Below are 72,089 nucleotides of genomic sequence, written 5' to 3'. Positions count from 1 at the left end.
GAGGAAAAGAAATAGGAAAAATGATAAGAAGGAAGAAGAAGAAGAAGAAGGGAAGAAGAAGAGAAGGAGGAGAAGGAGGAGGAGAAGAAGGAGGAGGAGAGGAGGAGGAGAAGAAGGAGGAGGAGAGGAGGAGGAGAAGACCTTTTCCTTCTCCTTTTCTTCCTCCTTCTCCTTCTTCTTCTCCTTCTTCTTGATTTCTTCTTCTTCTCCTCCTCCTCCTCTATCTTCTCTTCTTTCATATTCTCCTTACCTTATTTTCCCCAACAATGACATAATTAGACCATTTAGCTCCAAAATGACATAATAATCCCATTTAGCTCCAAAAAGACATAATTAGAAAACTTAGCTCCAAGAATAGGAGAAGAGGAGAAGAAATAGGAATAATGAAAAGAAGGAAGAAGAAGAAGAACATAAGAAGAAGAGGAGGAGAAGTAGGAGGAGAAGAAGAAGGAGGAGAGGAGGAGGAGAAGAACGAGAAGGAGGAGAAAACCTTCTCCTTCTTCTCCTCCTCCTTATCCTCCTCCTCCTTCTCCTTCTTCTTCTCCTTCTTCTTGATTTCTTCTTCTCTTCCTCCTCTTCTTTCCTCTCCTCTTTCATATTATCCTTACCTTATTTTCCCCCACAATGCCATAATTAGCCCATTTAGTTCCAAAATGACATAATTAGACCATACAGCTCCCAAAAGACATAATAAGCTCAAAATGGCATAAGAACCTTGGTTAGATCAATAATATTATATACTTAGCTTGTTTTCCTCTAAAACGACATAATTAGCCCATTTAGCTCCAAAAATACATACTTAGCTAATTTAGCTCCAATAAGAGGAGAAGAGGAGAAATGAAAAGACGGAAGAATAAGAAGGAGAAGGTGCCCTCCTTCTTATCCTTCTTCTTCTCTCCTCCTTCTTCTCATCCTTCTTCTCCTTCTTCTTCTATTCTTCTTTTCTTCTCCTCCTCCTCCTCCTTCTCCTTCTCCTTCTCCTTCTCCTCCTCCTCCTCCTCCTCCTCCTCCTTCTTCTTGTCTTTCTTCTCCTTCTTCTCTTCTTGCTTCTTCTCTTTCTTCTTCAATTTAGCTTATTTATCATATATATGTTGTTGTTGGTCTTCTTGTCACTTTCTTATTCCCATTTTGCAAATTGGATGTACGACATGCATGGAAGCTGGCATTGGAGTGCTATAGTTCTATTTTTCATTTGAGTTGATGAACAATGTGGATCTATATGTATATGTATATATGGATGAACAATATATGTGGAACTATATGTATATGTGTCTATGGATGAAACTTTGCATATGTTGGTTCTTTCGATGTATGGGATGTCCATTGATGAACAAATGGAATTGATGAACTTTATATGTATATCATATATGTGTTGTGACCTATATAGCATATGTGTGCTATGAATTATATATATGTGCTGTGAAATAGAAAAAAAATGTGACTGCCTGACAACAAAGGTGCCACGTGTCACCCAGCTGTGCAACCTGGGAGTAGAAGCAGTTGTCCCATATAGGCTCTTTGCCGTCCGCCTCCTCGGGAGGCTGACGGCAAAGCGGACAGTGGCAGACGGCAAAGAAGACAACAGGCGCTGGCCCAACACTGTGCTGGACCATAGAAGTAGACGGCAAAGAGGGGGAGGGAAGCAGACGACAAAGCCTCCGTTAGCACTAACAGAGGCGTCGCCTGTCGGCTGCTGTCTCAATCTATTTGCCGACTACTCAGTGTCTGACAAGGTCGGCAAAGAGCTTTGCCGTCTGCTTATGGTAGGCTGACGGCAAAGAAGCTACAATGCCGTCATAGGCTGACGCGGAATCTTTGCCGACAGGTGGCAGGCGGCAAAGATGATTACCGTCGGTGTGGACCTCTTTGCCGTCTGTGATGGCTGACGACAAAGAAGTTGATTCCTTTAGTGAACGTAGGAAAAATCTTAAGGTTGGCAAGAAACCGTTGAGGAACTACTTGAAAGTTGAGCTTCCTGAAAGACTCACAAAGATCAGGCTCGAATGGCTTGAGAATGAGATTATTGCAGCAAGCCTTTCTGCTCAAAGCATATGCAATCACATTTGCTTTTCCTAGAGTATAGTTAATGCTTGGATTGTAATCTTGGATCATCTCCACCCATTGTCTCTGACGAAGATTGAGATGTAGGTGTGGAAGTGCGTTATATCGACTAGAGGGGGGGTGAATAGGAGATTTTTAGAATTTCATCACTGAGGAAATTCCTTTTGAGGAAATTCCTCACTGATGACTAACTTACAGCGGAAACAGTTAAGGATCAGTCATGCAAACGTTCACAACAGCAGTATTATAGAGTGAAGATTGTGAAAACAGATTGCACAATAAGTAGGCATGCAGAATACAGATGATGATTAACTCAAGTGAAGAATTTGGGGTTGAGGAAACTCAGAGAAAGTCTTCAGCAAATTCTTCAAACAGTCAGAGTGAATGTCATCAACACAAAATACAGAGAATGTAAAGAGTTGAGGAATTAGAACCCCATTCTCGGTGAAGACTATTGTTGATGACCCAGTTCCAACTGCTGTGACAGTTGTACATCTAGTTTGGAGCAGCTTGGTATTGAAACCAAAGGACACCTAGTCCCGGGACACACAGTCCCTACCGTATTCTCGTAGAGCTAAGGACACACAATCCTCGCCCAACACTCGTGGTAAGTCTTCAGGGCAGACTTCCAAACCCTCACAAACTTGGTCACCCGGCGATCCACAATTGACTGCTGGATTGCTCTAGACCATGACGCCTAACCGTTTGGAGGATGCACAGTCCTCAAAGGTAAAAGGCTTCAGTCTCACACAGGAACAACTTCTTCAGTGATGCTCAATCACTAGGTTTGGTTTGTGGTTTCGGTGGGTGGTGTATTTCCTCACTGATGATTTACTCTCGAAGGCTCTGAGGAATTTGGGTTGCTCTGATGACAAGTGTCAGTTTCTAACGAAGCAGCCAACCAGCTAGTGGTTGTGGGGGGCGGCTATTTATAGCCTGGGAGCATCCCAACATGATTTGACACTAATGCCCTTAAATAATATGACCGTTGGAGTGGATAAGACCAGTGACTTGGCGTGGCTATCGAAACGGTCGGGACCCTCGACTGTGAGAGTCCTCATGTCACTCATATTCCTCACTTGAGGCTTTTGGCAGGATTTGGCTTGGGTTGAGCATCATGAGGAAATTCATTCCATAGCGTTACTTTGACCCCCTTTAACAGTACGGTGTTCCTATTCATCAAATGCGAAGAAATTAAAACAGAAAACGTAAATCTTCACGCTTCAATTTCCTCAAAATGATTTTCTTCAGGAACCACCGATCTTCTCGATATGAATATCTTCATGAGGAATATCAATTTCATCGCAGATTCCTCGTGATTCATTTCTTCAGCTTCAGACCAATTTCTTCAACTGAAGACATATATTTTTAGGGGTCGATATTCTTCAAATATCTCAAACTCCTCAATGACTTATAGATCATATGTACACTTACAAACACATTAGATACTTAACCTATAAGTCTTCAAACCACGAAAATCACTAAGGGGCACTAGATGCACTTACAATCTCCCCCTTTTTGGTGGTTGATGACAATTAGGTTAAGTCTTCAACAGGGATCAAAAATATGAAGTGTAAATACTTAATTGAGGAATTTGAAAACAAGATTCACAGAGACTCCCCCTGAAGATGTGCATGCCTTGAGGATTTTGCTTTTGTAGCATATGCACATTGATGATATATATCCTGGAGATCTCCCCCTGAATCTTGTAAGTCATGCATACATATAACATTTCATTTGAAGAAAATGAAGATGCATGATGGCAAATGGTATCTGACGAATTCCAGCATGCGTGCATTAAAACTTGAGGAATAAGCATGCAAAGAAAAACGTTCAAAAAGCATCAGAGTACCATCGGGCTTAAGTTACAACTCATTACATAAAAACATCAGAAGAGCCAAGAGTTTGTAACTTAAATATAGTTCATAAGACCCAAAAATAGATCCCGTTTGAAGACTAACTCTCAAGTTTCTCCCCCTTTGTCATCAAGTGACAAAAAGGGACAAATTGAGGACTAACGCCCGTGAAGATTTCATTTCTTGGCGGTTGATGAAGATCCTTGACGCTTCTTGGGTGTAGTCTTCTTCCTTGGGCCTGTGGTGGTGTCGAGTTGTTCCTCATCAGATTCGGCGGTGCGGAATGACGAGAAAGAGCTGTCTTCAAGATCTGGCACGGGAACGGGCCTGAACTACTTCTTCTTGGGAGGCCACGACCACTCAAAGTCTTGCTCAAAGTTCATTTCTTCAAGCTCAGTCTGGGTCTTCAGATGTGCAAGAGTAGCCCAGGTGCGATCAAAAACCTCATGCAGATAGTGATGATTAAGTTTCACAGAGTTCTGTGTCTCAGTGAGGGTTTTCACAATGGCACCAAACTGGCGTTTGACCCTTTTGTGGTTGTGATCTACCTTCTGATGAAGACTCAGGAGAAGCTCTGTGGTGTTGAGCACGCGAGGAGGAACAGGGCTGGGTGGACGAGTCTCAGTATCGTCCCATGAAGAATAAGCGTCTGGTTCTTTAAACTGACCATCAAGCGGCCTGCTGCCTTCATCAATCACAGACTTTCCTTTTCCCTCAATTGCCTCAAAAGTCTTCTTGTTGACCCGGATAGGAGGCATATAACCAACATGGTTCTGGAAATCTGAGTGGAAGTTGATGCATGTACTTGTCCTGAGGAATCTCATGATCCATGGGGCATAAATTTTGTGATCATAGGGGCACATTGCATTGTCAGCCAAAGTACTCAAGAAGAAATCATGGATATTCATAGGAATACTGTGAATGATGTTGAAGAGGATATTCTTCATGAGGCCGACGACATCTTCTTCATCATCATGGACTTTGATTGGCGCTAGCACACTGCAGAGAATGCGGTAGACAGACCGAGGTGTGTACTTGAGCTCATGGACGAGGAATGTGGTTCTTGAGGCTTTTCCTGCAGCCAAAGGCTTCATGAGGACTTCCATCATTCCATTGGGCAGCTCACGCTCACCATAAAGCTTCACTGCCCCGTCTAAAGAAATTGGTACGGCCAGTTCTCTGAGGAGTTCAAACGCTGGAGCCTTGTATTGAGTGTTTTGGGTCATCCAGTCGAACACCCAAGTGTTGATGTCATCATCATTGACCGAGATGTGCAGAGTTGCATAGAATTGAAGAATGAGTTCACTATTCCAGTCTGATATATCTGAGCACATAGGAAGCAAACCTGCATCATGAAGTACACTGAGGACTGGTTCCATGCAGGGAATTTCTTCAAGCTTATCATGAGGAATGTGCCTGTGCTGGAATATCTTGTTGCGTCCACAGAGCACAGAAGCATAATAGTTCATCTGAGTCCTGGTCCAAAACTTCAGATGCCTCATTTGAGGCTTGTCATAGGGATTCTCTCCGATGAAATACATGCGTTCTCAAAGAAATTTTCTTTCTCAAACTTTGGCCGCTTCGAGAATGGCTGGCGCTGAACTGGCTTGATATTGTGCTGAGGAATGGGACGGGAAACAACCATGGCGGTCTCTGGGTTGAGCACATTGAAGTCATTGTCAGGGGCGGGATCATTTTCTTCAGCAGTTTCCTCAGGTTGAGGAATTTCATCAGCTGGTATTTCTTGCTCTGGCTGAGCTTCAAGCTGAGGAATTTCTTCTTCCTTCTCAGCTTGAGGGGTTTGGTCAGCCTATTCAGTGGGAGGAGCCTGCTCAGACTGGACATTTTCTTCAGCTTGGTTTTCATCATCTGACTTTGTGGCAGAAGCAGATTCATCAGCTGCTGCAGCTGAAGCTTGAGTAGTCTTTGTCTGAGGAACATGAGGTTGAGGACTTTCATCAATATGGATTTCCTCATCAGTATGCTCCTCAGAGGGAGCATCCTTCATTTCCTCATCTTCCCTTGTAGTTTGGTCACCAATGATGACCATTTCATATGAAGGTGCAACATTTAGAGGCACCGGGTCCAGAGGGGCAGATTCTTCATTTTCCTTGAGGCGTTTTGCCTCAATCTTTTCTTCTGCTGAGGAAGCTTTTCTCTTCTTCGCTTCCTTCTCAGCAGCTCTTGTCTTTTTCGCGTCTGATGCAGACGGGATTACCTTCGTCACCTTTGAAGCTTTTGGTGAAGGTGTTTTCTCTACAGATTCTTCAGCTGGTAGTGAGGAACCAGCTTTAACAGAGTCATCAGCCTACTTTGGTGAAGCAGCTGGATCAGGAGCAGTTGCATCAGGGGTTGCAGTTTCATCAGGAACGGTCTCGGTGATGATTTCTTCAATGGCCGGCTCATCAGCACGGCGCTCTTGGTGTTGTTCCTCACCTTGAGGAATTTCCTCCTCATCAGGAGATGCATCTTCTGGCTGCTCAACCAGGGGCTGAGGAGTTGGTGCTGGTTGTGGGTGTCGCTTGTTGTAGTCATCAACAACACTAGTGGCTAGTTTGATGAAATTGCGCTTGATGCTTTTGCGGTCTGACAGTTTGTCACACTGGTCATTCAAGACTTGCAGCTCTGCCTGGGTTGACACCAATGCTTCAGGTGTCAGCTTGAGGAGATTTTGCCTGAGGAATTTCTCCTTTTTGGCCTTTGCAATCTTTGCCTGCTTGGCCTTCTGTTCCTTCCACTTGGCTTCGTTTATGAAGGTGGCTACCATGTGGCTGACGCCAGGAGGAAGTTTCAAATCATCAATGGGTGTGTTTGGGTCTTCATACCATACATTGATGAAGTCGAGGAGGACCTTGGGGTCCATGGCCAGAGGAATAGCACTGCCTGATGCTTGTGCTACCCTTTCTTGCTTGTTCCTGATGATGGCTTCCAGGGTTTCATCATCATAATCATCACTTCCCTCTGATGCAGACGGGACTGCGATGATTTTGCTGGGGCTGGGCAGAGGTGCAGGTTCAGTAGTTGCCAAAGTCTTCACAAAGGGTGTTGAAGACTTTGTCTCCGAGCTAGTTGCAGCTGGGAGTGAGGAGCTGGAGCTGGTTGTCGTAGGCTTCATGACTTTCTTCTGTACTGGCTTTGGAGGTGGAGCTGAGGACTTTGGTGTAGATGAGATGGGTGCTGAGGGTTTTGGCGCTGATGGTTTTGGTGTTGACGGTTTTGGAACCGAGGGTTTTGGAGCTGAGGGTTTTGTGACAGAAGCCGGTGCAGACTTCTCTTGAGGCTTGGATGCCTTTGGCTTTGTGGGCGCATACTGCTTTTGAGGAATCTCCGAGCCTGAAGGTTCTGCTGCTGAGGAATGAGCAGCACTGGAGGCAGCAGCTGAGGATTCATTAAATTTCTTCACTGCTGTTTCGGCTTGCTTCTTGAGCTTGGCCAGATGCCTTTCTTTTTCATCTGGGTAGTCATCAAGTGTCATAAGACTTGAGGGATGAGCTACTTGATGATCCTCAAGTGGAGCCCTTCTGCCAGGAGGCTTCAAAGCGAATTTCTTCGCATATTTTGGAGTCACAAACCTGTACTCCTTCCACTCATTTGCCCATCTGCGGTCAATTTTCTGCAGCCTAATCTTTCTTTTGGCCATTGTCTCAGGTTCTTCATCAAGCGTGCAATAGTCCATGTATATGTCATCAGGAATATCAACAGCTGTGTTCTGCTCCAGTTTCTTTCCTCCCTTCTGTTTCCTTTCTTCCTCCATTTCCTTCACACGAGGAATTTGCTGATGATTTTGAACTCTTGAAGATTCTGATGAGCCTTGAAGAGTTTCTTCCAGAAGCACTGCAAATGAGTTAATGTGATGAGAACCGAGAGATACATCAGCTGACATGTGTGTACCTGTGAACAGAGTATAGTTGCGAGGAATTGGGAGAGGTCATATGCGTTCTCAGATTTGAAGAAAATGAAAAAGTTTGACAGTTTGAGGAATATAACCAGTGGTTGAGGAATTTGCTTAAGCATACTGTTCTTGGGCTCCAGAGTTGTACAGATCCGAAAATTTGCACAATTGAGGAATCTCGTGAAAATCTTAGATGCTTAGCTAGTTCATCAATGATTGTGGTGATGGATAGTGTTTGAGGAATCATGTGCGCATCGTATCTTGAGGAAAAACAGATTTCACATGCGAGAGGTAAAATTTCAGACCTGAGCTGCTGTAAAAATGGAGTATATTTACCCTAGAAGGTGCGAGCGAAGAACACAAAAGGTGGTGTTGGAGAGGCTCTTCGGTCAAGTGTCCAATGCACCCTAACTTGGCAGCAGAGGACGTCTACGGCGGCGGCGGACGTAGATGTTCCGACTCCGGCGTGATCCTGGCGGCGAAAAGGTTGAGGCTCTGAAGCTCTTCCTTGCCGGCGACAAGACAACCAGCGGTTGCGCTAGGGTTCGATGGAGAGTGTGATGGCAGGAGAGCGATGAGGCGAAGAAGAAGATACCGAGGGGGATAAGGACCTATTTATAGCCCGAAAGTTACTGTTTGGCGCGAAAGTTTCGGACCAAATAGCCCTTGCCTCTACGTCTCCGCAGGACACGTGTAACTCCCGTATGATGCGGTGTTGATAGTGGAGATCGTGGTTATCCGATCGTGGGAAGTGGGGGTTCAGTTACTGTTCCTTTGGAGAAAACAAATTTTTGAAGATTTGAGGATTTTTGTTACAAAATCATCAGCTGACAAGGATGCAGTGAGGATTTTGAACAAAGTTTCAAGTAGAACGCATATGAAGAATTGAATAGACTGGATCAGTATAGTATAGAGGGAAAGTAGGGTCCGATCACATTCACTTAGCAGAAACATCAACTTGAAGAAATAGCAATAAGTGAATGCTGTTGAGGACTAGAAATCACAGTCTACCTAGTCAAATGAAAGTCGTCAAGTGTTTTTGAAGATTTTGTAATAGATCATTTGAACAAAATCAACTTGAGGAGTTTCACATTGGGCGGTCGCGTTACCCACCATATAAGAATGTTGATTACAGACGCCGCGTACAATTATCGTAGGGCCCTGAGAATCAATTTCTTCGTTAATTTCTTCACATTCAGAGTGACTTTCTTCATTGGTTGAAGAAAATCGTTTCATCATGTGTTGCACACCTAAGTCATCAACTTTGCATATGTGTTAGGATGTGTGCATGTTTTTACAAAACAATTGAAGACTCTAAGATATTTAGCTCACACCGCAACTTGCAAAACCTTTTCTCATCCAAGGGCTTAGTGAAGATATCAGCCAGTTGATCATCAGTCTTCACATGGTCGATGAGGATATTGCCCTTGAGGACATGGTCCCGAAGAAAATGATGACGAATCTGGATGTGCTTGGTCTTTGAGTGCTGCACTGGGTTGTAGGCAATCTTGATAGCACTCTCATTGTCACAGTAGAGAGGCACATCCTTCATGTTGATGCCGTAGTCCTTGAGGGTTTGCTTCATCCATAGCAATTGAGCACAGCAAGAACCAACAGCAATGTACTCAGCTTCGGCAGTGGAGAGTGATACAAAGTTCTGGTTCTTTGAGGACCAGCAAACTAGTGATCTTCCGAGGAAATGGCATGTGCCAGAAGATGACTTGCGATCCACACGGTCACCAACATAGTCTGAATCAGAATACCCTACCACATGAAGATTGGAGCCCTTGGGATACCATAATCCTAGTGTTGGTGTGTGAGCTAAGTATCGATGAATATGTTTCACAGCCTTATGGTGTGATTCCTTCGGTTTTGCTTGAACACGTGCACACATGCAAACACTAAGCATTATATCTGGCCTAGATGCACATAGATACAATAAAGAGCCAATCATAGAACGGTATACCTGTTGATCGAAATCTTTACCATTTTCATCAGTGACGAGGTGACCGTTGGTAGGCATTGGAGTCTTGGCACCTTTGCATTCATGCATGTCGAATTTCCTCAGAACATCCTTGAGGTATTTCTCCTGTGATATGAAGATTCCATTGCTTTGTTGACGAATTTGATGACCTAAGAAGAATTTCAGCTCCCCCATCATGGACATCTGATATTCTTCACTCATCATATAGGCAAATTCATCAGTGTATCTTTTGTCAGTACAACCAAATATGATGTCATCAACATATATTTGACATACAAACAGCTCATTATCATAAGATTTTGTGAAAAGAGTTGGATCGAGTGAACCAGGTTTGAAGCCTTTCTTCACGAGGAATTCCTTCAATGTATCATACCATGCCCGAGGGGCTTGCTTGAGGCCATACAGAGCCTTTTTGAGTCTGAAGACTTTGTCTGGATTCTTTGGATCCTCAAAACCTGGGGGCTCAGCAACATATACTTCTTCCTCAAGCTTACCATTGAGGAATGCACTTTTCAGATCCATTTGATATAAGGTGATGTTATGATGATTAGCATAAGCAAGTAGAATTCCAATAGCTTCAAGTCTAGCAACAGGTGCAAAAGTTTCATCGAAATCTATTCCTTCAACCTGGGTGTAGCCTTGGGCTACAAGTCGTGCCTTGTTCCTCACCACTTGACCGTCCTCATCTTGCTTGTTTCGGAAAATCAACTTGGTGCCGATGATGTTATGCTTGCGAGGATCTGGTCGTTTGATGAGCTCCCATACGTCATTCAGCTTAAATTGAAGAAGTTCGTGTTGCATGGCTTGGATCCACTCCGGTTCCAGAAAAGCCTCAGCTACTTTTGAGGGTTCTGTGATGGATACAAAGGAAAAATGCCCACAAAAGTTAACTAAGTGTGAAGCTTTTGAGCGAGTGAGAGGACCTGGCACGTTGATGTCGTTAAGGATTTTGTCAAGTTCTACTTCATTTGCAATCCTCGGATGAGCTGGTTGAGGATTTTGTTTGGGCTGAGGAAGTGGTGCTGTTGCAATTTCCTCAGGAGCATCTTCTTGGTTTTCATCAGCGATGGGTATCGTTTCTTCACCAATTTCCTCAGTGGGGACAATGTCTTCAGTAGGCTTAAGCTTTATTGCTTCCTCAGGAGACAGCTTATCTGGATCAGAAGGCAATTGCTCTCTTTGCGAGCCATTAGTTTCATCGAATCGCACATCTACAGTCTCAACAACTTTGTTGTGGTAGTTGTTGAAGACTCTGTAGGTGTGCGAGTCCTTTCCATAACCGAGCATAAAACCTTCATGTGCCCTAGGTGCAAATTTTGAGCTATGATGAGGATCTCTAATCCAGCAGTTTGCACCGAAGACTTTGAAATAACTTACATTGGGTTTCTTGTCAGTGAGGAGTTCATATGAGGTTTTCTTGAGGAATTTGTGAAGATATACCATGTTGATGATATGACATGTAGTGCTGATTGCTTTAGGCCAGAAGCGACGAGGAGTCTGATATTCTTCAAGCATAGTTCTTGCCATTTCAACCAGAGTCCTGTTCTTTCTTTCGACGACACCATTCTGCTGAGGAGTATAAGGAGCAGACAATTCGTGAGTAATACCAAGTTCATCAAGATAATCATCAAGACCAGTGTTTTTGAACTCGGTTCCATTATCACTCCTGATATGTTTGATCTTGATGTCGAAGTTCGTCGAGGACCTTGAAGAAAATAGTTTGAAGATTTCCTGCACTTCAGTTTTATACACTATAATATGCACCCAAGTGTATCTGGAATAATCATCAACTATGACAAAGCCATATAAAGATGCTGCATTGGTTAGTGTGGCATAGTGAGTAGGTCGAAATAAATCCATATGAAGCAATTCGAATGGCCGTGTAGTAGTCATGATGGTTTCAGAAGGATGCTTGGATCTGGTCATTTTCCCAGATTCACAAGCACCGCATAGATGGTCCTTGAGGAATTTGACTGATTCGATGCCGATGACATGCTTCTTCTTTGCAAGCGTGTGCAAATTCCTCATGCCCGCATGACCTAGTCTTCGGTGCCACAGCCATCCTTCTGAGGTTTTTGCTAGTAAGCAAGTGGCTGGTTGAGGACCTGTAGAGAAATCAACAATGTACAAATCCCCTCTTCTTACACCTTCGAAGACTTTGGATCTGTCAGATTCCATGATGACTACAAATCTATATCTACCAAAGATAACAATCATATCAAGATCACAAAGCATCGAGACTGACATGGGGTTAAAACCAAGGGATTCAACAAGCATTACTTTGTCCATATGCCTATCCTTGGAAATAGCTACTTTGCCAAGTCCCAATACCTTGCTTTTACCTTTGTTACATATGTGATTTGCTTCAGAGGTGATGGAGTTAGTGGCATATTCATCAGTAGGCTTTTATCACCAGTAATGTGATGTGTGCAGCCACTATCGAGAACCCACTCACTATTTGTGGTTTTGTCATCCTGCAGATGAATTAGTACAACTTACCATCTCATATGCTTCAGATTTGAAGAATATGATACTAATTTCATAAGTTCAGTGATTTCATCATAACAGAAATGTAAGGACGTGTGAAATATTTCTATTTCATCAATCATTAGCTTGCGTGCTATCAAGCATTTCCTCAGGTCTCCAGCAAATTCTTTAGATGATGATTTTCATTTGGAGACCTGTCCCGCAGAAGTGATTAGTTTCATTTCTTCACCACCCACATCTGAAGGGGTGGCAAAGCGTTCATCATCCTGCGAGCACCATATGAGAAAGGTGGCATTGAAGCTAATGCACTTCTCTTAACAGTAGGTGGGTTAAAGTACTCATATGAGTATGCAGAGAACTGGTTTGAGGATTTATGAACATAATGATTTGAGGAGTAGCACTCATAATCATATTCCTTGTAGTTTCCCTGCATGTTAGACGCATAAGCACGGGTATGAGCATAGTTTTGACCAGATGAGGATTTTGATCCTCTTGAAGACTTTAGTCCTCCTGAGGAATTGGATCTGGGGTTCAAATTCTTCACAGGTGGTGTCATGAGGACATTCACTTGAAGATTTTCAAGACAACTTTTGGGAACCCAGATTTTCCTCATAGGTGGGCCATTCCTGCAGTTAGTTCCAACATATCGAGCGAATACTTCACCAGATTGATTTTTGAATAGTTTATAGTTGGAATCAAATGACTCATCCGAGGAATAGGATAATTCACATGAGAAGCCAGTTAGATTAGATGGATCAAAAGGAGGCCCAGTAGCAGCAACCATGAGGTTTTGGGATACTGCTCAGGTTTCCAATAAGATCCATCAGCATTCAATTTCCTCTCAAAGGCAATTCCTTCTTTCCTCGTGTTCCTATTCAAGATCTGCTTTTTGAGCACATCACAAAGGATTTGGTGTCCTTTGAGACTTTTGTACATGCCTGTTACGTACAATTCCTTCAACCCTGCATTTTCATCAGTAACATTTGTGTGTTCCTCAAGTGAGGAAATAGACACAGCAGGTGCAGTTGAAGAATTTGTAGCATTTGATGTTTCTGGTGAGGAATTAGCAGTTTCACGTTCAATGCATTTAAGACATGGAGGAATAAATTCAACTTGACTAGCGCTAATCTGTTGAGCTAGTAATGAATCATTTTCCATACGAAGATCATCATGAGACATCCTCAGCTTCTCAAGATCAAGTTTCCTTTGAAGAAATTCGTAGGAAAGCTTCTCATGATCAGTGAGGAGTGTATCATAACGATCCTGAAGAATATCAAATCTAGACTGAAGATTTTTCATGTCATCAGCGAGGATTTGATTAAGATTCATTTCATCATTCAACAGATCATCACTTTTGTCTAGCAGTTTTTGAAGCTTTTCCAGAGCAGTTTGTTGTTTAGTGGGAATGATGGCAAGTTTACTGTAACTGGGTTTTTTGTAATCATCATGTTCACAGTCACTTGAATCAGAGGAGGAGGCATTATTTGATACCTTTGAACCTTTCGCCCTGAAGCAATAGGTTGGAGCGAAGTCATCAACATATTCATCAGTATGGATGGTGCAATCATTTTCTTCAAGATTGAAGATTGATTTGCTGACGAAATTGGTTGCTAGTGCAAGACTAGCCTGTCCGGATTCTGAGTCTTCTCCAGAGCCTTCTTCTTCATCACATTCCTCTGATTCTGCCTCGGAATCCATTTCCTTGCCAATAGTGCCCGAGCCTTTCTGAAGCTAGTCTTCTTGTGTGAGGAGGACTTTGAAGATGAGGATTTTGAAGATTTCTTCTTCTTCTTTGAGTCATCAGAACTGTCATCCTTGTATTTCTTCTTCTTTGATTCCTTTCCCCAGCGAGGACAACCAGCAATGTAATGACCTGATTTATTGCACTTGTGACATGTCCGTTTCTTGTAGTCCTCAGATGCAGATTTTGATTTCCTCATGTCTCTTCTTGATGATTTACCGAACTGGCCTCGTTGTGTAAATCTCTGGAATTTCCTCACAAGCATTGCAAGTTCAGGGTCACAACTACTGTCATCTGTGTCTTCTTCTTCAGATGAGGAAATTGCTCTTGCCTTAAGTGCATGTGGTCTGGAATAGCTTTGTCCATATAGATCTCTCTTTTCTTCTAGCTGGAATTCATGAGTATTTAGCCTTTCGAGGATATCAGCAGGATCTAGCATCTTGTAGTCTGGTCTTTCTTGAATCATCAGAACTAAAGTGTCAAATGAAGAATCCAAAGATCTCAGCAGTTTCTTCACAACTTCGTGATCAGTGATGTCTCGAGCTCCCAGTGCTCGCAGTTCATTTGATATGTCAGTGAAGCGATCAAAGGTGTCTTGGCAGCTTTCATTGTCATGTCTCTTGAAGCGATTGAAGAGATTGCGAAGAATATCAACACGAGAGTCACATTGGGTTGATACTCCTTCATTTACCTTGCACAGTCTCTCCTAGATGAGTGTTGCAGAGCCTAAGGCACTTACTCTTCCAAACTGGCCAGGGCTCAGATGACCACAGATGATGTTCTTCGCTTGAGAATCGAGTTGCTTGAATTTCTTCACATCAGCTGCAGTGACACTAGCAGAAATGATGGGGACACAATTTTCCACAATATACGAGAGATCATTGTCTATAGCTTGTAGATGCATTTGCATTTTGTTCTTCCAGAAGGGAAATTTCTTTCCCTCATAGGTAGGACATGCTGCAGTCACCTTAAACATGCCTGCAGTCGACATAACTAAAACTCCAGGTGGTTAAACCAAAATCACACAGAACAAGGGAGTACCTTGCTCTGATACCAATTGAAAGTGCGTTATATCGACTAGAGGGGGGTGAATAGGAGATTTTTAGAATTTCATCACTGAGGAAATTCCTTTTGAGGAAATTCCTCACTGATGACTAACTTACAGCGGAAACAGTTAAGGATCAGTCATGCAAACGTTCACAACAGCAGTATTACAGAGTGAAGATTGTGAAAACAGATTGCACAATAAGCAGGCACGCAGAATACAGATGATGATTAACTCAAGTGAAGAATTTGGGGTTGAGGAAACTCAGAGAAAGTCTTCACTAAATTCTTCAAACAGTCAGAGTGAATGTCATCAACACATAATACAGAGAATGTAAAGAGTTGAGGAATTAGAACCCGATTCTTGGTGAAGACTGTTGTTGATGACCCAGTTCCAACTGCTGTGACAGTTGTACATCTGGTTTGGAGCGGCTTGGTATTGAAACCAAAGGACACCCAGTCCCGGGACACACAGTCCCTACCGTATTCTCCTTGAGCTAAGGACACACAGTCCTCGCCCAACACTCGTGGTAAGTCTTCAGGGCAGACTTCCAAACCCTCACATACTCGGTCACCCGGCGATCCACAATTGACTGCTGGATTGATCTAGACCATGTCGCCTAACCGTCTGGAGGATGCACAGTCCTCAAAGGTAAAAGGCTTCAGTCCCACACAGGAACAACTTCTTCAGTGATGCTCAATCACTAGGTTTGGTTTGTGGTTTCGGTGGGTGGTGTATTTCCTCACTGATGATTTACTCTCGAAGGCTCTGAGGAATTTGGGTTGCTCTTATGACAAGTGTCAGTTTCTAACGGAGCAGCCAACCAGCTAGTGGTTGTGGGGGGCGGCTATTTGTAGCCTGGGAGCATCCCGACATGATTTGACACTAATGCAATTAAATAATATGACCATTGGAGTGGATAAGACCAGTGACTTGGCGTGGCTATCAAAATGGTCGTGACCCTCGACTGTGAGAGTCCTCATGTCACTCATATTCCTCACTTGAGGGTTTTGGTAGGATTTGGCTTGCGTTGAGCATCATGAGGAAATTCCTTCCATAGCGTTACTTTGACCCCCTTTAACAGTACGGTGTTCCTATTCATCAAATGCGAAGAAAGTAAAACAGAAAACATAAATCTTCACGCTTCAATTTCCTCAAAATGATTTTCTTCAGGAACCACCGATCTTCTCGATATCAATATCTTCATGAGGAATATCAATTTCATCGCAGATTCCTCGTGATTCATTTCTTCAGCTTCAGTCCAATTTCTTCAACTGAAGACATATATTTTTAGGGGTCGATATTCTTCAAATATCTCAAACTCCTCAATGACTTATAGATCCTGTGTACACTTACAAACACATCAGATACTTAACCTATAAGTCTTCAAACCACCAAAATCACTAAGGTACACTAGATGCACTTACAAGGTGAGTGAAGATATATTTCAAACTCTTGTGGTAGGAGTAGACATCAACCTGTCTTCCTAATAAGAGGTGTCTCCAAGTCATCAAAGCATGGGCAACTGCCGCCAACTCAAGATCACGAGTTGGGTAGATTTATCACTTGGCTTCAGCTGACGCGAGGTATAAGCTACCACTTTCTTGTCTTGTATAATAACACCAGCAAGACCTCGCAAAGATGCATCACAGAAAACTTGGAATTGCTTGGAATCATTAGGAGGAGTTAGAACCAGGGCTGAGGTGAGCTTCTCCTTGAGTGTGTTGAAATCAAAATCACACTCTTGAGTCCAGACATGTTTTACGCTCTTGTAAAGAAGGTCAGACAGAGGCTTAGCAATGTTGGAGAAGTTCTCAACGAATCTTCTACAATGGATTGCAAGCCCGAGAATGCTTCAACAACAGTCTTCTTCAAGAATCGGGTTCTGATTCCTCAACTCTTTCTATTCTCTGTATTATGTGTTGATGACATTCACTGTGACTGTTTGAAGAATTTGCTGAAGACTTTCTCTGAATTTCCTCAACCCCAAATTCTTCACTTGAGTTAATCATCATCTGTATTCTGCGTGCCTGCTTGCTGTGCAATCGGTTTTCATAATCTTCACTCCGTAATACTTCTGTTGTGAACAATTGCACAACTGATCCTTAACTGTTTCCGCTGTAAGTTAGTCATCAGTGAGGAATTTCCTCAAAAGGAATTTCCTCAGTGATGAAATTCTAAAAATCTCCTATTCACCCCCCCTCTAGTCGATATAACGCACTTTCAATTGGTATCAGAGAAAGGTACTCCCTTGTTCTGTGTGATTTTGGTTTAACCACCTGGAGTTTTAGTTATGTCGACTGCAGGCATGTTTAAAGTGACTGCAGCATGTCCTACCTACGAGGGAAAGAATTTTCCCTTCTGGAAGAACAAAATGCAAATGCATTTACAAGCTATAGACAATGATCTCTGGTATATTGTGGAAAATGGTGTCCCCATCATTTCTGCTAGTGTCACTGCAGCTGATGTGAAGAAATTTAAGCAACTTGATTCTCAAGCGAAGAACATCATCTGTGGTCATCTGAGCCCTGGCCAGTTTGGAAGAGTAAGTGCCTTAGGCTCTGCAACACTGATCTGGGAGAGACTGTGCAAGGTAAATGAAGGAGTATCAACCCAACGCGACTCTCGTGTTGATATTCTTCGCAATCTCTTCAATCGCTTCAAGAGACATGAAAGTGAAAGCTGCCAAGACACCTTTGATCACCTCACTGACATATCAAATGAACTGCAAGCACTGGGAGCTCGAGACATCACTGATCACGAAGTTGTGAAGAAACTGTTGAGATCTTTGGATTCTTCATTTGACACTTTAGTTCTGATGATCCAAGAAGGACCAGACTACAAGATGCTAGATCCTGCTGATATCCTTGAAAGGCTAAATACTCATGAATTCCAGCTAGAAGAAAAGAGAGATCCATATGGACAAAGCTATTCCAGACCACGCGCCCTGAAGGCAAGAGCAATTTCCTCATGTGAAGAAGAAGACACAGAGGACAGCAGTTGTGACCGTGAAGAATTTGGTCAGGAACTTGCAATGCTTGTGAGGAAATTCCAGAGATTTACACGACGAGGCCAGTTCGGTAAATCATCAAGAAGAGACATGAGGAAATCAGAATCTGCATCTGACGACTATAAGAAACGGACCTGTCACAAGTGCAAGAAATCAGGCCATTACATTGCTGATTGTCCTCGCTGGGGAAAGGAATCAAAGAAGAAGAAATACAAGGATGACAGTTCTGATGACTCAAAGAAGAAGAAGAAATCTTCAAAATCCTCATCCTCAAAGTCCTCCTCACACAAGAAGACTAGCTTCAGAAAGGCTCGGGCACTTATTGGCAAGGAAATGGATTCCGAGGCAGAATCAGAAGAATGTGATGATGAAGAAGGCTCTGGAGAAGATTCAGAATCCGGACAGGCTAGTCTTGCACTAGCAACCAATTTCGTCACCAAGTCAATCTTCAATCTTGAAGAAAATGAGTGCACCATCCATACCGATGACTATGCTGATGACTTCTCTCCAACCTATTGCTTCATGGCAAAAGGTTCAAAGGTATCACATAATGCCTCCTCATCTGATTCAAGTGACTGTGAACATGATGATTACAAAAAACCCATTTATAGTAAACTTGCCATCATTGCCACTAAACAACAAACTGCTCTGGAAAAGCTTCAAAAATTGCTAGACAAAAGTGATGATCTGTTGAATGATGAAATGAATCTTAATCAAATCCTCGCTGATGACATGAAAAATCTTCAGTCTAGATTTGATATTCTTCAGGATTGTTATGATACACTCCTCACTGATCATGAGAAGCTTTTCTACGAATTTCTTCAAAGGAAGCTTGATCTTGAGAAGCTGAGGATGTCTTATGATGATCTTCGTATGGAAAATGATTCATTACTAGCTCAACAGATCAGCGCTAGTCAAGATGAATTTATTCCTCCATGTCTTAAATGCATTGATCGTGAAACTGCTAATTCTTCACCAGAATCTTCAAATGCTACCACTGCTACAAATTCTTCAACTGCACCTGTTGTGTCTATTTCCTCACTTGAGGAAAACACAAATGTCACTGATGAAAATGCAGGCTTGAAGGAATTGTACTTGACAGGCATGTACAAAAGCCTCAAAGGACATCAAATCCTTTGTGATGTGCTCAAAAACAGATCTTGAACAGGAACCCGAGGAAAGAACGAATTGCCTTTGAGAGGAAATTGAATGCTGATGGATCTTATTGGAAACCTGAGCAGTATCCCAAAACCTCATGGGTTGCTGCTACTGGGCCTCCTTTTGATCCATCTAATCTAACTGGCTTCTCATGTGAAGTATCCTATTCCTTGGATGAGTCATTTGATTCCAACTATAAACTGTTCAAAAATCAATCTGGTGAAGTATTTGCTCGATATGTTGGAACTAACTGCAGCAATGGCTCTCCTCTGAGGAAAATCTGGGTTCCCAAAAATTGTCGGTAAAATCTTCAAGCAAATGTCCTCATGACATCACCTATGAAGAATCTGAACCCCAGATCAAATTCCTCAGGAGGACCAAAGTCTTCAAGAGGATCAAAATCCTCAACTGGTCAAAACTATGCTCGCAGGAGGACCAAAGTGCATTAGCGTCAATGCCACCTTTTTCATATGGTGCTCGCAGGATGATGAACGCTTTGCCACCCCTTCAAATGTGGGTGGTGAAGAAATCAAACTAATCACTTCTGTAGGTCAAGTCTCCAGATGAAAATCATCATCTGAAGAATTTGCTGGAGACCTGAGGAAATGCTTGATAGGACGCAAGCTAATGATTGATGAAATAGAAATATTTCACACGTCCTTACATTTCTCTTATGATGAAATTAGTATCATATTCTTCAAACTTGAAGCATATGAGATGGTAAGCTGTACTAATTCATCTGCAGGATGACAAACCCAAAAATACTGAGTGGGTTCTCGATAGTGGCTGCACACATCACATGACTGGTGATAAAAGCCTACTCATGAATATGCCACTAACTCCATCACCTCTGAAGAAAATCACATATGCTGATAAAGGTAAAAGCAAGGTATTGGGACTTGGCAAAGTAGCTATTTCCAAGGATAGGCATATGGACAGAGTGATGCTTGTTGAATCCCTTGGTTTTAACCTCATGTCAGTCTCGATGCTTTGTGATCTTGATATGATTGTTATCTTTGGTAGATATAGATGTGTAGTCATCATGGAATCTGACAGATCCAAAGTCTTCGAAGGTGTAAGAAGAGGGGATTTGTACATTGTTGACTTCTCTACAGGTCCTCAACCAGCCACTTGCTTACTAGCAAAAACCTCAGAAGGATGGCTGTGGCACAGAAGACTAGGTCATGCAGGCATGAGGAATTTGCACACACTTGCAAAGAAGAAGCATGTCATTGGCATCGAATCAGTCAAATTCCTCAAGGATCATATCTGTGGTGCTTGTGAATTTGGGAAAATGACCAGATCCAAGCATCCCTCCAAAAACATCATGACCACTACACGTCCATTTGAATTGCTTCATATGGATTTATTTGGACCTACTCACTATGCAACACTAACCAATGCAGTATCTCTATATGGCTTTGTCATAGTTGATGATTATTCCAGATACACTTGGGTGCATATCATAGTGTATAAAACTCAAGTGCAGGAGATCTTCAAATGATTTTCTTCAAGGGCCTCGACGAACTTCGGCATCAAGATCAAACATATTAGGAGTGATAATGGAACCGAGTTCAAAAACACTGGTCTTGATGATTATCTTGATGAACTTTGTATTACTCACGAATTGTCTGCTCCTTATACTCCTCAGCAGAATGGTGTCGTCAAAAGAAAGAACAGGACTCTGGTTGAAATGGCAAGAACTATGCTTGAAGAATATCAGACTCCTCGTCGCTTCTGGACTGAAGCAATCAACACTGCATGTCATATCATCAACAGGGTATATCTTCACAAATTCCTCAAGAAAACCTCATATGAACTCCTCACTGACAAGAAACCCAATGTAAGTTATTTCAAAGTCTTCGGTGCAAAATGCTGGATTAGAGATCCTCATCATAGCTCAAAATTTGCACCTAAGGCACATGAAGGTTTTATGCTCGGTTATGGAAAGGACTCGCACACCTACAGAGTCTTCAACAACTATCACAACAAAGTTGTTGAGACTGTAGATGTGCGGTTCCATGAAACTAATGGCTCGCAAAGAGAGCAATTGCCTTCTGATCCAGATAAGCTGTCTCCTGAGGAAGCAATAAAGCTTAAGCCTACTGAAGACATTGTCCCCACTGAGGAAATTGGTGAAGAAACAATTCCCATCGCTGATGAAAACCAAGAAGATGCTCCTAAGGAAATTGCAACAGCACCACTTCCTCAGCCCAGACAAAATCCTCAACCAGCTCATCCGAGGAATGCAAATGAAGTAGAACTTGACAAAATCCTCAACGACATCAACGCGCCAGGTCCTCTCACTCGCTCAAAAGCTTCACACTTAGTTAACTTTTGTGGGCATTTTTCTTTTGTATCTATCACAGAACCCTCAAAAGTAGCTGAGGCTTTTCTGGAACCGGAGTGGATCCAAGCCATGCAAGGCGAACTTCTTCAATTCAAGCTGAATGACGTATCGGAGCTCGTCAAACGACCAGATCCTCGCAAGCATAACATAATCGACACCAAGTGGATTTTCCGAAACAAGCAAGATGAGGACGGTCAAGTGGTGAGGAACAAGGCACGACTTGTAGCCCAAGGCTACACCCAGGTTGAAGGAATAGATTTCGATGAAACTTTTGCACCTGTTGCTAGACTTGAAGCTATTCGAATCCTACTTGCTTATGCTAATCATCATAACATCATCTTATATCAAATGGATGTGAAAAGTGCATTCCTCAATGGTAAGCTTGAGGAAGAAGTATATGTTGCTCAGCCCCCAGGTTTTGAGGATCCAAAGAATCCAGACAAAGTCTTCAGACTCAAAAAGGCTCTGTATGGCCTCAAGCAAGCCCCTAGGGCATGGTATGATACATTGAAGGAATTCCTCATGAAGAAAGGCTTCAAACCTGGTTCACTCGATCCAACTCTTTTCACAAAATCTTATGATAATGAACTGTTATATGTCAAATATATGTTGATGATATCATATTTGGCTGTACTGACAAAAGATACAGTGATGAATTTGCCTATATGATGAGTGAAGAATATCAGATGTCTATGATGGGGGAGCTGAAATTCTTCTTAGGCCTTCAAATTCGTCAACAAGGCAATGGAATCTTCATATCACAGGAGAAATACCTCAAGGATGTTCTGAGGAAATTCGACATGCATGAATGCAAAGGTGCCAAGACTCCAATGCCTACCAATGGTCACCTCAGCACTGATGAAAATGGTAAAGATTTCGATCAGCAGTGTCACATCCGTAAACCTTAAGCTAGATAGCATTGTGCTCATGTCTTCTTTGCATTTGCATCTAAGAAGTTCCAACAAAAACAACAAAGTGGCAAAGGAAAAACTCTAAACCCTAGCCACAATTTCAATTAAAGGAGATTTCAAACTAGTTCAAAATCAATGAACCCAAAATGGCCTCAAGAAATGTTCAAACTTTCTGATAAATCATGAAAGTAAATGAGCATTGGAGAAAACTATTTCCTTGGCACTTCAAGCATTTTAAATAAATGCAAAATCCACTGGTTTCAAATTTAAAAATTTGAAAACAGAAGCTATAATTTTCCAAAAATGTTGAAAGTCTTGGAAATGAGTGGGGACATTATAACAAATATTTCAGGAGGTTTAAAATAGTTTTTACTTTTTGTTTTGGAGCTGAAATAATTAGCAAAGCAATAAATAGAAAAACAGAAAAACAGAAAAGGAGATAATAGAGAAAATCTTACCAGACGCCCAAGCCAGGCCCAGCCCATCTCGCCGCTCGTCCCCTTCCCCGCGCCAGTAGGCAGCAGGAGGTGGCCGCCGCCTCCTCCGGTGCGGCCACGCACCTGCGTGCCTGCCGGTTCGCGCTGGCGACGACGGGGATAAGCTCCCCAGAGCCTCCCCTATCCATTCCCCGCCTCGGTTCTTTCCCTCCGCCTGGATCCCCTCCTTCTCCCTGGTGCCGCCATTAGAGCCGAGCTCGAGCTCGAGCTGGCCGTTGCCCTGGCCATAGGAACCCCTCCCCGAGCACGCCATTAGATCTGCCTCGTCGCCCTGGTCGTCTCTACAGAAGCCGAAGTCCCCTCGAGCCCTGCAACGCCTGCAACGCCGTCGTCTACTTCCTCTGGCCGCCGGACCTCTCCCGTCGATTCGTCGCCCCCACGCCTTCCCCGAGCCGTCTAAGCTCTTCTCTGCACTCCCTGTGAGCATGCGGTGGTTTTCCCTAAGATTTCCCCGTCGATCCCCTCCTCTAGCCCTAGTTCCACCGGAGCCCGACGAGCACCGCCGCTGCCGCCCGTCGCCGGTAGCCCTCCGATGTCTAGCTCGTCCTCCCGTGAGCACCAGAAGCTCCAGGACGACGCGTAGATGCCGTAGCAGCTAAGATCTAAGCGTGGAACCCTCTGATTCAAGCCCCCCGACGACGCCCGAGCTTCGGCCGCCGCTCCGGCTCGTCGCCGACGCCTCTTCCGGCGACCCTAGCCTCCCCAGTTGGTCCTGCCAGTTCGGCCACTTCGCGAGCTTGCTTTAGCTGCCAACCGCGTGCATTTTCGTGCGGAGCAGCGCTGTCTAGGTCGCCTCCGGCGAGCCCTCCGCCGCGGGTTTGGTCGCCGGCAACCACCCTCCGGTGGCCGTCGACGTGGCCGGCCATTAGGGCCTAATCGCCCTCCTCTGAGTCGCTGATAGAGGGCCCCACGCCTAGTCAAACCCCAATTAGGGGCTGGTCAGCGCGGGATTAGTCCCAGAGAGGCTGACCAATGGGGCCCCCCTGTCAGGTTTGACCTGCACAGGTCGGCTGACCTGCTGACGTCAGCCTCATGAAATAAATGGAATTTCCAGTATAGAAATAATTCAGGAAATTGCTAAAAATTTACAAAAATCATAGAAATTAATCTGTAACTCCAATGAAAATAATTTATATATGAAAAAGTATCAGAAAAATTCAAGGATTCTGATTATGCTATTTTCAACTATGTTTGAAAAAGTTACAGAACCCTAAATTGTGAAATAAGGAATAATTCAATTCTTTTAATCACTTTATAAGTGGAATTTGCAAAAATATCCAAATCTCATTATAAATGCAATGATCACACACTGCCCTAGATGTAAATCAGTACCATAACATGACATTTCATGCATGTTAACATTAGGTTGATCTGAGCATCAGGTCGAATCAATTAAACCGGTATCCGTGAATACCCGTTTGAATTGCTATTCGAATGTGATTCAAATCAACTCTAAACCTAAAACATCTTGATTATAATAACTTATCACTTTGCATTCTCATGCCATGCTCATGCATCATTTTGATTGCATATGATTGTTATTGAATGTTGCCGTTCAATTCGGTAGGCTCCGCACCCCCGGATTCCACCGAATATCCGTCCGACGGATATCGTTCCTCCTCTGAGCAACAAGGCAAGCAACCTTTTGATCATCCCGATAACACCTATGTTCTTGCTCCTGCACCTATTTAATGCATTAGGATCAACTGCTTCAACTGCTTTTGCCACGATAGTTGGACCCACTTCCTTTGCATGACTTAACCTTGTCACAGTAAATAGCCGAACCTTGCAACCTAGCATACCTGGTAGTTGCTTGAGCTATGATGTGCCTTATCTTGCTATGCATGCTATGCTTAGAGTTGTGTATGGTCTGTCATCTGGGAGATGAACAGAAATGTGGAATGTGTTCGGTGAGCAAAGGTCGTGTGTTGAACTTGATTTGGTAAAGGTACCGGTGAAAGGCTGTGTAGGAGTACATGGCGGGTTGTTTCATTGGAACCGTCCTTAGGAACTGAGTTCCGTGTATGTAATCCAAGACTAGATACTATCACATGCTGGGCCGTGAAATATGACCCCGCTCGGCCTATTAATCGCGTAGTACTCGGTCCAGGAGTTGCAAGTAGTTTCTGGTGTTTATAGTAATGCTGGAGGCCGTGCATGGTGCTGACCTGAGAGGTGGACCGTGATGCGGTAGGCAGTGGCACGGTGTACCAAGTGGCACCCGGATGGTGGGCTTGGGAACCCTGCGCACATCGTTTGAGGCCGTGGCGGAAACCCCGGCCGGACTTCCGTACGGGTTACTCTCAGATAGGCGATAAACCTGGACTAGGTACTAGCGTGGTTAACGGTCGTGGCCGACTCCCTCGCTGGGCTTCCGCTTGAAGGTTGCCGAGGTGCATGACGTGCACATGGCGATAAGTGGCGGGAGCGTGTGTGATGAAGTACACCCCTGCAGGGTTATGATCTATTCGAATAGCCGCGTCCGCGGATATGGACTACTTGGAGACATATGTTGTTCATAGATAACTTCAATGGCTAGTCATAAAATTGTCAAGATAAGCGTGAGTGTCGTGGACGGCATTTCCGTATGGAGACGGAATGATTCCACGATAGTGTATTGTTGTGGTGTTAGTGGACTCGTGTGCGAGAAATCTAGTTGTGAAAACTAATTTCAAAAGCAAGTTGTCTAGCCACGAGTCAAATGTTGGCTTTCCGCTTGAAACCCCACGATACCTTCTTGATACCTTGCATGAGTAGTTAGCCATCCTAAAGTCTTGCAGAGTACCTTCGTACTCATGTTTGCTTAATCATGTTGCAGAGGTTGTTAATGACCCTAATGGAGGGTTCTTCGTAGTCATCGACGACGACGAGTAGCTGGTGTCCCAGCTACGATCTGGCCCTACGTCGGCTCTGTAGTATAGTCAGGCCATGTACCTTCTAGTTGCTCTGTCTGTACCCAGACAGTTTATAACTCTTCCGCTGGCTTGTATTGTGTGACTGATATTATGGGTCGTGAGACCCTTAATGTGTAATAATATGTGTGTGGCTCTTCCGAGCCTCTTCAATAAAGCTTGTATGTTTATGGTTATGTTGTGATGCCATCGATGTATCTATACATATCGGTATGCCATGCATAGGTGTGTCTTACTTGATATGTATGGGGTTCGATTACCTAGTCGTGAACTTTAGTAGCACTCCTTACAAGGAAATGCCCCTTTGGTGATCCAACGAGCCTTGGTAGTTCGCTACTGCTCCGGACGCATTGGTTGACCGGCATGTGTCCTTCTTAGCTGCTGTGTCTGTCCCCTTTGGGGAAATGTCACACGATGTAATGGAGTCCTTGTAGCTTGCTACGACTCGTCTACGTTCGTTGATGACCGACACCTGCTTTGTTGGGTCATGTATGCCTGTCCTTGTGCGGAACTCCCACTTTGGTTTATGACTAGACATGTCGATCCGGGTTCTTTGACATTGGAATGCTAGCGACACGATCGCATACGTGAGTCAAAAGACGCAAACGGTCCCGGGTAAGGTAAGGCTGCAGCCGTGGAGTTAACCGTGCGTGAGACCACAAAGAGATGCGATGTGTTACAGGCTGGATTCCTATGGCTTAGGATCGGGGTCCCGACAGCGTTGGTATCAGAGCCTGACTGACTGTAGGATTACTAAGCCAAACTGGTCGAAGTTGAGTCTAGAAATGCTTTAGTTATATATAAGGGAATTGTTTGTGGAAGGGAATGTAACACTCTTGTTCTCTTCTCAAGGTATTCTATTCTGGTCATCCTCGTCTTTTCTGCGGGAATTAAGGACTAGGTTACTCATCTTCTCCTAGGCTCGGATTTTTGATCGGTAGATTATAGGACTACGGGTCGAGAGATATTGGGTTTCTTTTATTCCTAGGAAGCAGGAAGTAATTTTGATGATCAGAGAGTTGAACTTGATAGTTGAGTGGTGACGCTATTTCATTTTTGGGTTGTCTCAAAATTTGTTTTTGAGCATTTACAGCCGTTATGCTGCCCAATTTTGCATTCAGAGCTCTAATGCTTCTGCATTACTCTCTATTTACAGATGCCTGGCCGTCCTTCTCGTCAGGTGGTACGTCTGACCAGGTGCATTGATGTACCGGGTCATACGGCCATGCTGGTCAGGATGATGTCGGTGTGCGGTTACCGCTGGTACCCCGAGTACACAGTGGAGGAACAGTACCGAGACTTCAACCAGAACCAGTACATCTGCACTGTTAGGGTATTTCCAGACTACCCTGGAGCGGAGAAGCCAATCCATTGGTCCTATGGGTTGGGAGTCACTGTTGACATGGCAGTACAAGATGCTGCCTATTCAATGCTGACTATTATGAGAGCGAGACATGCACTGCTGCAGAATTCAGAGTTCTGCTATGTTCCGGCCACTCAGTCTGGTGAAGAGGGATACCTCAGTGGAGTCTATTTTGATTCTTCTATGGAGGACCCACTTCTGCAGTCCACTGTTGAGATGCTAGAGAACAGAGACAGGGATGCTCGTGCTCTCCGCATGGAGCTTTACGCTACCTGTGCCCGCCTGTGGACAGCTTTGACGCAGCTGGCACCGGTAGTCCAGACAGGGTATGGAGAGATGGAGATGCTGAACCCTGTTAGGACCCATCTTCCGGCCCATGTTGACTGGCCAGCTATAGGAGGAGTCACACCTCTTCGGGGACCCCTCTTACCACCAGTCAGGGGACCAAGGCCACATCCGTGTCCTTATGGATCCCAGGGATCTCAGGCTAGAGTGTTTCCTGATCCACAGGTTGAGCTTCCAGGTCATGGAGGTAATCTCTATGAGATGTTCTATGCGGATGCCTGAGCTGTGAGCGGAAGGATAGTATGGTAGTAGCCGTACGTTCACAGTCCTGTGTGACTTGTGGAGTATGGTAGTAATGTGAAACGAATTCCGGAGGCCGAGATAAATAATGTATAGGAAGCTTGTAAGCCTCTGATGAGTAGTTCCACCCTTTCAGTAGTTTGCTCTTCGAGTAAGTTTGTACTGAACTATGTAAGGGTGTGTATGAACCATGGTGTATATATAGCAGTTGCTTGTTACCATGTTGTTCGGATATTCATTTCCGCATTCCGTGTGTTCAGTACATTCTTAATCCATAGCTAGTAATGATATGATAATGGTCTAAGCTATGAGTTTGTTGTCAGGATGGTGTTCACCAGGTTGAACCGTGCCCCAGCTCATGAGCAAGGTGAGGGTAGTCAAGCGTCGCAGGAAGACCTGCCTCACCTACCTTCTCTGGTAGAAGTGATGCTTGAGGCAGAAAGAAACAAAAGGGAGACCAACCGACTGCTAGAGCGTATTGAGCAGAATACGGCTCGACGGCCTAGGAATGCTGCAGTATCCCTCAATGACTTTGTGAAGCTGAATCCTCCAAAGATTCATCATTCCGTCGATCCCCTCGACGCTGATGACTGGCTATGCAGCATTTCACGCAAGATTTGCTCTGCGAATGTGTCTGAGGCCGACAAGGTGACCTTTGCGACGTATTTCCTGGAGGGACCCGCCAATCTGTGGTGGGAGAATTTTCAAGCTATACGTCCCGCTGAACCAATGGCCACATGGGCAGACTTCAGTGCAGCTTTTCGTCTGCACCACATCCCAGAGGGTCTGATGGACAGAAAGAGAGAGGAGTTCTGTGCCTTCACTCAGGGCAAGTTGTCTGTGGATGCCTATAGCCGCGAGTTCGGTAATCTCGCCCGCTATGCAACAGAGGAGGTGTCTACTGACGCCAAGAAGCAAGCAAGATTCCGTAAGGGTCTGAGCCCTCAGCTCCGTCGAGATCTGCGCCTCCATGAGTGTGCAAGCTTTCAAGCCCTGGTCAACAAAGCGATCAGTGCGGAGACTGGTCATACTGACTTCGAAGCCACAAGGAAGCACTCCCGTGACTTTGGCTCGTCATCTGGTTCCGCGTTTCCAAAATGCAGGCTGTGGGTTCCAAACAGTTCTCTGCCGTCAAGATACACCCCGAGGCCATCCTATGTGGCGCCTCAGACGAATCAGGCCAACCCTCCAGCAAAAGCTTATGGTGGTCCAGCTAGCAATGCTGCACCACGTGCCAACCAGGTGATATGCTACAAGTGTGGAGAACCAGGGCATTATTCCCGTGAGTGTCCTCAGAATGTGGGTGCCAAGCAACCCGGAATGTCCGTCGGGCAGGCCAAGTCGGGCAAAGCGTTTTATGCGAAGCCAACTCCTGCACGTGGCCGTGTGAACTATGTGTCAGCAGAAGAAGCCGCAGAGGATCCCGACGTCATGCTGGGTATGCTTCTTGTTAATCATCACCCAGCGTCCGTTCTCTTTGACACTGGGTCTTCTCATTCCTTCATTTCAGAAAGTTATGCACAGTTGCATAACATGTCATTTTGTGATATGCCAATCCCATTGGTTGTCCAAACCCCTGGTAGTAAATGGCAAACCTCTAGGATAACCTATGACAATGAAATTCTAGTAGACAGGCTAGTTTTTCTAGCCTCATTAATAGCATTGAAATCTTCGGATATTAATATCATCTTGGGCATGGACTGGATGTCAGCTCACTATGCCAAGATTGATACTCATTCTAGAAATGTCCAGCTTACCCATCCCTCGGGTGAGATAGTAAATGTCTCTACTCGAGTTGCCAAATGCCAACTCTACTCCCTAAATGCCAACCCTCTTCCGGAACATGAAGACATTCCGGTAGTCCGTGACTTCCCGGATGTTTTTCCAGAGGAACTGCCAGGAGTTCCACCTGACAGAGATGTAGAGTTTGTGATAGATCTTGTTCCGGGAACTGTCCCAATAGCCATAAGACCTTATAAGATGGCACCCCTCGAGCTAGCCGAACTTAAGAAGCAATTAGATGAGGCCTTGAGCAAAGGTTTCATTCGTCCTAGATCTTCTCCTTGGGCTTGTCCCGTCCTCTTCGTCAAGAAGAAAGACGGAACGGATCGGATGGTTGTAGATTACCGACCAGTTAACCTGGTCACCATAAAGAACAAGTATCCGCTCCCCAGGATCAACGATCTGTACGATCAGCTCGCTGGATCCTCAGTCTTCTCCAAAATGGATTTGAGGTTGGGATACCATCAAATCAAGATTAAGAACGGGGACATTCTAAAAACGGCCTTTGTTACTCGTTATGGCCAATATGAGTACACCGTTATGTCCTTCGGCTTAACCAATGCCCCAGCCACCTTCTCTCGGCTGATGAATTCAATCTTTATGGAGTATTTGGATAAATTCGTTGTAGTATACCTCGATGATATTCTCATCTACTCCAAGAATGAACAAGAACATGTCGAGCATCTAAGGCTGGTATTGATGAAACTTCGAGAGCATCGCCTTTATGCCAAATTTTCAAAATGTGAATTCTGGTTACCAGAAGTGACCTATCTAGGCCACGTAATCTCTGGTAAGGGTATTGCTGTCAACCCCGAGAGAGTTCAAGCTGTCCTTGATTGGACTCAACCTGAATCGGTTAAGCAAGTTAGGAGTTTTCTTGGTCTAGCGAGCTATTGTCGCCGCTTCGTCGAGAATTTCTCCAAGGTTGCAAAGCCTCTGACTGAACTCCTTAAGAAGGATACAAAGTTCGAGTGGACACCACAGTGTGAACATAGTTTTCGGGAACTGAAAAGACGCCTGACTTCCGCACCTGTGTTGCTACCACCAGATTTCTCTAAGGACTTTGTTATCTATTGCGACGCCTCGCGACAAGGATTAGGTTGCATTCTCATGCAAGATCGTCATGTGATCGCATATGCATCTCGCCAGTTGCGTCCACATGAGGATAATTATCCCACACATGACCTTGAGCTTGCAGCTGTGATCCATGCACCAAAGTCTGAAATATATCTTCACCCAGTCGGATTTGAATCTCAGGCAAAGACGGTGGGTTGAGTTGATCTCAGATTACGACTTAGGGATAACTTACACCCCGGGGAAGGCCAATTTTATGGCCGATGCACTAAGTCGTAAATCTTATTGTAACAATTTGATGCTACAACAAGGTCAACCACTTCTCCATGAGGACTTTCGGAAGTTGAATCTACATATTGTTCCTCAAGGATTCCTTTCTACCCTGGTGGCGAAGCCTATTCTTAAGGATCAAATTATAGCTGGCCAAAAGCGTGACAAGGGTATATCACGGATCAAGGAGAATATTTTTAGCGAAAACGCTAAAGAATTTTCCATGAATGATCAAGGTGTGGTATTCTTCCAGAATCGTTTAGTGGTTCCTAAGAACCCACATCTAAGGCAGTTAATCCTTAAGGAGGCTCAAGATTCCCCTCTCACCATTCATCCCGGTAGTACTAAGATGTATCAGGACCTACGCCAGAGGTTCTGGTGGACTAGGATGAAGAGAGAAATTCTGAGTTCGTTGCTAACTGCGACGTTTGTCGTCGAGTTAAGGCAGAACATCAAAGGCGTGCTGGCACCCTTCAACCTTTAGCTATTCCTGAATGGAAATGGGATAAAGTTAGCATGGATTTCATTACCGGATTTCCCAAGACCAAGAAAGGAAACAATGCTATCTTTGTGGTCATTGACCGTCTTTCCAAAGTGGCTCATTTTCTTTCTGTTCGTGAGAGTATAACAGCTAGCCAGCTAGCAGATTTATATATCTCTCGAATAGTGTCTGTTCATGGTGTTCCCCTGGAAATTAACTCGGACAGTGGAAGTATCTTTACTTCTCGATTCTAGGAAAGTTTTCAGAATGCCATGGGGACTCACTTATCTTTTAGCACTGCTTTCCATCCTCAGTCAAGTGGTCAAGTAGAAAGAGTGAATCAAATCCTAGAAGATATGCTCCGAGCTTGTGTTATCTCGTTCGGTATGAATTGGGAGAAGTGCCTTCCATTCGCCGAATTCGCTTATAACAATAGTTATCAATCAAGCTTGGGCAAAGCCCCTTTTGAAGTTCTCTATGGACGAAGATGTCGAACACCTCTTAATTGGTCAGAAACCGGAGAGAGGCAACTCTTTGGCCCGGACATGATCCAGGATGCAGAAGAGCAGGTTCGCATTATTCGTGAAAAGTTGAAAACAGCCCAGTCTCGTCAAAAGAGACAATATGATCGTCATCATAATGCTGTGACCTTTGAAGTTGACGAGAAGGCTTATCTTCGGGTTACACCTTTGAAGGGTACCCATCGTTTCGGTATCAAGGGCAAGTTGGCTCCTCGTTACATTGGACCTTTTCGCATTCTTGCCAAAAGAGGAGAAGTTGCCTACCAGTTGGAACTTCCTCCGCATCTTTCCAAAGTTCATGATGTTTTCCACGTCTCGCAACTCAGGCGTTGCTTTTCGGATCCTATCCGTGAAGTGGACCATGAAACGCTTGATCTCCAAGATAACCTTTCTTACCGAGAATACCCCGTGCATATTCTTGATCAAGCTGAGCGTACCACTCGACGTCGAAACCTCAAGTTTCTTAAAGTTCAATGGTCAAATCATTCTGAAAAGGAGGCAGCTTGGGAAAGAGAGGATCGTCTCCGACTTGAATATCCTGCGTTATTCCCGACGACTTCTAAATCTCGGGACGAGATTCTTTTGAGTGGGGGTGAGCTGTCACATCCCTAAACCTTAAGCTAGATAGCATTGTGCTCATGTCTTCTTTGCATTTGCATCTAAGAAGTTCCAACAAAAACAACAAAGTGGCAAAGGAAAAACTCTAAACCCTAGCCACCATTTCAATTAAAGGAAATTTCAAACTAGTTCAAAATCAATGAACCCAAAATGGCCTCAAGAAATGTTCAAACTTTCTGATAAATCATGAAAGTAAATGAGCATTGGAGAAAACTATTTCCTTGGCACTTCAAGCATTTTAAATAAATGCAAAAGCCACTGGTTTCAAATTTAAAAATTTGAAAACAGAAGCTATAATTTTCCAAAAATGTTGAAAGTCTTGGAAATGAGTGGGGACATTATAACAAATATTTCAGGAGGTTTAAAATAGTTTTTACTTTTTGTTTTGGAGCTGAAATAATTAGCAAAGCAATAAATAGCAAAACAGAAAAAACAGAAAAGGAGAAAATAGAGAAAATCTTACCTCACGCCCAAGCCAGGCCCAGCCCATCTCGCCGCTCGTCCCCTTCCCCGCGCCAGTAGGCAGCAGGAGGTGGCCGCCGCCTCCTCCGGCGCGGCCACGCACCTGCGTGCCTGCCTGACCGCCGGTTCGCGCTGGCGACGACGGGGATAAGCTCCCCAGAGCCTCCCCTATCCATTCCCCGCCTCGGTTCTTTCCCTCCGCCTGGATCCCCTCCTTCTCCCTGCTGCCGCCATTAGAGCCGAGCTCGAGCTCGAGCTGGCCGTTGCCCTGGCCATAGGAACCCCTCCCCGAGCACGCCATTAGATCCGCCTCGTCGCCCTGGTCGTCTCTGCAGAAGCCGAAGTCCCCTCGAGCCCTGCAACGCCGTCGTCTTCTTCCTCCGGCCGCCGGACCTCTCCCGTCGATTCGTCGCCCCCAGGCCTTCCCCGAGCCGTCTGAGCTCTTCTCTGCACTCCCTGTGAGCATGTGGTGGTTTTCCCTAACCTTTCCCCGTCGATCCCCTCCTCTAGCCCTAGTTCCACCGCAGCCCGACGAGCACCGCCGCTGCCGCCCGTCGCCGGTAGCCCTCCGATGTCCAGCTCGTCCTCCCGTGAGCACCAGAAGCTCCAGGACGACGCGTAGATGCCGTAGCAGTTAAGATCTAAGCATGGAACCCTCTGATTCAAGCCCCCCGACGACGCCCGAGCTTCGGCCGCCGCTCCGGCTCGTCGCCGACGCCTCTTCCGGCGACCCTAGCCTCCCAAGTTGGTCCTGCCAGTTCGGCCACTTCGCGAGCTTGCTTTAGCTGCCAACCGCGTGCGTTTTCGTGCGGAGCAGCGCCGTCTAGGTCGCCTCCGGCGAGCCCTCCGCCGCGGGTTTGGTCGCTGGCGACCACCCTCCGGTGGCCGTCGACGTGGCCGGCCATTAGGGCCTAATCGCCCTCCTCTGAGTCGCTGACAGAGGGCCCCACGCCTGGTCAAACCCCAATTAGGGGCTGGTCAGCGCGGGATTAGTCCCAGAGAGGCTGACCAGTGGGGCCCCCCTTTCAGGTTTGACCTGCACAGGTCGGCTGACCTGCTGACGTCAGCCTGATGAAATAAATGGAATTTCCAGTATAGAAATAATTCAGGAAATTGCTAAAAATTTGCAAAAATCATAGAAATTAATATGTAACTCCAATGAAAATAATTTATATATGAAAAAGTATCAGAAAAATTCAAGGATTCTGATTATGCTATTTTCAACTATGTTGGAAAAAGTTACAGAATCCTAAATTGTGAATTAAGGAATAATTCAATTCTTTTAATCACTTTATAAATGGAATTTGCAAAAATATCCAAATCTCATTATAAATGCAATGATCACACACTGCCCTAGATGTAAATCAGTACCATAACATGACATTTCATGCATGTTAACATTAGGTTGATCTGAGCATCCGGTCGAATCAATTAAACCGGTATCCGGGAATACCCGTTTGAATTGCTATTCGAATGTGATTCAAATCAACTCTAAACCTAAAACATCTTGATTATAATAACTTATCACTTTGCATTCTCATGCCATGCTCATGCATCATTTTGATTGCATATGATTGTTATTGAATGTTGCCGTTCATTTCGGTAGGCTCCGCACCCCCGGATTCCACCGAATATCCGTCCGACGGATATCGTTCCTCCTCTGAGCAACAAGGCAAGCAACCATTTGATCATCCCGATAACACCTATGTTCTTGCTCCTGCACCTATTTAATGCATTAGGATCAAATGCTTCAACTGCTTTTGCCACGATAGTTGGACCCACTTCCCTTGCATGACTTAACCTTGTCACAGTAAATAGCCAAACCTTGCAACCTAGCATACCTGGTAGTTGCTTGAGCTATGATGTGCCTTATCTTGCTATGCATGCTATGCTTAGAGTTGTGTATGGTCTGTCATCTGGGAGATGAACAGAAATGTGGAATGTGTTCGGTGAGCAAAGGTCGTGTGTTGAACTTGATTTGGTAAAGGTACCGGTGAAAGGCTGTGTAGGAGTACATGGCGGGTTGTTTCATTGGAACCGTCCTTAGGAACTGATTTCCTTGTATGTAATCCAAGACTAGATACTACCACATGCTGGGCCCTGAAATATGACCCCGCTCGGCCTATTAATCGCGTAGTACTCAGTCCAGGAGTTGCAAGTAGTTTCTGGTGTTTATAGTAATGCTGGAGGCCATGCATGGTGCTGACCTAAGAGGTGGACCGTGATGCGGTAGGCAGTGGCACGGTGTACCAAGTGGCACCGGGATGGTGGGCTTGGGAACCCTGCGCACATCGTTTGAGGCCGTGGCGGAAACCTCGGCCGGAATTCCGTACGGGTTACTCTCAGATAGGCGATAAACCTGGACTAGGTACTAGCGTGGTTAACGGTCGTGGCCGACTCCCTCGCTGGGCTTCCGCTTGAAGGTTGCCGAGGTGCATGACATGCACATGGCGATAAGTGGCGGGAGCGTGTGTGACGAAGTACACCCCTGCAGGGTTATGATCTATTCGAATAGCCGCGTCCGCGGATATGGACTACTTGGGGACATATGTTGTTCATAGATAACTTCAATGGCTACTTATAAAATTGTCAAGATAAGCGTGAGTGTCGTGGACGGCATTTCCGTATGGAGACGGAATGGTTCCACGATAGTGTATTGTTGTGGTGTTAGTGGACTCGTGTGCGAGAAATCTAGTTGTCAAAACTAATTTCAAAAGCAAGTTGTCTAGACACGAGTCAAATGCTGGCTTTCCGCTTGAAACCCCACGATACCTTCTTGATACCTTGCATGAGTAGTTAGCCATCCTAAAGTCTTGCTGAGTACCTTCGTACTCATGTTTGCTTAATCATGTTGCAGAGGTTGTTAATGACCCTAATGGAGGGTTCTTCGTAGTCATCGACGACGACGAGTAGCTGGTGTCCCAGCTACTATCTGGCCCTACGTCGGCTCTATAGTATAGTCAGGCCATGTGCCTTCTAGTTGCTCTGTCTGTACCCAGACAATTTATAACTCTTCCGCTGGCTTGTATTGTGTGACTGATATTATGGGTCGTGAGACCCTTAATGTGTAATAATATGTGTGTGGCTCTTCCGAGCCTCTTCAATAAAGCTTGTATGTTTATGGTTATGTTGTGATGCCATCGATGTATCTATACATATCGGTATGCCATGCGTACGTGTGTCTTACTTGATATGTATGGGGTTCGATTACCTAGTCGTGAACTTTAGTAGCACTCCTTACAAGGAAATGCCCCTTTGTGATCCAACGAGCCTTGGTAGTTCGCTACTGCTCCGGACGCATTGGTTGACCGACATGTGTCCTTCTTAGCTGCTGTGTCTGCCCCCTTTGGGGAAATGTCACACGACGTAATGGAGTCCTTGTAGCTTGCTACGACTCGTCTACGTTCGTTGATGACCGACACCTGCTTTGTTGGGTCATGTATGCCTGTCCTTGTGCGGAACTGCCACTTTGGTTTATGACTAGACATGTCGATCCGGGTTCTTTGACATTGGAATGCTAGCGACACGATCGCATACGTGAGTCAAAAGACGCAAACGGTCCTGGCTAAGGTAAGGCTGCAGCCGTGGAGTTAACCGTGCGTGAGACCACAAAGAGATGCGATGTGTTACAGGCTGGATTCCTATGGCTTAGGATCGGGGTCCCGACAAGCAGGTATACCGTTCTATGATTTGTTCTTTATTGTATCTATGTGCATCTAGGCCAGACATAATGCTTAGTGTGTGCATGTGTGCACGTTTTCGAGCAAAACCGAAGGAATCACACCATAAGGCTGTGAAACATATTCTTCGATACTTAGCTCACACACCAACACTAGGATTATGGTATCCCAAGGGCTCCAATCTTCATCTGGTAGGGTATTCTGATTCAGACTATGCTGGTGACCGTGTGGATCGCAAGTCAACTTCTCGCACATGCCATTTCCTCGGAAGATCACTGGTTTGCTGGTCCTCAAAGAAGCAGAACTGCGTATCACTCTCCACTGCGGAAGCTGAGTACATTGCTGCTGGTTCTTGCTGTGCTCAATTACTATGGATGAAGCAAAACCTCAAGGACTACGGCATCAACATGAAGAATGTGCCTCTCTATTGTGACAATGAGAGTGCTATCAAGATTGCCTATAATCCAGTACAGCACTCGAAGACCAAGCACATCCAGATTCGTCATCATTTTCTTTGGGACCATGTCCTCAAGGGCAATATCCTCATCGACCATGTGAAGACTGATGATCAACTGGCTGATATCTTCACTAAGCCCTTGGATGAGAAAAGATCTTGCAAGTTAAGGTGTGAGCTAAATATCTTAGAATCTTCAAATGTTTTGTAAAAACATGCACACATCCTAACACTTATGCAAAGCTGATGACTTAGATGTGCAACACATGATGAAACGATTTTCTTCAACTAATGAAGAAAGTCACTCTGAATGTGAAGAAATTAACGAAGAAATTGATTCTCAGGGCCGTACGACAATTGTACGCGGCGTCTGTAATCAACATTCTTATATGGTGGGCAACGCCACCGCCCAATGTGAAATTCCTCAAGTTGATTTTCTTCAAATGATCAATTTCCTCACAATGCATTTTTCTTCAAAACAGCTGTTCTTCATTGTGATGATCTAATGCAAAATCTTCAAAAACACTTGATAACTTTCATTTGCCTAGGAAGACTGTGATTTCTAGTCCTCAACAGCATTCACTTATTGCTATTTCTTCAAGTTGATGTTTATGCTAAGTGAATGTGATTGGACCCTATTTTCCCTCTATGCTATACTTATCCAGTCTATTCAATTCTTCATATGCGTTCTACTTGAAACTTTGTTCAAAATCCTCACTGCATCCTTGTTAGCTGATGATTTTGTAACGAAAATCCTCAAATCTTCGAAAAATTGTTTTCTTCAAAGGAACAGTAACTGAACCCCCAGTTCCCACGATTGGATAGCCACGATCTCCACGATCTCCACCGCATCGTACGGGAGCTACACGTGTCCTGCGGAGACGTAGAGGCAAGGGCTATTCGGTCCGAAACTTTCACGCCAAACTGTAACTTTCGGGCTATAAATATGTCCTTAACCCCCTCGGTATCATCTTCTTCGCCTCATCGCTCTCCTGCCACAGCACACCGAACCCTAGCACCACCGCTGGTAGTCTTGTCGCCGGCAAGGAAGAGCTTCACTACCTCAACCTTCTCGCCGCCAGGATCACGCCGGAGTCGGAACATCTACGTCCGCCGCCGCCGTAGACGTCCTCTACTGCCAAGTTAGGGTGCATTGGACACTTGACCGAAGAGCCTCTCGAACACCACCTTTTTGTGTTCTTTGTTCGCACCTTCCAGGGTAATTATATCCCATTTTTACAACAGATTAGGTCTGAAATTTTACCTCTCCCATGTGAAATCTGTTTTTCCTCAAGATACGATGCACACATGATTCCTCAAACACTATCCATCACCAAAATCATTGATGAACTAGCTAAGCATCTAAGATTTTCACGAGATTCCTCAATTGTGCGAATTTTTGGATCTGTACAACTCTGGAACCCAAGAACAGAATGCTTAAGCAAATTCCTCAACCACTGGTTATATTCCTCAAACTGTCAAACTTTTCCATTTTCTTCAAATCTGAGAACGCATATGACCTCTCCAAATTCCTCGCAACTATACTCTGTTCACAGGTACACACATGTCAGCTGATGAATCTCTCGGTTCTCATCACATTAACTCATTTGCAGCGTTTCTGGAAGAAACCCTTCAAGGGTCATCAGAATCCTCAAGAGTTCAAAATCCTCAGAAAGTTCCTCGTCTGAAGAAAATGGAGGAAGAAAGGAAACAGAGGGGAGGAAAGAAACTGGAGCAGAACACAGCTGTTGATATTCCTGATGACATATACCTGGACTACTGCACGCCTGATGATGAACCTGAGACTATGCCTAAAAGAAAGATCAGGCTCCAGAAAATTGAACGTAGATGGGCAAAGGAGTGGAAGGAGTACAGGTTTGTGACTCCAAAATATGCGAAGAAATTCGCTTTGAAGCCTCCTGGAAGAAGGGCCCCACTTGAGGATCACCAAGTAGCTCATCCCTGAAGTCTTATGACACTTGATGACTACCCAGATGAAAAAGAAAAGCATCTGGCCTAGCTCAAGAAACAAGCAGAAACAACAGTGAAGAAATTTCATGAATCCTCAGCTGCTGCCTCCAGCGCTGCTCATTCCTCAGCAGCAAAAACATCAGGCTCCGAGATTCCTCAACCAAAGTCTGTGCCAACAAAGCCAAAAGCTTCAAAACCTCAAGAGAAGTTTGCACAAACTTCTGTCACCAAACCCTCAGCTCCAAAACCCTCGGTTCCAAAACCGTTAACACCAAAACCATCAGCGCCAAAACCTTCAGCACCAATCACATCTACACCAAAGTCCTCAGCTCCACCTCCAAAGCTAGTACAGAAGGAAGTCGTGAAGACTACGACTGCCAGCTCCATCTCCTCACTCCTAGCTGCAACTAGCTCGGAGACAAAGTCTTCAACACCTCTTTTGATGACTTTGACAACAACTGAACCTGCACCTCTGCCCAGCCCCAGCAAAATCATCACAGTCCCGTCTGCATCAGAGGGAAGTGAAGAATATGATGATGAAACTCTAGAAGCCATCATCGGGAACAAACAAGAAAGGGTAGCACAAGCATCAGGCAGTGCTATTCCTCTGGCGATGGACCCCAAGGTCCTCCTCGACTTCATCAATGTGTGGTATGAAGACCCAAACACACCCATTGATGATTCGAAACTTCCTCCTGGTGTCAGCCACATGGTGGCTACCTTCATAAACGAAGCCAAGTGGAAGGAACAGAAGGCCAAGCAGGCAAAGATTGCAAAGGCCATAAAGGAGAAATTCCTCAGGCAAAATGTTCTCAAGCTGACGCTTGAAGCATTGGTGTCCACCCAGGCAGAGCTGCAAGTCTTGACTAACAAGTGTGAGAAACTGTCAGATCACACAAGCATCAAAAGCAATTTCATCAAGCTAGCCACTAGTGCTGTTGATGACTACAACAGACGTCACCCCCCACCAGCACCAACTCCTCAGCCCCTGGTTGAACAGCCAAAAGATGCATCTCCTGTTGAGGAGGAAATTCCTCAAGCTGAGGAACAACAACAAGAGCGCCGTGCTGATGAGCCGGCCATTGAAGAAATCATCACTGAGACCGCTCCTGATGAAACTGCAAACCCTGATGAAACTGCTACTTATCCAGCTGCTTCACCAAAGCAGGCTGATGACTATGTTCCAGCTGGTTCCTCACTGCCAGCTGAAGAATCTGTTAAGAAAACACCTTCACCAAAAAATTCAAAGGTGAAGAAGTTAATCCCGTCTGCATCAGACGCGAAAAAGACAAGGGCTGCTGAGAAGGAAGCGAAGAAGAGAAAAGCTTCTTCAGCAGAAGAAAAGATTGAGGCAAAACGCCTCAAGGAAGCTGAAGAATCTGCCCCACTGGACCCGGTGCCTCTTAATGTTGCACCCTCATTTGAAATGGTCATCGTTGGTGACCACACTACGAGGGCAGATGAGGAAATGAAGGATGCTGCCTCTGAGGAGCATACTGATGAGGAAATACAAATTGATGACAGTCCTCAACCTCATATTCCTTAGAAAGAGACTACTAAAGCCTCAGCTGCAGCAGCTGATGAATCTGCTTCTGCCACAAAGTCAGCTGATGAAAATCAAGCTGAAGAAAATGTCCAGTCTGAGCAGGCTCCTCCCACTGAACAGGCTGACCAAACTCCTCAAGCTGAGAAGGAAGAAGAAATTCCTCAGCCTGATGCTCAGCCAGAGCAAGAAATTCCTCACCCTGAGGAAACTGCTAAAGAAAATGTTCCCACCCCTGACAATGAATTCATTGTCCTCAACCCAGAATCTGCCATGGTTGTTTCCCCTCCCATTCCTCAGCACAATCTCAATCCAGTTCAGCGCCTGCCATTCTCGAAGAGGCCAAAATTTCAGAAAGAGAATTTCTTTGAGGAACGCATGTATTTCATCGGAGAGAATCCTTATGACAAGCCTCAAATGAGGCATCTGAAGTTTTGGACAAGGACGCAGATGAACTACTATGCTTCTGTGCTCTGTGGCCGCAACAACATATTCCAGCACAAGCACATTCCTCATGCTGAACTTGAAGAGATTCCCTGCATGGAACCAGTTCTCAGTGTACTACATGATGCAGGTTTGCTCCCTATGTGCTCCGACATATCAGATTGGAATAGTGAGCTAATTCTTCAGTTCTATTCAACTCTGCACATCTCGGGCAATGCTGATGACATCAACACTTGGGTGTTCGACTAGATGACCCAAAATACTCACTACAAGGCTCCAGCGTATGAACTCCTCAGAGAACTGCCCGTACCAATTCCTTCAGAAGGGGCAGTGAAGCTTTATGGTGAGCGTGAGCTGCCAAATGGAATGATGGAAGTCCTCATGAAGCCTTTAGCTGCAGGAAAACCCTCAAGAACCACATTCCTCGTCCATGAGCTAAAGTACACTCCCCGGTGTGTCTACCGCATTGTCTGTAGTGTGCTAGCGCCAATCAAAGGCCATGATGATGACGAAGATGTCGTCGGCCTCATGAAGAATATCCTCTTCAACATCATTCACGGTATCCCCATGAATATCCATGATTTATTCTTGAGGACTTTGGCTGACAATGCAATGTGCCCATATGATCACAAAATTTATGCACCATGGATCATGAGATTCCTCAGGACAAGGACAGGCATCAACTTTCACGCAGATTTCCAGAACCATGTTGGTTATATGCCTCCTATCCGGGTCAACAAGAAGACTTTCGAGCCCATTGAGGGAAAAGGAAAGTCCGTAATTGATGAAGGAAGCAGGCCTCTTGATGGTCAATTTAAAGAGCCAGATGCATATTCCTCATGGGACGATACTAAGACTCGTCCACCAAGCCCAGTTCCTCCTCGCGTGCAAAACACCAGAGAGCTTCTTCTCAGTCTTCATCAGAAGGTGGATCGTAACCACAAATGGGTCAAACGCCAGTTTGGTGCCATTGTGAAAACCCTCACTGAGACACAGAACAATGTGAAGCTCAATCATCACTATCTGCATGAGGTTTTTGATCGCACCTGGGCTACCCTTGCACATCTGAAGACCCAGACTGAGCTTGAAGAATTGAACTTTGAGCAGGACTTTGACTGGTTGTGGCCTCCCAAGAAGAAGTTCAGGCCCATTCCAGTGCCAGATCTTGAAGACAGCTCCTTCTCGTCCTTCCGCACCGCCGAATCTGATGAGGAACAACTTGACACCGCGATAGGACCAAGGAAGAAGACTACACCCAAGAAGCGCCAAGGATCTTCATCAACTGCCAAGAAATGAAGTCTTCACGGGCGTTAGTCCTCAGTTTGTCCCTTTTTGTCATTTGATGACAAAAGGGGAGAAACTTGAGAGTTAGTCTTCAAACGGGATTTATTTTTGGGACCTATGAACTATATTTAAGTTACAAACTCTTGACTCTTCTGAAGTTTTTATGTAATGAGTTGTAACTTAAGCCCGATGGTACTCTGACGCTTTTGAACGTTTTTCTTCGCATGCTTATTCCTCAAGTTTTAATGCACGCATGCTGAAATTCGTCAGATACCATTTGCCATCATGCATCCTCATCTTCTTCATATGATATGTTATATGTATGCATGATTTACAAGATTCAGGGGGAGATCTCCATGATATAAATCATCAATGTGCATACGCTATAAAAGCAAAATCCTCAAGGTATGCACATCTTCAGGGGGAGTCTCTGTGAATCTTATTTTCAAATTCCTCAAATGAGTATTTACACTTTATATTTTTGATCCCTATTGAAGACTTAACCTAATTGTCATCAACCACCAAAAAGGGGGAGATTGTAAGTGCATCTAGTGCCCCTTAGTGATTTTGGTGGTTTGAAGAGTTATAGGTTAAGTATCTAATGTGTTTATAAGTGTACACATGATCTATAAGTCACTGAGGAGTTCGAAATATTTGATGAATATCGATCCCTAAAAATGTATATCTTCGGTTGAAGAAATTGGTCTGAAGCTGAACAATTGAATCGCGAAGAATCTGCGATGAAATTGATATTCCTCATGAAGATATTGAAATTGAGGAAGTCGGTGTGTCCTGAAGAAAATCATTCTGAAGACTTTAAAGCATGAAGATTTACTCTTTCTGTTTTGTTTTCTTCACACTTGAGTAATAGGAACACCATACTGTTAAAGGGGGTCTAAGTTACACTTTGGACTGAATTTCCTCATGATGCTCAACCCAAGCCTAATCTTACCAAAAGCCTCAAGTGAGGAATATGAGTGAGATGAGGACTCTCACAGTTGAAAGTCCCGACCGTTTCGATAGACATGCCAAGTCACTGGTCTTATCCACTCCAACGGTCATTTTATTTAAGGGCATTAATGTCAATCATGCCGGGATGCTCCCAGGCTATAAATAGCCGCCCCACACAACCACTAGCTGGTTGGCTGCTCCGTTAGAAACTGACACTTGTCATAAGAGCAACCCAATTCCTCAGAGCCTTCGAGAGAAAATCATCAGTGAGGAAATACACCACCCACCGAAACCACAAACCAAACCTAGTGATTGAGCATCACTGAAGAAGTTGTTCCTGTGTGGGACTGAAGCCTTTTACCTTTGAATACTGTGCATCCTACAGACGGTTAGGCGTCATGGTCTAGAGCAATCCAGCAGTCAATTGTGGATCGCCGGGTGACCGAGTTTGTGAGGGTTTGGAAGTCTGCCCTGAAGACTTACCACGAGTGTTGGGCGAGGACTGTGTGTCCTTAGCTCAAGGAGAATACGGTAGGGACTGTGTGTCCCTGGACTGGGTGTCCTTTGGTTTAAATACCAAGCCGCTCCAAACCAGATGTACAACTGTCACAGCAGTTGGAACTGGGTCATCAACAACAGTCTTCTTCAAGAATCGGGTTCTAATTCCTCAACTCTTTACATTCTCTGTATTACGTGTTGATGACATTCACTGTGACTGTTTGAAGAATGTGCTGAAGACTTTCTCTGAATTTCCTCAACCCCAAATTCTTCACTTGAGTTAATCATCATCTGTATTCTGCGTGCCTGCTTGCTGTGTAATCGGTTTTCATAATCTTCACTCTGTAATACTGCTGTTGTGAACAATTGCACAATTGATCCTTAACTGTTTCCGCTGTAAGTTAGTCATCAGTGAGGAATTTCCTCAAAAGGAATTTCCTCAGTGATGAAATTCTAAAAATATCCTATTCACCCCCCTCTAGTCGATATAACGCACTTTCAGAAACAAAGCCGGTCGGTGCCATCTTTCTTCTCGACAAAAAGAACACCACAACCCCAAGGAGAAGCACTTGGTCTGATCAAACCCAGAAGTTCTAGTTCATCTAGCTAATTCTTCAACTCTTTCAACTCTTTGGGACCAAGTTTATAAGGATGCTTCCAAACTGGTTTAGTTCCAGGCTCGAGTTCAATCACAAACTCTACTAGCCGGTGAGGAGGCATTCCTAGCAATTCTTCTGGGAAGACATCTTCATACTCACAGACAATAGGAACTTGAGAGATGGATGAGATTTGACTCTTATGATTGAGATAAAATAGACAGATCGTGTCATGGCAAGCAGCAAAAATGATCAAGTCCTCACAAGAATGAGTGAATTTGACTTCTTTGGCTTCACAATCGACATAAGCCTTGTTCATCACTGCTGGTGTCAAAACCAGCAAATCTCGGGTAGGGGTTACGAACTGTGGATCTCGGATCGATGGGTAACAAGGGACGATGGAGACGATGTTTTACCTAGGTTCCGGCCCTCTCGATGTAGGTGAAACCCTACGTCCTGCTCTTGTTGTATTGATGAAGTAGTACAGAGTACAAAGTTTATCTACCTCAAGATCATATGTTTTGGTCTAAACCCTAAGAGTAAATATCATATGAATATGAGATTGTCTATCGACTAGACTGACCTCGACTTATGTAACACACTAAAGGCCTAGGACAACAAGAGTCCTAGTCGGCTATGTCGGTGTAGAGGAGTCCATGTCTTGATCACCAAGTCTTGTGGAATCTTCCTTGTATTTGTCATCGGTTGCCTGAAGTAGCCTAGGAGTCTGACCCATAGAGATAGGCCCACGAACCGAAGACCCATTAGTCCAGGACTCCCTTAGTAGCCCCCGAACTGGCCACCAATGTCGTAGGCCTTATCCTTAGCATCACGCGACCAAAGTCTTCGGCTTGCGGGGCGAGTTCTTCTCCGCAGTTATGTTCGGTCGACACCAGTTCGACCGCCGATGACTTCTCGGTTTCCGAGCATAGGTGTTCAAGTCTGGGACACTCCCCGGTTCATTCGAACTGTTCTTTATGTTCGGTCGCCAGTCTTAAATACAAGTTCAACAAATCTTCCTATCACTCATCTTGAGGATCTCTGGGGTGAATCCAAAGAGTTTCACACATCGGGCATCCGAGGAGCCCCTTTAAGTTATCGGCCTTTATTAACGCCTTGTAATTTTTCACGCCACGCCTGGAGTTTGAAGTGTCTACTGTGCGGCGGTACTTGCGTCTGAGCTTCAACGCCGAACTCTATCCACGTGTCCTCTTGGGTTTGAGCTCCAACGTTGGACTGCATTCGAGGTGTCTTTTTGTAGCCGAGCTCCAATGCTGGTTGGCATACGAGGTGTCATAGATTACCTCTGCCTGTGAAAGTTTAAAGGAATTCAGCCGAACTCAATGCCGGAAATGCCCTCTATGGAGCCTGCCACTTGTGCTCGAGCTTTATGCCGCACTGCTTCCGAGGTGGTGCACCACCTCAGCCATGGGCTGATTTTTTGTGGATATATCGAAATAGCTCTCAAGGTGCGTGTCGGTCTAAAACCCAAGATGCACCTAAAGGAAAAAATAAAATCGCTGATCCTAATAGCCCCTGAGACTCATTTCGATTCGCAAAATCAGCGTGCGGATCAATTCCTTGCTCGAGAGAAAACTTTAGGAACTAAAACATGGTGCGCAGTAGCCCCGGAGACTCAGGTTGGGTGCGGCCGACCGACCCGGGGATCAAATCTTCTCGGAAACTGTATTGCACTTGTTGTGTGCGTTTTCACAACGCTAAGGTGCAGGTCAGTGGGGAAGATGCCGAACTGCGGGTCGGAAAAGTTTTTCTGTAACGAGATTTATAACCAGTAGCCCCCGAGACTTGGGTTGGGCAACATGGCCCGTTGGAGATATTACCTGCGGTGTAACCCGCCCTAGCTGGGCCGGGTCACTAAAGGGGCGACTCATCCATTGGTAATACAAGCCTTAGCCCAAGGGGCCCACTCGCCGGATGGCATTTCAGGAGCTATACAAAGGATATGCCGCCAAGGGGGTTTCCAGTCTTGGAGAACACGATGACTTAGAGATAAGGAAGACCACGATCTATAGCGTGGCTAGGGCTCTTGTAAATCTCAAGGCCTCGACCTGTATGTAAAGGCGATTTCCTTGGGAATATAGGGAAGGTTAGAAATCATCGACAGCTAGGTCAGGCAAGTTACGCCCTCCTTGTAATCGAAACCATCATCAATATACACAAAGCAGGACGTAGGCTTTTACCTCCACATGAGGGGCCGAACCTGGGTAAATCTGATTCTTGCTTTCGCTCACCCCCTTTGAGTCACCACCAAGGTGCGATGGCTCCTTCATTAAGTCCTTTCACAAGGACATCTGCCGTGAGAAAACCACGACATGGCCGACCCTAGGATCGTATCTCCCCGGGAACTATTTCATCGACTAAGTGTGTTTTGACAACACCGAGGTGGAGCTCGGTAGGGAAGATGCCGAACTATAGGTCGGAAAAAATTCCCCAAGAAGAATCACCACGCAAAACATCTCGAACAAGAGGATTTCCCGCCTCCTGAAAGAAAAAACAAATTGATAAGTTAAAGGTGCCATAAGCTCGGAAATACCAAATTTTTTTAGCAAAAACATCAAGTTCCGAACTAAATCAACGTTCTTGGTGCCAATCTGAAAATTGGTCTTGAAATTAATATGTGCTCCAGTCGTGCTTTAACATGATACATCTGATCCCTCAGACTCCATGCGGGCCAGCCTTTGGCTTCAACTTCCATATGTCGAGGGTGGATTGTTTCTGTGAGGCCTGTTCAGTGAACGAAACTCAAGCGGCTTTAGAGATAAAACGAGGCAACCTATCTATTGAAAACACCCGTGCCGGAAAAAAGGAGTAGGAGAAAAAGACATTGCAACGACCAAGAAGAAAACATTTATTATAAAACGACTCATATAAATTTAAGAGCCCCCATTTAATGCGTGTAAAGGAAGTATTGTTAACAAACAATGTTTTTAAAAGCTAAGTTTTTAACAAAGAACTTTTGTGTTTGACACAAATATAATGCTTGGCTGAATCGCACAGGAATTAAAAATTGGAAAACTTGACCATGCAAGTGACTTAGCTGGGTAATGTGCTCGGTGTTGATGATGAGGCCCGAGCTATGGCGGGAAAAGGTCCCAGCCCCCAAGCCAGTCACGAGGTAGCCGAAGAAGATCTTGACTTAATGAATTGACACCGTAGCACTTCGGAAAGGCCGCGGCTCAACACGTAGTCCAGCCGAGGAGACAAAGTAGTTCGATAGTGTGACAGCGAATCCTCCACGTCAGTTGATCATGTCGTCGACGCAATTTGGTTGACGGGGGTGTGACGACGAGTACGGCATGCCAATGTGACTGTCTAATAAAGTCGGAGCCGGTCACCTATGCACATAAAATAGTGCAAACCAAAAGTAATATCAAATAATAATAAAAATATAGCTTAAGTGAAGTAAATAGTTAGAAAAAATATAGCCTGAGCGCCGAGGTGCCCAAGCAAAGAGCTTGGCTTGATGAAATCGCAATGTGGCACGATCGATGTGGCGAGGCGAAGCCCTCACGTCGAGCCGAGGTGATAAAGCCGGTCGACTGGTGACGTCAAAGTCCTCAGAGCTGGATGATTGAGAGATGTCGGAGCCCCCGGTCTAACCGAGGTGTCACACTAAATCCGTAAGGCAAAGCTAGATCCCCCATGCGACCCAACGCGTTGAAGCAAGTCGGTGTAGCGGATGAAGACTTGAAGCGACGGCACGACGATACCAGCACAGGTCGAAATCTGTGACGCGGTAAATGCTGAATTGATGAAGCAACGGAGCGTCTATCCCGTGCAATCCATTGGTGACGAGGTTCTCTTATTTATTATTCAACCCTCGCCATGCTGAACTCATGGTCGCCTAACCGAGATGATGATCCGAGATGGTTGTCTTTGGCTCGATAGAGCGACGGCGCAGTCGATGTCGGCATAGCTTGGAAGCCATGAAACAACATCATCGGTTGGTTTGGCACCGCCGCGGCGGGGAAGATTGCCTTGGAAAAGGCTCAAAATTTATGGGCATGTGTTTTAGAACGACACCTAACACGTTAAATATTCCTTCAAAAAGGATGTCAAAAACCCCGTTCATGAAGAAAGATGAACTTGGGTCGTATTCATTTTTGCAAAGATTAGAGATTCAAAATTTGTTGTACTCATCGGATGTTTCCCGGAGTTTGGAAGGTCGGATCAGGCTGAAAGTTTGTGGGGTGATATCTATAGGAATTATGCAGCCGGTGAAATGTGGGATTTCGAACCGATGTCCCAGGTGGATACTGGACCCCTCGCCCTAAACTCTTCTAGATTCATGTCTAGATTCGATTGGGCTCCCGTATATTGAAGATCGCCGAAGATCCCTCCATCATAACACGATGAAATCTTGCAGGGTTGTTGTAGATATAATTTGTCGGCGTTCTAGGAACGGGGGTACCCAGACATTCCTGCCTGCGGCCCAGGGCTGGCCCACTTCGTCAACGCAAAGATCGACAAGGAGCAGCACCACACTAAACAAGGCCCTTGCCAGGGGCCGAGCCTTACGAGGAAGAACGACTTCAAGACCCGCAGGGGGGCTCCTCATGGCCCCTCCGGAGCGGCGGATATTTCAAGGCAAGGCTGGGACTCAGGAGTCAAGGGTAACGCCATGGAAGGACATGCGAGCAGCAGATGGCATGATGGGGCAGTTTCCCCTTTGGTGCAAAAGAGCAAGGAACGTATCAGGGTCCCAAAGGCATCTCCCAAAGGTTTCCCTTTCGATGCAACAAGACCATGGTCGCATGTCGGCAGGACGACCGTCATCCCTGTGCCCACTTCTGCGACGCTGGCAGCTGCTTTGCAGGCGAAGACCACTTTTGGCAGAGGAAGCATGTTCCCTTGTCCCCCACCGAAGCTGGCCGTTGTGGGATCCCTTCCCGCCTAAGATAAGGGAAGAGGACCCGGGCCTCTACTATAAATAGAGAGGGTAGGATACCTGAGAGAAGACACCAGATCATTGAAACCCTAGAGCATCACACTTGACCACTTGGCCTCTGGAAGCTCGAAAGCTTTGTACTAGTTCATCCACCAAATTCCGTGACAGGGAATCCACCAAAAGCAGGAGTAGGGTTTTACACTTCGCGACGGCACGAATCTTGGTAAACTGCCGTGTTCCGTGTTCTCCTCACCATCATGTGAGTTCTTTCTCGTTTCCATCGAGTAGTGGGATAGGTAAGATCGAGCCGAGAAAGATCGCCAAACACGCCCCTCTCTTCGAACCCTAGGGTTTTCTCACAGCTTCCTCCTTCCCAGACCGCAGCACCGATGGGCGGCGACCAACTAGCTTCTCCGAGCCACGTCGAGATGGTCTCCGACCGCCACGTCACAGTGGCTGGACGCTCGCATATCGGTGTCGCGGGACCTGGCGGCTCGTAGCAGACCTTCAACATCGTCTCCACCGTGACGGACACCCGTGCCACCCAGGCGCATGGGGGCTGGGCGGAGGCCCGGGCACCCGCAGTGCGCCGCGTCAACTTGGGAGACTTCAGCGTGCACGACGCGCTGCAGATGGCAGGGGAGATGCTGCCCCAACGACCGACACCAGGGGGCTTCGACGCTTGGGCGGACCACATCATAGAGCTAATCTCCATCGCCCACAAGGTCATCCAGCTCGGTGCATCCTCGGAGCCATAGGCGCCAGGCGCCAGGGGTTCGTACTGTGTGTCGGCCCCCGAGCCTGCAAGCTTTGGGGCCCTGCCCGCTTTGGGCGGGGCCGAGAGAGACGTGCTTCACGCTGCCCTAACCTTCTAGAGACTTCAGTGACCGGCCCTGAAGCGCACCATGCCGACAACCACTAGGGACACGAGGAGAACAGTGGGACGACCGACGTGCATGTTGGCTCGCATCACCGAGACCAGGTCGGCCCTCGACAGCCTGGGGCGGCCCGACAGGAGCTCTCCCTCCGGTGCATCCAGAAGAGGGCGGAGGCGATGGCGCAGATAAACTATGAGAACGGAGACATGGCAGGACACCAAAGAGGGAATCAGCACCGGGCGGAACCAGGACCAGCCCACGACTGTAACAGGAACAAGCGACTCCGCGCGAAGGCTGATCGCACGAAGATCGCCGAGCAGTACGGCAGGGGGGATCCCCCACCACCACCAAGAGAGACCGCCACTGACACTGATGACCGGCCACGAGGGACGGGCGGGGGACTACATGGAGCCATACGTGCCAGAGTATGTGGCACTACCTGATCCTCTTGATGAAGAAGTGCTTCAGGCGTCCCCTCGGGGCGTCTACCCACCTCAGGAGTTAGGAACGTTTGGGGGATCCTCCTTGAGCCGATCCCGAAAGGCGCGGTCAGGGAGGCGCCCTCAAGCCGCGGGGTGTGGCACCAGCCACCTTCCCTGTAGAAGGACTACGAAAGGCCAAATCCATGGGCTCAGAAGGACGAGTCGAACCCCGCGACATAGAGCGAGAGGCACGGATCACCCGCGATGACCGCGATGCAAGCTGGGTGATGGGGGACCAGCCACGCGAGGCGCTCCTCAGTCGCAAGGGGGCTTCAACAATTTGGCGAGCGATACGCCTTCCTCGCGGATGAGCACCGGCCGCAATGCATCGCCCCAATGTGCGAATGGGGGAACCCCACGCCCTGGAGGACCGCGGTCGACATGATCAAATCAGAGTCGCTTGAGCGTCCAAGGGGGCTCCAGAGCATGGCGCTCCAGGAGCCTTACCGGTCACAAGGCCACCTGCCGCCCTTGACATCGTCCACGAACATTCGGTCGTTATCAGGGGTGGCAGGGCTTGACCCCGTAGCTACATCCGTTCAATCGGTCACATGCAACGGCGGTTGGTAAATGTGCGGGACCGGGTCCTGGCGACGCAGAGTTGCTTGAACATCAAAGAGGGGCTCCTGAGCATCGCGCGTCCCAGGCCTTACCAGTCGCAAGGTCACCTCCACCGTTGATATCGTCCACGGACATTCGGTCGTTATCAGGGGTGGCAGGGCTTGACCCCGTAGCTACATCCGTTCAATCGGTCACACGCAACGACGGTTGGGAAATGTGCGAGACTGCTTCTTAGCGACGTAGAGCCGCTCGAAAGTTAAAGGGGGCTACTAATCATCGCGCCTCAGGAGCCTTACCAGTCACAAAGCCACTCGACCACCCTTGTGCCGTCCTGGCTTGCTCGGTATCGGGGGATGTCGGGGCCTTGTCTCATTAGGAGCCTCACGACGCAGTGAAATGTGTGGGACTGGGACCTGTCAACGTAGAGTCATAAATAGCCCTTAATAGGCCTCCCGGAAGGAGAACGATCACACAAGACCTGCATCAACCCGTCACACCTTTGCATCATCCTTCAATCCTTCTGAAACCTACTTCATCCGGTGACACTGTCACGTAATAACGAGCTGAGGCTGTATGCGCCCAGGGCCCCCCGAGGACGCAGAAGGGGTCCACCCCACACCTAGTGGAAGACCTTAGCTTCGCGTTGGGTACAACACAGTCCCCCAATGACTCTAGAAGCTCAGGCCCCAATGCCTCGGTGGTAGGGACACTCGCGAGGCCAAAGCGTCCTCGCGACCTCCCATATACACCCCCACCGTAAGACTCTCACGTCATAACCAGCCGAGGTTGTATACGCCCAGGGCCCCCCGAGGACGCAGAAGGAGTCCACCCCATACCTAGTGGAATACCTTAGCTCCGTGCTAGGTACAAAGACGAAGTCAATCAGCATGGCCTGCCAATGACCAGGCTAGCTGCTGGCAAGGAAACTTATATAGTCTGCCAATGACTATGCCATCTTTAAATGCCGGACGCGACACATGCTTGCTTTCTCTTGGATTCGAACCATTTTCCACTGAGTTTGAACTAGCTGATTTCTTTAGTTGGTTTTTTCCAATATGAATGCCCGATGTTTGAAAAATGCCAAAAAGAAAGAGAAAACCTTCTCTGGCCTTTCGTATTTCAATCGCTTTGAAACCTCCCGTGTGGAGGACGTATTTGGAGAAAACTTCTCCGCACCACCCCAAGGAGTCTAGGAGCATGAATGCAAGGACTGACCGCCTCACGGGCAACGTGTTTTAGTGTTCAACCCCCACTCTGGGGTCCGGACCAAAACTTGACACCACCACAAAGAGTCTCGGGAGGCCTCAGGGCTCCCCCGGGGAGATGACCAAAGGAACAAGGTGCGGAATCGCTTGGGTGCCAGAAAGGGGTTTCCTGGGCATGCCTCAGGGGCCTTACCGGCCGTTACGGCCAGGGACCTGATGATGCAGAGTGGCTCGAGTGTCAAGGGGGCTCTTGAATTGTGCTCCTCGGGAGCCTTACTGATCGCAAAGCCACTCACCACCCCGAGGGTGCCGGGGCTTTGCCCCGTGAGGGACAGCCTTGGTAACGGGTTGAACCTCACGGCAGCAAGGAAATGTGTGGGACCGAGACCAGCAAACATAGAGTGCCGAAAGAGGTCTTCACCTCGTCCTGCTTGCAAAACAGGAGGAACTACTTAGGGACCGACGCAAATCCACAAGCTAAGTGAATCACAGGACATGACCTCGACCCCCTCGCTTTACGACAAACTAACGATGAACTAAAATATGTGCACTAACAAAGGATGCATGGCCGAAGGATTCGACGGCAGCAAGGAGCGAGTCCAACACCCAAGCACGCAGTGGCACGAGATGTGCCTCGGGAAAGCAGAACTCCCGAAAGGTCGTGCCTCCCTCGTCACCCCCAAGCTACGACAGCTGCAACGACGGGCCCTAGGCTTTGCAGCCCCGCTACAACGACCACCAGCATGCAAACCATCATCTCTAGACCAAAAGAAAAGAGGAGAGCAGCAAAGGTAATCACAACAAAAGCATAACGCCCAACAGGGAAGAGTTCTTCATTCACCATTACAGGAGCATGCAAACGGGAGCATGAGGCACTAAGGGGAGGGGCTGCCGATGTCACCCATGTCATCGACTGGCCCAGCGTAGGGACCACCCTCCTCGCTTGAGGCGGGCACCTGGACATACTGCCTCGCCAAGGCGTTCATGTGCGGGCGGACCTCATCCCGTAGAAGACGGCGGGGCTCAACAGGCGCCGGTTCGACGACGGACCGGACGTCGAGCTCAGGAGCGAGGCGGCGCAAGTTGGAGAAGACGAGCGTCAGGGCGAGACCCATAAGCTCACGCGCATTGGACGTGCTGTCCTCCTCCATGCTGTGGACGCCGCCCACGAGTGCCTCCACGACCTCCTGGAAGAAGACGAGGTAGCCCCCGTCGCTCCTCACGTTGGGCAGCGCCGGGGCCCTCCCCACAAACCGACACATCATGGCTGCCACCCGATCAATGATGTCGGCAAACTATAGGGCGCACTGGGGTGCCATCAGCATGGCGTACGACGCCTCTTCCTGAGCAACCTGTACGGCATCCGCCGCCTACCGGACCTACTGCTGCAGCGATGCTAGATCCTCCTTAGCCTCCGCCTCGCCTTGGCAAGCGGCATTGAGGGCGGCCTGGGTGCTCTCAAGTCAGGCCTGGAGCTCTCCCACCTCCTCTTGGAGCTCGCCGAGTTTGGGCTTCTTGGAGGAGGGTGCGCTGGAGAAGAAGGAGTATCAACCCAAGGACAACAGACGGAGCAACAAACAAAGGAAACACAACGAAGGACTTACTCGTCAGCCATTAGCCAGCAGGAGCGGAAGCGCGCAGGCCCTGAAGGCCCTCTGCCACTGCCCCCGAGGGAGGACGAAGGCCCAGCAGGCACGACACGCTTTTCTTGACCATAGCCATCTCCGGGGGAGTTTATGAAGACGAAGAGCAAAGGAGGGGAAGAAGTCTCCTCGCGGCGGATGGGTGAGGTAGAGAAGGAGCTCAAGGTATTGGTGCCTTCCCCCATGGGGGGCTGGACGAATTTAGAGGCGAGCCCTTGCCACCAACCGTCGCAGGAGCATGGGCACAGCTCGACTCACGAGGGTCACGAGGTGGGCCGACGGAAGCGCTGCCGCCCACGTCGCCTCACCTGTTCACCGATCGGTCACATCCGTTAAGGCCGCTGGGTGTGGAAGCAAAAGGATGGCCAGCGTGACTCTTGGGAATCGCATCATCATGGCATGGTACCACCAGGGCACCTCGAGGAGAGTGTCGCCGCCCAGCTTCGAGACATGTGGGTCGCCTGAACCGCAGGAAAATGGGGCCCGCAACGTTTTGGGCCGTTTTCAAGGCTTCGCCAAGATCCCAACCCAGGCGCGTCTTCGGACCGGGGGCTACTGTCGGCGTTCTGGGAATGGGGGTACCTAGACCTGGCTGCCTGCGGCCCACGGCTGGCCCACTTCATCAACACAAAGATCGGGAAGGAGCAGCAGCACCCTGAGCAAGGCCCTCGTGAGGGGCAAGCTTCACGAGGAAGATCGACATCAAGACCCACAGGGGGCCTCCTCATGGCCCCTCCGGAGTGGCTGATATTTCAAGGCAAGGCCGGGCCTCAGGAGTCAAGGGTGGCGCCATGGAAGGACATGCGAGCAACAGATGGCAGGACGGGGCAGTTTACCCTTTGGTGCAACAGAGGAAGGAACGTATCAGGGTCCCAAAGGCATCTCCCAAAGGTTTCCCTACCGGTGCAAGAAGACCATGGTCGCCCGCCGGCAGGACGAGCGTCATCCCTGTGCCCACATCTGCGATCTAGCACCTGCTTTGCACGCGAAGAGAAATTCTGGCAGAGGAAGCATGTTCCCTTGTCCCCCACCGAAGCTGGCCATTGTGGGATCCCTTCCCGCCTACGATAAGGGAAGAGGACCCGGGCCTCTACTATAAATAGAGAGGGTTGGATACCTGAGAGAAGAGACTATATCATTGATACCCTGGAGCATCACACCTAACCACTTGGCCTCCGAAGGCTCGAAAGCTTTTTACTAGTTCATCCACCAACCTGCATGAGGGCCAATCCACAAAAAGAAGGAGTAGGGTTTTACGCTTCGCGGCGGCCTGAACCTGGGTAAACTATTGTGTTTCGTGTTCTCTCACCATCATGTGAGTTCTTTGCCGTTTCCATCAAGTAGTGGGATAGGTAAGATCGAGCCGAGAAAGATCGCCGCACACGCCACTGTGTTCGAATCGTGGGGTTTTATAGAGCCCGGAATTTGACACAATTCTGTACTATTCCACCGAAGCAATCGTCAAAGCGACACTCAAAAAAAGGGAGAACAAACACGAATTAATTGTCTAGGGAAACTGCAATCAATCTGCATAGGAGCCATCAATCCTTCTACCAATCACACAATAGTACTCTCAATGAAAGCGCCAATGTCCGTGTTAAAACTGACGGATCTCGGGTAGGGGGCCTGAACTATGGATCTTGGATCGATGGGTAACAAGGGACGATCGAGACGATGTTTTACCAAGGTTCGGACACTCTTGATGGAAGTAAAACCCTATGTCGTGCCCTTGTTGTATTGATGAAGTAGTACATAGTACAAAGTTGATCTACCTCAAGATCATATGTTGTGGTCTAAACCCTAAAATTAAAGATCATAGGAATATGAGATTGTCTATCGACATGCCTGGCCTCAGCTTATACAAAACACCAGAGGCCTAGGATAATAAGAATCCTAGTCGGCTACATTGGTGTAGAGGAGTACTTGTCTTCATCACCAAGTCTTGTGGAATCTTCCTTGTATATGTCATCTGTTACCCGAAGTAGCCTAGGAGTCCAGCCCGTAGAGATAGACCGACGTACCGGGGACCTCGTAGTACAGGACTCCCTCAATTGCTAGAAAATTCATGCCGAGAATAAGATCAATATCTGTGGGGACCCCGACTTGTAAGTTGAGATCGCCGAATGTACATGCTCTGTGATCCCAGAGATCAATGCTCACTGAATACATAGAAACTGAATAACAAGAGTCTTGCATCTATACATACCGTCTGATACAAGTAATGACCATTACGGTGAAGTCTTACATAGATAGAGCCTTGAAGGCCAACACACCAAACTCAACTAACAGCGTAAATCTTGGTTGAAAGCGTGTCCTCATGCGATGAGCCTTAACCTATAGGCATTCTGACTGGGAAGCGACCTAGCTTCCAGGAACGTCACCAAGGTACTCTTCACCACCTCTTGTTATCTCTTACGTGGTCAATAAAATAAGTAGTGGCAAGCCAATGATTACTTTGAATGTACTCTCAAGCAATCCATGTTGTGGAACAAGGCAATAATGAAACATGATATACCACCGGTTTGCTATTTTTGCGAAGAGCTGATTTTCCCCTAGTGCAATAACATGATCAAACTCTCGTGCTACATGCTTCACAAGGCATAGTAGTAACCGAGTGAGCGGGTTACAAATATCAATACCAACTGAGGGTTGAACATCCCATGTCCACCCATCATGCCAAGTCACCTGACTTAGCTCGGGCATCATCTTTCTCATATCACCATGTTTTTCTCATAATCCCCCCACACACACTTGGTTTATGTGGAAACAACTGTACATAGTTTAAGAAGGATTACCCAACTGTCCTTGAAGTGGACACGGCTACTCGAATAGTTTTACACTCTACATATGTTGCATGTTGTACCCACAAGACCCGGGGAACTTCCGTGTCATCCATGACTCGTGGTATATAGCATACCCGAGGTAAGCACCCGAACAATGCCTTTCCCACGGCGACACAAAACAAAGAGTCCACTTGTAGGTGCCATCCCTCATGATGTACATAATACAAGCCTTGCTCTAGATCATATCATTGCGAGGGCACACAACGGTGTGCCCGAAACCTGTAAAAATAGCATGGTCGCCCTACCTGGCACGACCTCGTCATGAGAGTGACCACGTCACTCCCTCAACTAGTAATGCGGGTCTCTACTAGTATGTACCAAGGTAATCAAAAAAAGCCCTGTCCCATAAGGGGTATCATGGTCGCACATGTAAGGTTGGGACCATCGACAAATCTGAAATGTAATCCCATTTCCGAAACCACACACACAAAACCTTTCTTGGTACACCACTTCTTTTTCAAGTGGCCATCCATCTCAACACCATCACCATCAGGAATTAGTGGCACCCGACGGTTTTTTAAAAAGCCTTTGTATCACACCCTTCATCATCACCATGCATATTCCCATCCCTTCTTCTGTAGCAACTGCTAGCAACTAACTACACCCCACATGCACAACCCTCGTAGGTAGTAGCGTCATGCCCAAATGCAGGTTTGAATGAGGTGTTCTTCGGGGACAACCCAACAAGGGGGTTCTCCAATCCAATAGGGACATATGCATAAGTGAGGCATCATATGACATGCAAGTAAAAGTTTCTTAGCCACGAACAAAGGGCCGCTTGCTTTCCTTAAATAGGTCTCCGAGGTCTTTGAGGTCTTCCTGTCCAACTCCGAGTACTCTGTTTTCTTAGCCGAAACACAAGGTGCACTAGAAATAGGAGTTTTATTATTCTTGGACATCTCTGATCATAAGAAAAATTAATAAAGTTGTTATAAGTGATTTGGATCACCAGAGATTTTTGTATGATGGGAATGGAGGCATCACTCACCCCACAAGAAGTATACAAAAATATTTTATTAAAAATGAGTGGAGGGACTAATTTAATAGGGCATGAATTTAGAAACATTAAGAAGTGGTTTCATTGGATTTGGAGTTGGTATGATGGAAACGGAGGCATCACTTCGACCGGTGCATTTTCTCCGCGGGGAGGTGACACATGAGAGAGGCACATCCACTCAAGTTTGCGGGGACCCGACACGTGATCGCTGACCCACGGGCCCCGCCTGTATGATTCGTCTCTAACCTCCCGCTCGAGCTGGGAGCAACGGGGGAGGACGAACAAGGCAGGACATCGGCACCGATCCGGTAGCCCAGGCTTCTCCGAGGGAAGCTCTGGCCACTTGGGAGCTCAGGCGACGACCGCTGCCATGGCGGAGGCCAACGACGGTGGGCATGGGGATGGCAGCACGACAGAGGAGAGAGAGGAAATGGAGATGAGGGGATACTGGTGGAGGTGCTGGGCGTGCTCCGGTGGTTGCTAGAAGGAAAGGAGGGGCGATGGGGTTCCAATTTGAAGAAGGGCTGCCAGTGATGCTTCGGCCGTTGCTGTCGATGGAAAGGTCGAGAGGGAGAAAGGGAAGCTTCGAGGGGTTCCATGCGAGGGAGAGAGAGCTAAGGGGAACAAGGGGAGCCGAAGGGCGGGTCTTAAATGGAGAGGCAACCCGGAGGTGAGCTTGGGTGGCGTCGGATGCCCTCGGGCACGGAGAGCAGCGCGCTAGAGGCGTTTTGGAGGCGAGCTAGTGTCGGGCAAGAGTCCTGGAGGCTGAGAGGGAATCTTTGACGTGCTGGGACATGCTGCCACAGCTAGACACGAGCTGCAAGACAAGGTCAAGGTGCATAGCACCGTTGCGGCGTGCCACAGAGGTGGTCACCATGTGTATTCATGCCCACAGTGGCATTTTGGTCAGTCAAAGCTATGTGGCATGCAAGGCATGCGTCCATGAGTGTGACTGAGGAGTTTGGCCTCATATGGGGTAATGCAAGTGGGGCTTCTCCTGTGATTAAGTTTGCAACAACAAACTTTATGTTAGCACAAAGTGTTTTTACTAGGAGTAATTTGGAATGAAACCAAGTCTAGTAGTCATAGGCATGGAGGGACTACAAGACTGCCAAGTATCAGAACAATGAGAGGAGTGTAGCTAGCACTTGTAGTTCAAGGCCTCATTTCTGCAAAATCAAGTTTCAGAAGGGTTCCTCATATTTTTCACAGGAGCATGCCATATCTTTGCTTGAAATAGTGCATTAGCATACTAGAGATGCCCTGGAGGATATGGGGGGCACTGGCTTGAACTGAATTATTGGGAGAGGGTAAAAGAGGGGTTGCCATGGTAAAAAGGAGGGTTAAAGAGGGGGAGTAACCCTCCAATAATTTACTAGGGGCCATGACAAAGTCATTGGAGGTAAAATAGGGTCCGAGGATACTGTGGTAAAAAATTGAGCCCAAGGAGAATAGTAGAAGGGGCCAAAGAAGCAAGTTTCATAAGTGAGCACAAGGTGTTTGATGGGTGCTAGGGCTAGGAAATGGATTACAATTGCTATGAAACTTAACACGATCACATGATAGGTGAAAATAAGATTGAACACCAAATTTAGGATTTGTTGGAGAAAGTTTCCAATGTAGACTTGAAAACCCCAAGAAATGGGCAGAGATGGCTTTCTGCAGATAAACCCATGCAAATCAATTCCCACTAACGCACCACTTGGTGTGGTGGCATTATTTGAGGATTAAAGCATGTCCAAAAAGTTTGGGATCAATTGGAGAAACTTCACAATGTAAAGTTTCCCAATTCTAGAAATTAATAGGGGAGGTTTTTAGTGGTTTAGGATAAGTTCATATGTTCTCCTTGATGCACCACTTAGTGTGAATGCATTATTAGAGTATCGGAACATGTCCACAAAATTTGAGCACAATTGGAGATACTTGGCAATGTAGAGTTGCTCAAATTTGGATCTGGATAGATAGGATTTTGGAATATTTAGCTGAATCAAATGAACTTGTATTGGGTTGAAACTTGGCAAGATCATCAAATATATCATGTTTGAAATTCTAGAATTTTACTCGGATTTATTGAGAATATTTCGTATGGAAATATTCCAAAAGCTTGAAATAGGCAGAAAGAGTTTTTAAGGGTTTTGTCCAATATTTTGAACATGACCAAATGTTCAAACTACTATATATGGAATATATATGTCCACTCACTTTCCCTAATTTTTCTCAAATATTTAGAAAGCAGAAAAAACAATCTTTCTTTATAGAAGACAATTTCTGGACTCAGAAAAAGGTATTTAAATAAAATAGGAAAATAACTTTTAAAAATAATAATTTTGTGGTTTTGGGAAGTCTCTTTAATAATGGAATCCGAATAAAATATTTGGGGCAAAACAACTTCCCCAATTTGAGGACTTGTAGTACAAATCCCAACTCATGGGTTTTTTAAAGCTTAAACTAGATAAATGCTTTTTGGTCAAAATAATATTTGGTAAAAATAGTTTGTGGTCCTATACACATAGTATGGTTATTGGACAAAGGTTTGGGACAAGAAGATGTGTCCAGTGAGTAGGAGGGAGTTTTGTGATTTAAAACACAAGCAAACAAGCAAGCAAACAACAATGAGTTCAAGCATGAGAAGCACTCACAATTTTTTAAAAGTGCCCCTAATTTATGAGATATGTTAGTTTAGCTAGGAGAGTTAAAATACATGGTGTGACAATATCAGAACTGTCGAGCACAGTTGGAGAAGCTAAAAAAGAATAATTGTCCATCTTGATAGAAGCATCTCGAACAAACACATTTGAAGTGACTTGAATACCCAGAGAAATGATTTTTAAAGGCTTAGGAGTATCGTGTGTCACTAGATCATGCTTAGCAATGAAAGACCTTGAAATGAATGGATGCGATGCACGAGTGTAAATAAAACCTTTGTAGGAAAATAATTAACCAAGAGATTATACGTTATCACATCTCAGGATTCCTCTGCTTCAGCTGCATTGACAATGTTCATTCTTGCTGACTTGGGATTATGCTTCACCATTGCATTGCCTAGGGGCCTGATTGCGGAGGAGGCAGAAGACGCTGTTGGTTGGTAAACTTGTTGGAGTTGGGACCCTTATGACAAAACTTGTGACAAGTCACCTCTGACAGCGGACAGAAGTGAGCTAGAGGAGCTCCTCACTTAAGCGGCTGAAACTTCTACTGGAAACCTGGCTTGGGTGGGTGGGAATATCCACGAGCACCGTTCTGCTTGAACTAGTTAAGAGGATGAGGCGGAGGAGGAACCCAAAACTTCTGCTGCTTTGGAACAATCTGAGCTGAGGATGAAGACGAATGTGAGTCTCTGAGCTGCTTTCTTAAATTCTCGACCCTATGAATAGCCGACCTAGCCCTGAGAGCTAACTTGTAGAACTGATGGAACTCGGGAGGGTCATGCTGTTGGAAATATGCCCTGGAGGCAGTAATAAATTAGTTATTATTATATTTCTTTGTTCATGATAATCGTTTATTATCCATTCTATAATTCTATTGATTGGAAACTCAAATACATATGTGGATACATAGACAAAACACTGTCCCTAGTAAGCCTCTAGTTGACTAGCTCGTTGATCAAAGATGGTCAAGGTTTCCTGACCATAGACAAGTGTTCTCGCTTGATAATGGAATCACATCATTAGGAGAATCATGTGATGGACTAGACCCAAACTATGAACGTAGCATGTGATCGTGTCATTTTGTTGCTATTGTTTTCTACGTGTCAAGTATTCATTCCTATGACCATGAGATCATGTAACTCACTCACACTGGAGGAATACCTTGTGTGTATCAAATGTCACAACGTTGTTGGGTGACTATAAAGATACTCTACAAGTATCTCCTAATGTGGCCATTGAGTTAGCATGGATCAAGACTGGGATTTGTCACTCCGTGTGACATAGAGGTATCTCGGGGCCCACTCGGTAATACAACATCACATACAAGCCTTGCAAGCAATGTGACTCAAGTGTTAGTCACGGGGTCTTCATAGAATATGTAGGATCCAATACGGACATCTAGGTCCCGCTATTGGATATTGAACGGGGATGTCTCGGGTCATGTCTACATAGTTCTCGAACCCGAAGGGTCTGCGCACTTAAGGTTCTGTGACGTTTTAGTTTAGTTGAATTATATGTGTTGGTGACCGAAGGTTGTTTGGAGTCACGGATGAGATCACGGATGTCACGAGGCTTTTCGGTATGGTCCGGAAAGGGAGATTGATATATAGGAAGTTGGTGTTTGGATTCCGAGAATTTTTCGGGCATTGCTGGCAGTGTACCGGGAGTGACGAATGGGTTCAGGGGGGCCACTGGATGGGCCCACCACGCCCCAAGGGGTCCACATGGGTTTATTGGATGCACAATAAGGTATAATGGGCTGACAAAGTCATCCAACGAAAGCCCGTGAGGAAAAAGTGGAAAATCCAAAAGAGGTGGGAAAATAAGGAAGGTGTCCTAATCCAAGTGGGATTGGAGAAGGACTCCTCCCTTGCCCAAGTCCGCCCAACTAAGGAGGCCTTCTTGGCCGGCTCCCTAAGGGCCTGCCCCACCACTTGGTTCTCCTATATATACTTGAGGTTTAGGGCTATTTGAGACACATGTTTGCCACGTGCAACTCAAACCTATACCACGTAGTTCTTCCTCTAGATCAGATTTCTACGGAGCTCGGGCGGAGCCGTGCAGGAGTAGATCATCACCACCACCGGCGCGCCGTTGTGCCGCCGGAAAACTCATCTACTTCTCCGTCTCTCTTGCTGGATCAAGAAGGCCGAGATCGTCATCGCGCTGTAAGTGTGCTGAACGCGGAGGTGCTGTCACGTCGGCACAAGATCAAACAGATCGTGGGACGGATAGTGGGACGACGGTGATTTGAATCACGAAGCTGTACCACTACATCAACCGCGTTTCTTAACGCTTCCCGCTTTCGGATCTACAAGGGTATGTGGATCTAATCTCTTCTCGTAGATGAACATCACCATGATAGGTCTTCGTGTGCGTAGGAATTTTTTTGTTTCCCATGCAACGTTCCCCAACAGTGGCATCATGAGCTAGGTTCATGCATAGTTGTTATCTCGAGTAGAACACAAAAGGTTTTGTGGGTATTGATGTTCGATTTGCTGTGCTCCTTAGTCTTTTCTCGATTCAGCGATATTGTTGGATTGAAGCGGCCTGGACCGACATTACTCGTACGCTTATGAGAGACTGGTTTCATCGACTGACATGGAACTCTTTGCATAAAGATGAATGGCGGGTGTCGATTTCTTCAACTTTAGTTGAATTGGATTTGACCGAGGCGGCCCTTGGAGAGAGGGTAAATAGAAATTTTCACATCTCCGTTGTGGTTTTTGCGTAAGTAATATGCGATCATACTAGATACCCATAGCAACCACGAAAAACATGCAACAACAAATTAGAGGACGTCTAACTTGTTTTTGCAGGGTATGCTTGTGATGTGATATGGCCAAAGACATGATATGATATATTTGATGTATGAGATGATCATGTTGTAATAGTTAATATCAACTTGCACGTCGATGCTACGGCAACCGGCAGGAGCCATAGGGTTGTCTTTAAACTAACGTTTGTGTTTGCAGATGCGTTTACTATATTTCTAGGTTGTAGCTTTAGTCGTAATAGCATAGATAGCATGACAACCTCGATGGCGGCACGATGATGGAGATCATCGTGTGGTGCCGGTGACGATGAAGATCATGCCCGTGCTTTGGTGATGGAGATCAAGAAGCACAAGATCATGGCCATATCATGTCACTTATGAATTGCATGTGATGTTAATCCTTTTATGCACCTTATCTTGCTTAGAACGACGGTAGAATTATAAGGTGATCCCTCACTAAAATTTCAAGATGAAATTGTGTTCTCTCCGACTATGCACCATTGTGTTAGTTCATCATTTCGAGACACCACGTGATGATAGGGTGTGATAGACTAACGTTCACATACAACGGGTGCAAAACAGTTGCACACGCGGAACACTCGGGTTAAACTTGACGAGCCTAGCATGTACAGACATGGCCTCGGAACACAAGAGACCGAAAGGTCAAGCATGAATCGTATAGTTGATATGATTAGCATAGAGATGTTTAAAACTGAAACTATACTCGACTCACGTGATGATCGGACTTGAGTTAGTGAATTTGGATCATGCACCACTCAAATCACTAGAGGGATGTACTTTTTGAGTGGGAGTTTATTAAGTAATTTGATCAGTTAAACTCTAATTATTATGAGCATAGTCAAAAGCTTTTTGCGAATTATGTTGTAGCTTGCGCTATAGCTCTACTGTTTTTATATGTTCCTGTAGAAAGTTTAGTTGAAAGATGATAGTAGCAACTTTGCGGACCGAGTCCGTAAAACTGAGGATTGTGCTCATTGCTTCATAGAAGGCTTATGTCCTTAATGCACCACTCGGTGTGCTGCACCTCGAGCGCCGTCTGTGGATGTTGCGAACGTCTGACATACACATTTTTTATGACTACGTGATAGTTCAGTGTGTAATACTTAATTACTTAGAAGCAAGGCACCGAAGACGTTTTGAAACGTCACGGAACATAAGAGATTTTCTAAGAGATGAAATGGAGATTTCATGCTCGTGCCCTTGTTGAGAGGTATGAGACCTCCGACAAGATTCTTTGTCTACAAAGTAAAGGAGAAAATCTCAATCGTTGAGCATGTGCTCAGATTATCTGAGTACAACAATCGCTTGAATCAAGTGGGAGTTAATCTTCCAAATGAGATAGTGATGGTTCTCCAAGGTCACTGCCACCAAGCTGCTAGAGCTTCGTGATGAACTATAACATATCAAGGATAGACTGATGATTCTTGAGCGATTCACAATGTTTGACGCTGCGAAAGTAGAAATCAAGAAGGAGCATCAATTGTTGATGGTTAGCAAAACCACTAGTTTCAAGAAGGGCAAGGGCTAGAAGGGATACTTCATGAAACGGCAAACCAGTTGCTGCTCTAATGAAGAACCCAAGATTGAACCCAAACACGAGACTAAGTGCTTCTGTTATGAGGGGAACGGTCACTGAGGCGGAGCTACCCTAGATACTTGGTAGATAAGAAGGCTGGCAAAGTCGACAAAAGTATATTTGATATACATGATCTTAATGTGTACTTTACTAGTACTCCTAGTAGCATGAGGGTATTAGATACCGGTTCAGTTGCTAAGTGATTAGTAACTCGAAATAAAAGCTATGGAATAAACGGAGATTAGCTAAAGGCGAGGTGACAATACGTGTTGGAAGTGTTTCCAAGGTTGATGTGATCAAAACATCGCACACTCCCTTTATCATCGGGATTGGTGTTATACCTAAGTAATTGTTATTTGGTGTTTGCGTTGAGCAGGAACATGATTGGATCGTGTTTATTGCAATATGATTATTCATTTAAAGAGAATAATAGTTATTCTATTTGCTTGAATAATTACCCTCAATGGTTTATTAATCTCGATCTTAGTGTTACACATGTTCATAATGTTGGTGCCAAAAGATAAAAAGTAATAATGATAGTACCACTTACTTGTGGCACTGCCGCTTGAGTCATGTTGGTATAAAATGCATGAAGAAGTTCCATGCTGATGGATCTTTGTACTCACTCATTTTTTAAATGTTTGAGGCATGCAAACTATACTTATTGGTATTACCGCATGAAGAAACTCCATGCAGATGGATCGTTTGGACTCACTTGATTTTGAATCACTTGAAACATGCAAATCATAACACATGAAACAAGAAAGTAACTTGTTGGAGGTAATACATTTTTGATGTGTGCAGAGGCACGCAGTGGATATCGTTATGTTCTTACTTCACTGACAATTTGAGTAGATACATGAGTATTTAGTTAATGAATCACCAGTCTGAAATATTGAAAAGTTCAAAGCTATTTCAGAGTGAAGATCGTAATGACAAGAGTATAAACTGTCTATGATATGATCGTAGAGATGAATATCCGAGTAGCGAGTTTTTGGTACACAGTTAAGACATTGTGGAAATTGTTCCGCAATTCATGCCACCTAAAACACCATAGTGTGATGGCATGTCTGAACGTCATAGCCACGCCCTATTGGATATAACGCATACTAAGATCTCTCTTATCGAATTACCACTGTCGCTTATGGGTTATGCATTAGAGACAACCGCATTCACTTTAAATAGGGCAATGCGTATTTCTGTTGAGATGAAACAGTATGAACTATGGTTTGGAGAAACGTGCAATGTCGTTTCTTGAATGTTTGGGGCTACGACGCTTATGTGAAAAAGTTTCAGTCTGATAAGCTCGAACCCAAAGCGGATAAATGCATCTTCATAGGATATCCAAAATAGTTGGGTACATCTCCTATCTCAGATCCGGAAGCAAAGTGTTTGTTTCTAGAAACGGGTCCTTTCTCGAGGAAAGGTTTCTCTCGAAAGAATTGAGTGGGAGAGTGATGGTACTTCATGAGGTTATTGAACCGTCACTTCAACCAGTGTGTCGCAAAGGCACGGGAAGTTGTTCCTGTGGTGCCTACACCAATTGAAGTGGAAGTTGATGATGGTGGTCATTAAGCTTCGGATCAAGTTACTACAGACCTCATAGGCTGAAAAGGTCGCGTAGTACAACAGAGTGGTACGGTAACCCTGTCTTCCTGGTCATTTTGTTGAACAACAATGAACCTACAAGCTATGGAGAAGCGATGCTGGGCCCGGATTCTGGCAAATGGCTGGAGGCCATGAAATCCGAGAGAGGATCCATGTATGAAAACAAAGTGTAGACTTTTGAAGAACTACTTGATGGTCGTAAGACTATTAAGTAAAGCAGGATCTTTGAAAGGAAGACACACGATGATGGTGAAAAGTCACCATTAAGAAAAGCTCGACTTACCGCAAAGATGTTTCCGATAAGTTCAAAGAGTTGACTATGATGAGACTTTCTCACTCGTAGCGATGCTAAAATTCTCTTGGAATTATGTTAGCACTTGCTCCATTATTTATGAAATATTGCACATAGGATTTCAAAAACATTGTTTCCTCGCCGGTTTCCTTGAGGAAAGGTTGTATGTGATACAACCAGAAGGTTTTTTCTATCCTAAGGATGCTAACAAGTATGCAAGATCGAGTGATCCTTCTATGGACTGGTGCAAGCATCTCGGAGTTGGAATATATGCTTTTATGAGATGATCAAAGCTTTTCGGTATATACAAAGTTTAGGAGAAACTTGTATTTCCAAAGAAGTGAGTGGGAGCACTATAGAATTTCTGATAAATATATGTGGTTGACATATTGTTGATCGGAAGTAATGTAGAATTTCTGTAAAGCATAAAGGGTTGTTTGAAAGGAGTTTTTCAAAGGAAAAGCTGGATAGAGCTACTTGAACATTAACCATCAAGATCTATAGAGATAGATCAAAACGCTTAATAGAACTTTCAATGAAATGCATGCCTTGACAACTTTTTGAAGGAGTTCAAAATAGATCAGCAAAGGAGTTCTTGGTTGTGTTGTAAGGTGTGAATTTGAGTAAGACTCAAAGCACGACCACGACAGAAGAAAGAGAAAGGACGAAGGTCATCCCTTATGCCTTAGCCGTAGACTCTAAAGTATGCCATGTTGTGTACCGCACCTGATGTGTGCCTTGCCGTGAGTCTGTCAAGGGGTACAAAGAGTGATCCAGGATTGAATCACTGAACAACGGTCAAAGTTATACTTAGTAACTAATGGACTAAGGAATCTTTCTCGATTATGGAGGTGGTTAAAGAGTTCGTCGTAAAGGGTTACGTCGATGCAAGCTTTGACACTAATCCGAATAACTCTGAGTAGGAATCGGATTCGTATAGTGGAGCAGTCATTTGGAAAATTTCCAAAATGGCACATTAGTAGAAGCACCTACAGGATGACATAGATATTTGTAAAGCACACTTAAATCTGAAAGGTTTAGACCCGTTGACTAAACCCTCTCTCACAAGAAAGACGTGATCAAACCCCGGAACTATTTGGGTGTTGGAATTGTTAAAATCACATAGTGATGTGAACTAGATTATTAACTCTAGTGCCACTGGGATACTGTTGGAAATATGCCCTAGAGGCAATATAAATTAGTTATTATTATATCTATTTGTTCATGATAATCGTTTATTATCCATGCTATAATTGTATTGATTGGAAAGTCAAATACATGTGTGGATACATAGACAAAACATTGTCCCTAGTAAGACTCTAGTTGACAAGTTCATTGATCAAAGATGGTCAAGGTTTCCTGACCATAGACAAGTGTTGTCGCTTAATAACGTGATCATATCATTAGGAGAATCATGTGATGGACTAGACCCAAACTATGAACGTAGCATGTGATCGTGTTATTTTGTTGCTATTGTTTTCTGCGTGTCAAGTATTCATTCCTATGACCATGAGATCATGTAACTCACTGACACTCGAGGAATACCTTTTGTGTATCAAACGTCACAGTGTTGCTGGGTGACTATAAAGGTACTCTACACGTATTTCCGAAGGTGTCCGTTGAGTTAGCATGGATCAAGACTGGATTTTGTCACTCCGTGTGATGGAGAGGTATCTCGGGGCCCACTCGGTAATATAACATCACATACAAGCCTTGCAAGCAAAGTGACTCACGTGTTAGTCACGGGATCTTGTATTACAGAACGAGTAAAGAGAATTGCGGGTAACGAGATTGAAATAGGTATAGGGATACCGACGATCAAATCTCGGGCAAGTAACATACCGAAGGACAAAGGGAATGATATGCGGGATTATATGAATCCTTGGCACAGAGGTTCAACTGATAAGATCATTGTAGAATATGTAGGATCCAATATGGACATCTAGGTCCCTCTATTGGATATTGACCGGGGAGTGTCTCGGGTTATGTCTACATAGTTCTTGAACCAGCAAGGTCTGCACACTTAAGGTTTGGTGACATTTTAGTTTAGTTGAGTTATATGTGTTGGTCACCGAAGGTTGTTCGGAGCCCTGGATGATATCAAAGACGTCACTAGGGTTTAATTGTCCGGAAACGAAGTTTTATATATAGGAAGTTCGTGTTTGGTTTCCGGAAAGTTTTCGGGTATTGCCGGTAGTGTCACACCCTGCTTTTGCTATCACTTGTCTATATTGTGAAATTCTGAGCTTATTAATTTTTTTTCAAAACTAATGTTGTGAGTGCCCTGATTGACATTGTATGCTTGTATGCGTGATCATGTGAGGTTTTAAAACCCTAAAAGTCTTTGGTATTATACTGATTTCGAAAAATCCTTGCTTATTTCTGACCAAAGTAAAACCACCTTGAGTTGCACTACATGTCCTCGATAGCAAGCAGTGCTTCTACTCATATTTGGTAATCTGATTTTTACCTATCTTTATATTTCAAAACCACAAAAATAATTATTTTTCTGATTATTTTCCTAATTAAATAACGTGTCCATTTCTAAGGCCAAAGTTAGTATTCCATCATGGAAAAATACTTTTCTGCTTTAGAAAAATCTGATTAAATTTAGAGAGGATCATAAGGACATATATTTTCCATACATAGGATTTTAAACCCCATTTTATATTATATTTATTGATAAAACTATAAAAGCCATTTCTGTCTGTTTTAGCATTTTGAAATATTTCCAAAGGAAATATTCTCCATAAATTCCTAGAAAATTCCAGTGATATCCCTAAGCCTTGTTTGGTGTCGACATAAAGTTTCACCTTTATCAAAGGTGGATAAGGACCCCAAATAACCCTAAAACCCTGTCTGTCCAGAATCAAGTTAGAGCAACTCTTCATAGCAAAGTTTATCCAATAATGCTAAAACATTGCAGGAGTGCCTAATACCTCAAATGAGGGTTCCACACGAAAAATGGGATTTGTGGGACTTAGTTTGCCCACACTCCCTTTGGAAGGAACAAATCTGGTCATATTGGAGTGTTTTCAAGTTTACAAAGCTAAAATTTGGTGAAACTCCATGGTTTACCACCAAACCCAAACCTGTTAAGGTGCAGCACCAGTCGTGGGGTGCAACCCCCTTAAGCCACTGTCGAACACCTTCTAACAGATTGGAAAAAGCCACCTTAGCCACAGCTAAACCAAACTCCTTTGTTTCAAACTCTTAGATTAAGTGGCCAACACCTGTGTCTAACCTCAGTCAACTAGCCCCTCACTGGTTCAAAGTGGAAAGGCCAAAAACCCCAATTTAGATCTCAGTTCATGACTGACAACACCAGTATTTCTTGTATCCCTTGACCAACCGAAGCTCCCACAAGAACCAAACGGCTAGCCACACCCCCAGCCAGTGCCAGGACATGCTAGACACGTCCAAAGTGCCTCAGAGCGCACCAGCACGCTGTGGCATGCCAAAACTGCGCTCTGGCGCGCTACAGGGAGTCTCCGAAGTGTGGGCGACGCCCTCGGCCAGTTCCAGCCTCCCCCGAGATGTCCAACCTCTTCCCCGACAACCCTTCTACGTCGAGCAAGCCTCAGGGCCCCTCCTCTCCCACGCTAGAGCTCGCGCGACGCGTGCCCGCGCGCACCAGAACTGGCCAAGGTTGCGAGGCCACGAATGCAAGACTTCTCGTTCTCTCTCTCTGCACGAATGCAATATTTTTGAAGTCACCAGCGCTCCCGAATCTGCTCACTGTCATGGGCCTATTAATAGCCCTCCCACTCGCTCCAGCACCCCTCTGATAGCTTCACCACGATCACTAGTACCTCCCTAGCCACCCTAGCAAACTAGCAGAGCCCCGGTGCTCGATGTTGACCAAGGCCCCTCGGCCTCGGAGCTCCGGTCGATCTCCGGCTACACGACGGCTCATGCGCCCCTCGACCCACCAAACTAACCCCCTCGATCCCAGGAAGCTTTCCCCCAACTCGCCCGAGCTTTTCCGTGTCTCTAGCCACCCCCTCGACCACCTCCCGAAACTCCTCCGCCACGGCCTCCTCGTCGCCGGCGAACCCCTGCCTCCCCGACGTTGCTGCGACCACCAGCAGGTAGGTGACAGCAAGGCGAACCCATTCCCGTGCTCGTTGGGGCATGAGCGCGTCGGCAACCTCGTCGGCGTCCTCCTCCTCTTCTCTGGCCGGAGGTAGGAGGCGACCCAGACAGTTGTGTGCGAGACCTGTCGGTGGCCCAGCCTCCTCCCCCACGCAGACCTCGGCCGTTGACCGTAGGGCCCCGCGTGTCAGGTTCAAACCTGACGGCGCGCGCGCCTGGGCAGGATGTGGGCTGGCCTTGTGCCAGCCCAGCTCTGGGCCGAGCCAGGCCGAGAGTTAGCCTGCTTTTCTTTAAATTTTAAACCCTGGTTTCTAAGATTTTTATAAAAACATTTAACCAGTATAAAAATATAATTCCTGCACTGTTATTCATGTTAAAATGTGTAGTGTTTAATGATATGCTTAGCTGAATTTTTCCAACAACTATTCTATTTTATATTAATAAAAAGGACTAAATTGGAATAGTTTTGCTTCTGTTTGGTTGATTTCAAAAATATTCCTTCAAGGAAAACTAAGGCAAATATTTTTTAAATGATACCTTAGATTTAGCAGTAATAGATAACATTTTTAAAACAACTTGGTGGACTGTTTCTGTGTGAGCTATTTCTTATTTACTGTTTTATCGACGATAGAAAATCCGAGTCATGAGGGAATCAGAGCGGAAGACCTCGAAGACCCCGGATACTTAGTTGACCAACGCAAGCAGCCCTTTCACCATGACTGAGCATATGTTACTTTGCATGTTAAAATAGCAAGTATTCCCGTTGCATATGGTCATAAGTTTCGGTAATCATTTGATATGATTTTACCGAAGGCTCCCCAGAGCACATGCATTGAGCTTGATCCTACCCTTGAGGGTCCTGCTAATACCATGTTGACAAGTAAAGATAGATGTAGATTCATCATGAGCATGTTGTTGAAATAAAGCAAGAGTTTACTAAAACCCCGTCGGGTGGCACTAATGCCCGAGCGCGATGATGAGTTAGGTGGTCACTTTCGGTGAAGTCATGCACCCGGTATTTGTGTGAGTATGCTTTCGGAAATGGGATTAGATTTATGATGTGTCGACCATCCC

Source organism: Hordeum vulgare, chromosome 4H (assembly GCF_904849725.1).
Source record: "Hordeum vulgare subsp. vulgare chromosome 4H, MorexV3_pseudomolecules_assembly, whole genome shotgun sequence".
Taxonomy (NCBI): Eukaryota; Viridiplantae; Streptophyta; class Magnoliopsida; order Poales; family Poaceae; genus Hordeum; species Hordeum vulgare.
The sequence above is the reverse complement of the archived record's forward strand: the minus strand, read 5'-3'. Positions refer to the sequence as shown.